This window comes from Gossypium hirsutum, chromosome D13 (genome assembly GCF_007990345.1).
Source record: "Gossypium hirsutum isolate 1008001.06 chromosome D13, Gossypium_hirsutum_v2.1, whole genome shotgun sequence".
NCBI lineage: Eukaryota > Viridiplantae > Streptophyta > Magnoliopsida > Malvales > Malvaceae > Gossypium > Gossypium hirsutum.
The window spans coordinates 52,584,441-52,656,529 of NC_053449.1; the positions used below are offsets into that span (position 1 = coordinate 52,584,441).

The 72,089-nt window shown below is 32.6% G+C and overlaps 4 protein-coding genes across 10 annotated transcripts in view; 3 read left to right on the top strand and 1 right to left on the bottom strand.

The window, feature by feature from the left end:
- Window positions 1-6,202: 6,202 nt before the first annotated feature.
- Window positions 6,203-8,390, bottom strand: LOC107920204 (transcription factor TCP4). The gene is given in 3 exon segments (XM_016849773.2): window positions 6,203-6,484; window positions 6,579-7,595; window positions 7,598-8,390. Coding segments are annotated over 2 exon segments (1,227 nt in total). The 5' UTR covers window positions 7,851-8,390; the 3' UTR covers window positions 6,203-6,484; window positions 6,579-6,621.
- Window positions 8,391-40,628: 32,238 nt separating this feature from the next.
- Window positions 40,629-43,633, top strand: LOC107918268 (uncharacterized). 2 transcript variants are annotated; one of them, XM_016847792.2, is made up of 5 exons: window positions 40,629-40,843; window positions 40,994-41,163; window positions 41,266-41,418; window positions 42,066-42,113; window positions 42,440-43,633. In XM_016847792.2, exons 2-5 carry the CDS (start codon window positions 41,044-41,046, stop codon window positions 43,058-43,060), a joined length of 942 nt encoding a protein of 313 aa, XP_016703281.1. In that variant the 5' UTR covers window positions 40,629-40,843; window positions 40,994-41,043; the 3' UTR covers window positions 43,061-43,633. The 2 variants fall into 2 exon arrangements, with proteins under 2 accessions (XP_016703281.1, XP_016703280.1); XM_016847791.2 differs by having other exon boundaries at window positions 40,631-40,843; window positions 41,027-41,163.
- A 479-nt stretch (window positions 43,634-44,112) lies between these two features.
- Window positions 44,113-48,442, top strand: LOC107918290 (axoneme-associated protein mst101(2)). 3 transcript variants are annotated; one of them, XM_041109107.1, is made up of 7 exons: window positions 44,113-44,333; window positions 45,237-45,664; window positions 45,756-45,808; window positions 46,105-46,142; window positions 47,035-47,452; window positions 47,657-47,931; window positions 48,025-48,442. In XM_041109107.1, the coding sequence occupies exons 1-6, from the start codon at window positions 44,317-44,319 to the stop codon at window positions 47,888-47,890; spliced, it is 1,188 nt and encodes a 395-aa protein (XP_040965041.1). In that variant the 5' UTR covers window positions 44,113-44,316; the 3' UTR covers window positions 47,891-47,931; window positions 48,025-48,442. The 3 variants fall into 3 exon arrangements, 2 of the variants coding, with proteins under 2 accessions (XP_040965041.1, XP_016703305.2); XR_001690014.2 differs by having other exon boundaries at window positions 44,121-44,333; window positions 47,657-47,947; XM_016847816.2 differs by having other exon boundaries at window positions 44,121-44,333; window positions 47,657-48,442.
- A 22,199-nt stretch (window positions 48,443-70,641) lies between these two features.
- The window catches only part of LOC107920662 (increased DNA methylation 1), an 11,197-nt gene continuing 9,749 nt past the window's right edge, over window positions 70,642-72,089 (top strand). For 2 of the 4 annotated variants that reach the window (XM_041109108.1, XM_041109109.1), the window contains exon 1: window positions 70,642-71,820. Coding sequence is in view for 1 of the 4 variants with exons in the window: in XM_016850472.2 (XP_016705961.1) it covers window positions 71,033-71,136 (104 nt within the window). In the remaining 3 variants the exon portion in view is untranslated. The remainder of the gene's footprint in view (window positions 71,821-72,089) is intronic. The other 2 variants (XM_016850473.2, XM_016850472.2) reach the window with 2 other exon arrangements.

The window sequence follows — 72,089 nt, forward strand, 5'->3', positions numbered from 1 at the left end:
CCACTGTGCCCCGTTGCATTATCTCTTGCAACTTTGCCCGAGCTTCTTCCTCGGCAAATTCTGGGTAAAACTGTCCCTTCAACTCGCATTGGAACTCTTGCCACGTCCAAATCTCACCTTGCCTTTTATCTGTGGTCCTACCTCGCCACCATAAAAGCGCAACGTCAGTAAGAAACATTGAAGTAGTGTTTACCTTAACCGCATCCTCCATAATGCCTTTGGCACGGAAGTAGTTTTCCATCCTCCACAAGAAATTGTCCACATCACATGCAGACCTTGTCCCCACAAACTCTTTCGGCTTTGGGACATCCTCATTACTGAGTGCTGCATTTGCCACTCCTTTCCCCACGGCTGCTTGACACAAGGCCAGCTCTCCCTCGAGCTCCTCTATTCTTGTGCTCAAAGCCCTCGTCGTGGCCATTGTTTCCTCCTTCAAAGCCATCATCATGGCCTCGAGAGCATCATTCCTTTCCGACAGCTTATCCCTGTGTGAATTAAACAACTCGTTTACCTTATCCATGGTGGAATCAAGAGACATCTTTACATAGTCTCTGGACTGCTCCTTCCAGTTTGCTATGCGATCCTCGACCCCATCGAGTGCCTCCTTTACATCCTCTATGGATCCCTCGAGTTTACCCACACGTTCCTCTACTGCCAATATTGTCTCCCTCAAAGACTTCCTCACCCACCTTTGTTCGAACTCTTCTCTCGACATCCCAACGGTGCCTTCGAACCAACTCGAATACTTGGCTCAAAACTTGGCTCGGATACCACTTGTCACGGGGCTAGACCTTTCGTCTCGCAAACCGTGCGGCCTTAGGCGATCCGTTTGCTCCAAACTCGCCCAAGTCAGCCTTTACGCCCAAAAATGAGGATTCCTTAGAACTCCTCCAAGGCACCAATTTGTATAGTGGAAGCGATTGTGCCAAAAGAAGCTACAAAAGAACAACAGAAAGAACGCTCCCAAAGTGTTTGAGTAAATGCTCTCAATTCTTATTCACAAAGAATAATGAAACAATTCAGGAGTGAGTACAAATGAGAGGGAGGCTCTCTATTTATAGTTGAGCTCTCCCAAAACCGACGGTCAAGATACAATTACATCGACGGATGAGATTTAACCATATCCCTTAATTTTAGGGATTTACAAGATAAGCCTTATCAAATCTAATCTAATCTTTACAAGATATGATTCCCTCTATCTTCTAAGATTAGTTACCATATTAGCCTAAGTTGCCATCTTTTCATTATCGGGCCAACCAGGCTTCAATCTGACAGGCTTGTCCAATATCTCTTTGAATCGGGCCAGTTCTTGTGGGCCAAATGATCCCCATCTGAGCAACAGACCTCCATTGGATGCATTTGGTGCGTTGGTCACGGGCTTTGAACTGCGGCCCGTGACACTAGCACATTGATATTCATAGTAGAAAAGGTTCACATCAAATTGTAGAGTTGGGATGTTAGACAACTTTTTTTAGCTGGCAGGGCAACCTTAACATAAGCGGTCATTTTATCAATTCCAAGTTATTTTATGTAATCGATGATGATTCCTAAAGAAATCTATGAGTAGGGCTGAGCAAAATTTAATCCAATTCCAAAAATTTTAAAAAAAAAATTTGAGTTAATCGAATCAAATTACTCGAATAACAAATTTCAGATTTTGAGTTCAAGTCGAGTTGAATTTTTATAATTTGAATAATTCGAATAACAAATTAGTATAAATACCATTTTGGTCCTTGTCAATTTTGAAAATGAACAAATTAGTCTCTCTTAACAAAAATTACAAAAAAAATCAAAGTAATTTTTAAAATTTGAAAATAATTTTTAAAAATTGTATTTTTAAAAAAATTATAAATTTTAAAAAAAATCTAAAAAATATATAAAAAATTAAAATTTTATAAAATAATAATTTTGAATTATAGATAAGTGATTAATGATTCAAGTTTATCATACTAACATGGAAATAGTTATATTGTATAATATTTTAATTTAACATTATTATTTTTTCTAATTTAACTCAAACAGTTTCACTCGATTCGATCGAATGCTCACCCCTAATTCGAATTATCCGAAAATCCAAATAAAAAAAGGCAAAATTACGTCGTTTTGATAAATGTTCACCTTTTCTAAAAAAGTTAAAACTATCAAGTTAAAAGGCAAAACTATGTTGTTTTGATAAATGTTTACCCATTAGTCTTACTTTCCTTCCCAAACCGCTCCACTCTCCTTTTTTCCTTTACTCAAAATTAATCTAAAAGCTTGTACTTCGTCTACTAGTAAAATAATCGGTCCATGTAAATGGAACATTGAGTATATATAATAAGATTTGCTAATTCGACTCGACTCAAATTTTTTTTTTACTCGATTAGAATCGATTTGAAAAAAAATTCAAATTGAGTTTGGTTGTTAAAATAGGATTTTTCAACTCGACTAACATGAAATTTTTTAACTCGATTTGACTCGATCAAATACTCACCCTTATCTGTGATGAGATCAAACACATGGTCAAATAGTTTATTTGGGGTTTCTTAGACAGAAGGAAGAAAATGTCTCTTGTTGGGTGGGAATTGATTTGTCAACCTCGTTCTTGTGGTGGTCTTAGGTTTAGGAAGTTATGGGATCAAAACACCTCTTTTTTGCTGAAACTTGAATAATGCCTTCTGGGTCCGTGTTCTTCGCTCAAAATATGGCATGAAAAAAAAATGCTGGAAAGTATTACGCGAGGAAGATGTTTCTTTCTTTCTAATGTCTAACCTCTACTCCGAGACAATTTAGCATGGTCAGTGGGGAATGTGAATAACACTCGATGTTGGGAGGACTCTTTGGTTCCGGGCATAGGACCTTTGATTAAGCAAATTTCTTCTCATGCTAATCTTAGCTTTGATTGTTTTCTTAGTGAAATGGTAATAGACGAAGGCATGTAGAATTTAAATCTTTTTTGTATTTGGCTATCAGAAGATGTGGTAAGGAGAATTGTAGGTATTCCCCCTCCCCATCCTACAGTGGGTCCGGATAGGATTACATGGACGCGTACTTCAACAAGGGTCTTTTTTGTTAAAAGTGTGTATTAGATGCTACAGAAGAGTTCTTGGTCCTCTAGAGATGCGGTTTGGAAACTTGCATAGAAATTTCAAGGTCCTCAAAGGGTTCGATTCTTCCTTTAGATTGCACTCAAGCAACACTTACATACTAATGTCGAATGGGTGAAACGAGGTATTAGACATGATAGCTCTTTTGTAGTTTGTGGTCATGCTTTAAAAGATATTCTACATGTGCTTAGAGATTGTTTAGCAGCCAAGGAAGTTTGGTTGTAAGTTATCCCAATAAACCATCACAATAGTTTTTATTCGAAAAATTTTCTCGACTGGCTAGTTTCAAATTTGCAAGATCAATCAATGAATCACTCAGGAGAGGTTAATTGGTCTTTTTTTTTTTGGCCTGTTTGCTTGGCACATTTGGAAGAACAAGAATTTATTCACCTTTCAAGGCATAGCTTGAAGCTCTTTTGAGATTGTTAAGCTCTCTTACAATTAAGCTAAACAATATTATGTTACTCAAAAAAACTGTTTGGTTAGCCAACACGAGCCTAGACAATTAATGATAGGTAATTGGGCTTTTTTAAATACTGATGGTGCAATCAAGATGGGTTCAAGAATTGCAGTCGTCGGAGGAGTGTTGCAGGATGGGAATGAGAATTGGATTCTTGGGTATAACCATTATTTGAGGGAGTGTTCAAATTTTTATGCTGAATTATGAGGTATTTTAGATGGACTGGTTCTTCTCCAAAGATAAAGGTATAATAGGGTGGTGATTCAATCTGATAGTTTGCAGGCTGTCACAGCTATCCAAGACAGTACATCGATGTTTTGAGTTCTGTGTTGCTTAGGCGAATCCAACAAATTCTGATGCATGGAGGATAATGTCTTTTTAGGCATGTTCCTAAGGAGAATGACAAAGCTGCTGATTGCCTAACCAAAATGACTTTTGATAAGGAGACAGGTGTGCAAGTGTTTGATATTCCACTTAGGGAAGCTCTAGCAACCTTAGATCATGATAAAACAAATGACATATTTGCCTTGTAATCCAACCGTTTTGTTTCTTGTCACAAAAAGAAAGAAAGAAAAACAATTTCAACTAACAAAGACAAGTGAGCAACACCAACATTGAATTTTATTTAATCTTCCATAATAATTATATTATTATTAAATGATGCTCTAACTCATTTTTCAATTAACCATTAATTAGCAAACAATTATTCATTGTTATATTGAATTATGCATTCATAGGTAAAACTCCAACTACACGCCAACAACAAAAGCCCTACAAATCCAACCACCTCCAATTTTATAAATGTCCCAAACTTTAACCATCTCCTTTGCAAATTTCTATATTATAGCATTTCCAGCTAAGCTGAAAATATACCTACATGTGGGGGACCATTTATAGGAAGGCAAGTACCAAAATTTTGATGCTATGTATCCTTATTATGTATTCCACTAATTGAGTTTCATATATTTAAATACGGTTGTAAATAAACACTAAGGGTCTGTTTGATTGCCAGTAAAATGTTTTCCGTAAAATGATTTCTGGAAAATATTTTATTTTTCTGTAAAATGATTTACTAGAAAATATTTTCTGCTGTTTGGCACATTTCCTGAAAATATTTTCCGGAAAAGTTGTTTTTACATATATTAATATATATTAATAAATTTTTATATTTTAAATTGTTTTTACATATATTGCAATGATTTATTTATAATAATACTCAATTATTAAGCTACAATATTAATCGTTATAAATTGAAAAAAACTAATATCAAATAAATTATTTGTAATTGTGTTAAAAAACAAGTATTGAATAATTAAAAAAAATACTGGAAAATCGATAAACAGAAGTAGTTTTCTACCGTAAATGAAGGAATGAATGAAGGAGGCGATAGAGAGGAGAGCACGGAAAATGTCTTACGGAAATTGAAAGGGTAAGACATTTTCCCTAAAATGTAACCCATTTTCCCTTGTTTTGGAGTTCATTTTCCAAATGGAAAATGTTTTCCGCCAATCAAACGCTGGAAAGTTGGAAATGATTTTCCGGAAAATCAATTCCGTCAATCAAACAGACCCTAAGAATAAATATTGACCAAACAGTAAAATAACGGTAAAAAGTATCATAGAGGCCCCTATACTAAAAGTAAGATTGCATTTTGTCTCTTCTACTCGAAAAATGGGCTAATTAGCCCCTGTGAATTAAATCAAAAAGCAAATCAGTCATTTCTATTAAAAATGTCATCCATTTATACTATTAAAAACTAACATGACAAACGGAATAACCAGACACACCATGTGTACCACGTGTTAATATACAATGATTAATTTGTTCATTTTTTAATACAATGAACAAAATGCAATCCAACTTCTAGTATACGGCCTCCAAAATACTTTTACCTAAAATATCAACCCGATACATCGCATTACGACCGCTATATAAAACCTAATAAAGATGGTATTCCAAGTATGGTCTTAGGTATCCTCTACAACTTGGGTCTCAATGCTAAGTTATGACATGATTTAAGACCAAACCCATCTCTCATATTAAAGCATGTAATAGGTGAAGTCTATACAAGTATGCGTCTAAATGTAAACAAGAGAAATTATTAACAGCTTAAACACGATTATGACACGGAAAAATAACAAGAACATAGCACGAATACACAGATTGTCATGTCTTATAAGCTAATACCATTCTATTTTAACAAATCTTACTGTTAACAGAAAATGACTTCTTCAACGCTCCCAAAACTCCATACAATGATAGAGATGTAAAAAGGATTAGTTATTCTTTCAATTCATTTTGCAAGTTTAAGGAAGTTGCCGCTGTGGCACAACACTCTGTTCATAACAAAGTAACAAAGCAACAAAACAAAATCACAAGCAAACTCTCTATCACTTTCATCCAAATCAGAAATAGACAAACAGAAGAAAAAGACTCCGATCGGATCAAAGGGATATAGGATCCAGGAAGGACTTTTTTTTCCCATATTAGTTCATCTGGTATTACCTTATTTCATTAAAATTAGCTAAAGAATGTGAGCTTTCTGCTAACTGAGTCTGTCCTAATTGAGGGGGAAAAAAATCAAATCCAAGTTTGAACTAACTTTTTTTTTAATCTTAACGGTAACTTTAGGGAACAGTAGCAATCAACATAAACATTGCAAACAAATGTCCAGTAACATAAAAAACACATGACAAGTTCTGCAAGAAGAGAAGCCATAGCTGAGTTTTAAGAGCTCAGTCAAAAAAATAGTCAAAGTACAACACAATGAACTGATAGAAACTAATGGAACCGGGGATTGAATAACCTGAAATCAACCCAGATTTCTTCTTCCCACGGCATAGGCCATTGATTTGAAGTGACCAAAATCTTCCCTCAAACTGGTGTTGAATCGAGCAGCATCTCCTCATTTACTTCACTGTCAACGATCAAACTGGTCCTATAAGAACACTTACTTAAATAAAACATGGCGAAATTTTGGACTGTTTACCAGAAACTGAATGGAACAAGGAAAGTAGTGGCAAAAGTTAGACCTGTTAGAGGGGAAAGACTTTGGCTTTTCTCCATTTTATTGGATCAATGGTGAGAGTCAGAGGAAGCAGAGGACAGCTTATTTGCGATGCTGTCTTGATCCTCTTGTGCGCCCTGGAACCGTGCTGGAACGCGAAATCCAGAGAATACACCTGATGTGGTGAATTCAATGCCAGATAAAGCAGGTTGGTGATGGATATTTTGTGGGATTTGATGATGATGATGATGGTATTCGTCGGTTGTTGGAATTGGCTGGTCTATCCAAGCACGAACCAAGGGCGTGTTACTGGACTGAAGGGGTCCCCTCTGAAAGAAAAACTGGCCGCTTTGGCCAAAAGCCGGTGATAGTGGCGGTGCTGATAGATTGCCAAAGAGAAATCCTCCCATTCCACCGCCACCGCCACTACCAGTATCAGCAGCAGCAGCACCATTATTCCAGGCAACCAATCTCTGAAGCCTTCCTACCTCAGCCGGATGGTGGTGGTGATTTTCCCATCCAGCTGAAGATCCATCAAAGCCAGCTAAAGGGCTGGTTCCTGCAGAGAATAAAACAGATTCAGTTTGATGTGCCTGAGCTGCAGCAGCTTGGTGATGGTGGTGGAGAAGAACCGGCTCCGGAAATGACTGAAGCGAAAGCCGCAGATCTTGACTGTGGCTGCTGGTTTTGGACAAAAAATCTGGTGGATAATTCTGAAACTGAATAGAAGAAGACGGTGCCTCACTGGAAGCTCCCAATGGAAAAGAAGACTTCATAGTATCTGCAATCTCATCAGAAACTAAAGAAGATGGAAGAAAACCCGAATTACTATTCGGGTTATCTCCCGTTCCTTGTTGCTGAAGAATTTGAACTTGGTTTCCCATTAATGTAGCCGTTCTTCTGGGCTTTTCATTGTCTACTGCTGTGATTATGTTTTGATCTTGTTGATTATTTTGTTTCGTGGTTGAAGTCGTTGTTTTCAAGGTTTGTGGGTTCCAAGGAGGTAGTTCAGCGAGCTCGTCAATGGCGGATTTGGCTTTTTGATAAGCCAATCCACAGCTTTGCTAGGACGGTCGTAACCAAGGCGGTCCTGAACGTCGTAGAACTGGATGGCGGTGTGAGCGGAGAGACGAACACGACGGTCTCGAGGACCTTTAGCGGTGCAAACTTTGCTGTGACGGTCTTTTCTTCCAATTGACCGAACAATGTGACCTCCTTGAACCTCAACGATCTCGCCTCCACTATGCTTTAACCCCAATCTTGACGATGTTGCAGCTTGGTGATTGCTTTCTCCCATTCTTCTTGCATGTTGGGTTAAGCTTGGATGTTTGTAGGTGCTGTTGAAGTAGTTGAGATTCAATTGGTTGAATTTAGAAATGAAAAATGAAGGTGAAGATGATTGGTTTGAGGATCCAGAAGGTTTTCGTATTGCAGCTTTAATGGCGGACACTGGTTATAGCCTCTGTACTCACTGTTCCTTGAAACCTGAAACTGTCGGCCCTGCCATTTCCATTATCACAAAGGACCCCTCCACCATAAGGCCCCTTCCACAGCTTCAAATCCCCACCCTAACCCATCATCTCTTTACTTTCTCCTTCCTTTCTCTCTCAATCTATCTAAAAGCTTTTCCCAATTGGGCCTCTTTCTCTTCTATTCCACCCAAATGGGTTTTCAAAACAGTAACCACCCACTTCACCAGGACTGGTAATAAATTATAGTTATGTACTAAATTTCGAATGTTAAGAACAAGTGGCTATTGGTTTAAGGGGTTGTCTTTGTCTGGGAAGCTTTTGCTTTGATATTTTAGATGAATGAATTGGATTGATAGATCCTTTATTTGCCACCATCACAACTATTTGACAGTGACCCTTTCACAGGCTTTTATTTGCATTGATTCATTTAAGAAACATCATCATCTTTCCCATCTCCCAAACATGGCCGGCATCTCATCTCTCAAGGGTTTCTGCCTTTTTTCGCATTTCATTTTCTATAATAATAAGACTTCATCCTATTACATTTGACCAATGATAAACTCTAGACAATGATTACATTGACCGCTAGTTTTTGGTTTTGCGGACAATTAACTGTTTCAATATGGATTATGTTGGAACTTTGGGGATTAAGATTATTATAATATATATATATACTCTCCTACTTATTAATTACTGTAATCTTTTGATAATCAAGAGATTTTACTATACTGATTTCTTGGAGTAATTAATATATTCAATTCTTCTCACTCTACACTTGTACCTGCAATTCTGTAGTGGCTATAGGAAGCCAAGATTAAATTAAACATTTCTTAATTACATTGTTTTTTTCTTTTATTACGAATGGACCGGTTAGATCGAAAACCAAATGATATATTGGTCTAAGTATAGAGGTTGAATTGCTTTTGATTGAACAACTCAAGCAGTTGAATCGACTTTTTTATTATAAATTTTGCAATAATTTTTAAAATTTTTATTTTTATAAAATTTTTAATAATTTATTTTATTGAAACTAGACCAATAATTGAACCAATTGAATCAAAAATAATTAATAATTCGAGCATCGATCCATTTTTAAAACCACGACTAACAGAATCAAGAGCTGAAGTCGGATATGAAGCTAAAGTGGAAGTTAAAAAGAAAGTTGAGCTAAAAGAAGTTAGAGCTAAAATAGATAGGACGACAAGTAATAGAAGTAAGCATTATTGAGTTGAGATTTTGCTATATGCTAAGATTAGAAGTTTCTATTAATAGGATAAGTGTAAATAATTGTATCGTGGATAATAGTTGAATCCTAATAGTGTCATCAGTAGATTTCATACATCAAATTATGTTTAAACAATTATCTTTATGAAAAGAGAATTTTTTTTTTCCTCTCTTATTCTATTTTATTTTTCTTCTACTTCGTGCTATTTCTTTTAGCCACCACTAATCTTTCTAGATTTGATATCAGAGTAGTTCTAAGATCTAATCAAAGAGTTGAGGATATCTAAGAATATAGTATTAATGATAGAGAGTACTAGATTGAACATACTGCAGGAACAAGTTCAAATGAAATCATCGAAGAAAGATGACATAGTGGTCCCAAATTGGTGGGAGGAGTAAAGAAAAAGCATTAATGCTAAATTTGTGCAATGATACATTAGTCAAATCCTTGAACTAAAGGCTTAAAAGCATGGTTTTTGAAACTTGAAACTGGACCGGGAATTGACTGGTATATCGTTCCAAAATAAGGAGGAGAATTAGTTGAGTTGTAAATCATGGATGAACCGTGAACCGATAAAAAACCAGTCAAACTAGTTTTTATAATTTTGGACCAAATAAAAAAAACTAGCCCAAATCCATTAAAATTACTAAAAACCCCAAGTACCCAATCCAACCCAAAGTAAGAAATGAATTAAAAATAAACTGAAGTTACAAAAATAACTGTAAAATGGCTTAGAAATGAAGGACATGGGTAAATCTGCTTACATTCTGGGAGTAAAGATTACTCGAGATCGTTCTCAAAGGTTAATAGGTATTTCTTAGGAGTTATATACTAAGAAAATCCTCGAACGATTTAGATTGTAAGATTACAAGCCAATTGACACTCTTGTTGCTAGAGGCGAAAGCCTAAGCAAAAGAATGTGTCCCAAAAAAGGTTCAAATGGAGAAAGTCCCTTACTCTAGTGTAGTAGGAAGCCTTATGTATGCAACAATGTGCACAAGGCTTGATATTTGTTATGCAGTTGGATTAGTAAGTAGATGTCAATCGAATTCAAGTCAACCCTATTGGAAGGTAGTGAAAGGATACATAGGTATCTGAAAGGCAATACAAAATATTTTTTATTCTATCAAGGATGTGACTTGAATTTGATCAAATATAAATACACTGATTTCGGAGGAGATTTAGATGAAAGAAAATTCACACCTAGATATGTTTTCTTATTAAAAAATGGTACAATCCCCTGAACTAATAAGAAATAGTGTCACATCCCAAAATTTGGCCTAATAGTTTTGGGTTAGTAGAATTGGGTTATTAAATTGAGGGTTTGAGTCAAATACTAAAAATTAGGGTCGTAAATAAATAATTAAAGTATTAAAGTAACATAATCGTGTTTTATTTTATTAACTAGCTTAAAATGAAATTTAATTTTGAGGTCTAATTTGGAAAATTGGATTTTAATTGAGTGAGGACCTAATTGGAAAAGGGAAGAAATAGGGAGTGACCAAAGAGGCAAATTGCCTAATTTTTTAAATTAGTCTGAGAATACCCACCGTCTTCCCCCTTTCCAAAAACCAAGACCTATTCAAACTTTCCCTAAATCTAAATCAAAGATTTTTCCTCACAATTAATTCATTCTTTCAGATTTATTAACCTCGGAAATAGCAGAATAACCCCCAATTTCAAAAGAAAATCACGTTTTCTTCCTCAATTTTGTCATTGTTCTTCTTGAGTTCTAATCCCGAATTAGAGTTGTAGGTCGTCGTTTCAACGAATTAAGGTAATGTTCTTACATTTTAGAATTAAATAAAGAGTGTTGTTAATTCAAATTCAATTTTAAACGATTGTATGAAAAGTTATTTAGATTTAATTTTTTAAAGCAAGCTTGGATTCAAAAATGTCAAATTTCAAAATCTTGAGTAAGCCTGTATTTTCAAAGTGATTTTTATTCATCCTAACCTAATTAGAAGGTATTTCACTTCAATTTGATAGTTCATAACTGAATTTTTAAGAATCAAACATTTTCCTCTTTTACATGTTCTTGAAAGCTTAAATTTTTCGAAAATTTTAGAACCACAGATTTAGGTGAAATTAATGGTTTAGATATAAAATTAAATTATATTTAGTATATTTGAAATCGAAATTGAGAATTAGAAATGAGGTTAGAATGTCAAAACTTCAATTGCGGTAAAACTAGTTAGTTTTCGGTAGTGAGAAAAGAGAGGCTTGAATTGTGTTTTCTTTTATATTTGGTTGTGTTCAAGGTTGTTTTTGATGAGTCTGGAATGTGTTTGTTATGTGTGTAAAATGCCAGATCAATCAGGAGCCTCTAAGAGCAAGTCTAAAGGCAAGGAAAGACTTGTTTAAGCTTTTGGCTAGTAAGCAAAAGCGTGATTGATGAGTGTTCAGAGTCACTGCTAGTATGTGCGATCCGTAGTGTTAATCGAGAGCTTAGAATTAGCCTAAACCCCTATCTTAAGTTCCGAGAGTAAGTATTTTCTATATTTTTTTGCCTTGATGTGAAATTATGCCTAATGTACAATGAGTTCTGATATGTGATGCTATTACAATAGGTAATATGTGAGAAAACTTGTATGTGACATGTGATTTGTGATAACTAATTTTAATGCATACATATGAGATTTGATATATGATAGCTCAATGAACATTATTGTGGCACCTAAAGTGCAATTAAATGTGAATCTAATAAGCATGTATTGTGTATGAGATTGTGATGCGAATTAATGAATATGAACAGAGGTTATGTGCATTAAAATAGTAATTAAATATGTGTAATTGTGAATTTTTTGGCCTTGAAACTATTGGATATAGTTGGCATGCCATAAGGTTGTGAGTACTCACCTTTGTGTTTTGCGATTTGGGCGTTGAGGCCTCGGGACAGGTTGGAGAGATAAGGGAATGTCGAGCAATGCTCCATTCATCGGGACATGATGGTGTGTAAGAGAGTGTTTAGCTTAATGCTACACTTTTGGGATATGTTAAACTCTTTAAATCAATGGTGTGATGGAGATCTGTTTATCCAATGTGTGGAGATAGAGTCCACTTTTTATGTTTTATAATTTCAAGCTTCCAAATTATCATTATTTGAATTATATATATAAGATATATGCTTTGTGTAAATGCATGTGAGAGTATATGCTAGACTTTTGAGATAATGAAGCATGATTATATTATTTTGTCAGGATGAATATTTGGTTGTGAATGTGCCTTAGTATGTTCTTGCTTAAACTTACATTGTTGTGTCTATTCTGCGCTAATTTCGAACATTCACTAAGCTTATTTAAGCTTACACACTCCACGTTAAAATCTTGCAGATAAGTAACTCTTTAAGTGTGAGCGGGGTGGCAAAGGAAGTGATCTAAGCAAGGCATAATTTATGAGTAGGTGGTTTTGTGATTCTTTTGAACATACTAAATAAAGATAATGTGGGTTATAGTTACAATTACCATCATCATCATCATCATTATTTTAGGATTAGACTTATGAACCGTTAATGTTGTTTTTGGACTTTAGGTGTGGACAATTTTGATGCTTGAGATTGATATTAGCAATGTATTCTATAGTTTGCTTGACGAATATGTGTTAATATGGCATGAAAAATGGTTAAAAGATGTTAGTAGGTTTGATTGAGTTAGTCACTACTTGTTTCATGAGCAGGAATGTTGTTTTAAGCATGAAGAACATTTTAACTCGTGAATTTTTAGCATTCTAGGTAAAAGTATCGATACTCGGGGACCAAAATATCGATACCATGAGAATGGAACATTTTTAAAAATCGACAGTAATCAAATTTGGTATTGATACTCGTGATAAAAATATTGATACATCTGCAAAGGTATTAATAAAATATTTTGAACCAAAAATTGTCAAAGAGATAAAATGGTATCAATTTTTACATTAGTACCGACACCTAACACATAAATATTGATACCTTCTTGTTTAGTATCGATACTCACATTGGATTTTGTAAAATTTTCAAAATGGTCCTTATTTCTTGAATAATTATAATTCTAATATTTATTTAAATGTTTAATTAATCATGATTTCATCTCTAAAGGTTGATAGCGATAGTCGTTGCTCTTATTTGTAATTGTGTATGCATGTGTATAAGTTTCGATAGTTGTTGTAGCATCCTATAACTCAAGTCTGACAATTGGACTGGGTGAGGAGTGTTACAAATAGAATTTTATTGCATTATCCACAATGGAAGTTGAATTTGTGGTAATTTCAACTACAATGCAAGAAGTGGTATGACTTAAATGATTATTGACTCATTTGGGATTTGGCAAAGATGCATCATGAGAGTTAGTGAATTATGATAGTCAAGCTATAATTGCATTCACTAAATATCCCAAAAACCATTCAAGAACTAAACACATAGATATGAAGTACAATTTTTATTAGACATAGTTTCACATAAAGAAGTCAACATACAATACATATTTATGAAAAAGATGGTTGTAGACGTATTTAAGAAACCAATCACTAGAGATTTATTTAATGAGCATGCTATGTAACAGCCTGTTTTCAGTGATGTCAAAAACAGTGGTTTCGGGACCATAATTCTGACGAGTGAATTATTATTTTATTATTTATTTAATGCATACAAGATTGTATTAAGGTCGTGTTAAAATTTGAGTTCTATTAGTTAAAGGGGTCCATTGGCTATGAAATATTAAACTAAAGGACTTGAATGGTAAACATACCATTTAAGGAGATAGTGGATGTGCATGGATAAGGTTTTATTGAAATTTTGATAGATTTTAAAGGTTAAAATGGTAATTGAATAATTACAACCTAAATCAAATAAAACAAAACTTGTTTCATCTTCTTCATCTCTCCCAGTGAAAATCACCATTAGAGAAGAATGTTAGGTTCGGCCAAGCTCTTTTTGGTGCATGTAAGTGTGCTCAAGCTTGTTTTTAATGATTTTTATTTTTGAGTTCGTTTTAGCTTAATCTAGCTAGCCCCGAGATTAATTTGCAAAAAGGTTGAAGGACTTTCCATGGTTGTTTTTGAATAGTTTTTGAAGTTATGTGATAGATTATTTATCTTGATTGTGAAATAAACAAGTTTTGTTAAGTGATTTTTGTTATATTTTCGAAATAGGGATTAAATTGTTAAATGCATAAATCCATGGGTTTTGTTGTGAATTGTTGATAAATATGAGTTGCTTTAAGGTACCTTGCAACATGGGTTAAGTTGGATTTAGGTTAAAATGGTTAGATTTTAAGTTATGAGTTTAAGGACTAAATTATGAAAAGTCAAAGTATTAGGGATAATTTCCTAACTACTAGCGAGCACATGGTCGTGTCATCTGTCCATGTGTCAGCCCATGTGATGAAAAATGCGTCTTTTGGTGCAAGTTACCAAAACCAATCTTTCAAATAAACCAAACATATACATCTATCAACTTTTGACTTGTCCAAAACATATCATATAACAATTCCTAATTAACTAACCAACTGCCTCATTGACACCATTTCACAACAAGGTTATATAAGCATTATCAACCATTCAAGTCAACTGATACAATTTCATACCATTTATATCACACTAATCCAACCCTTTTCACAATCACATATGCCCATTTGAAAACTTCAACCATTTGTGAACCCTGATACCATTTTGTACATTTTGAGCACTTTAATAAGTCATTTAAAAACCAACCACATTCATAGTTCAAACACATGAAAACTCCTAATTAAACACATATACATTTCAAGCCTTATATACATATTATACACACATTCAGAACAAGCATTATATATAAACCATTTCATCAACTTACAAAATAATACTTAACCATGTTAAAACCAATTTGCATGCCACAAAATCGAGCTTTAAACGATAGAAAGACTACTGAATCAATAATAGGATAGTGTGAGTTCCTCGACAATATGCTAGATACGTTCTGCAAGTTGGCGATCTACAAGAAAAGGGAAAAGAAACGGAATAAGCATTACAAATGCTTAGTAGGCTCATAGTTATTAAACCAAGTAACTTACCTTAGGTTATTGTAACACCTCTAACCGTATCCGACGCTAGAACAGGGTTACAGAGCATTATTGGACTTACAACTCAAACAATATATTTCATATTCAATTATCATTTAAATCAAAAACCACTTAAATTCATTGATATAGTCCCTATTATGAGCCCTCGAGGACCAAAATAGACCTTAAAAATGGTTTGGGACTAAACCGAGTACTCCAGGAATTTTAGAAAAAAACTTTGAAAACTTTTCAATATGCAGGGGACACACGCCCGTGTGGCCAGGCCGTATGGGCTTTTGAAATGGGGACACACCGGTACTTTTTCTCTTTTTAACACTAATATAATTGCGTTGATAGATCCAGGATCAACTCATTCTTATATTTGTATGGAACTAGTGTTTAGAAAGAGTTTACATGTTGAGTCTACAGAATTTGTAGTTAAAGTATCGAATCCATTGGGTAAGTCAATGTTGGTTGATAAAATTTGTAAGAAATGTCCATTGATGACTCGGGGATACTGTTTTCTGGCTGACTTGATGCTCCTATCATTTGACGAGTTTGATGTGATACTGGGCATGGATTGGTTGAATTTGCATGATACAGTTGTAAATTGCAGACGAAAGAGTATAGAATTGAAATGTCAGAATGGTGAAATTCTTCAGATTGAATCTAATGATTCGAGGGAATTACCGGTTGTGATATCTTCTATGCGAGCTGAGAAATGTGTAAAAAGGGGCTGTGATGCGTATTTAGCATATGTATTGGATACTAAAATGTCAGAATTGAATATTGAATCTGTACCGGTTGTCAGTGATTTTCTAGATGTATTTCCAGAAGAACTACCGGGTTTACCACCGATCAGAGAAGTTGAATTTGGCATCGAATTGCTACCAGGTACAACACCGATATCAATAGCTCCGTACAGAATGGCACTTACAGAATTGAAAGAGTTAAAAGAACAGTTACAAGAGTTAACAGACAGAGGATTTGCAAGACCGAGCTTCTCACCGTGGGGTGCTCCGGTGTTATTTGTTAAAAAGAAAGATGGATCAATGAGAATGTGTATTGATTACAGGCAACTGAATAAAGTAACGATAAAGAATAAGTATCCTTTACCGCGAATCGACGACTTATTTGATCAGTTGAAAGGGGCTGCTGTATTTTCAAAGATTGATTTGAGATCAGGCTACTATCAGTTGCGAGTTAAAGATTCAGATATACCGAAGACTGCCTTCAGAACACGATATGGTCACTATGAATTTTTAGTTATGCCTTTTGGTTTGACTAACGCTCCTGCGGTATTTATGGATTTAATGAATCGAATATTCAAACCGTATTTAGACAGATTTGTTGTTGTGTTCATTGACGACATTCTGATCTATTCTCGTGATGAGACGGAGCATACTGAACATTTGAGAATTGTGTTACAGACTTTGAAAGATAAGAAGTTATATGCTAAATTCAGCAAATGTGAATTTTGGCTTCGGGAAGTCAAATTTCTGGGTCATATTGTTTCAGCGGAAGGCATCAGAGTTGATCCAAGCAAAATATCCGCAATTATAGACTGGAAACCACCGAAAAATATATTTGAGATCAGAAGTTTCCTGGGATTAGCGGGATACTACCGGAGATTTGTAAAAGGATTCTTGATGATTGCAGTACCGTTAACTCGATTACTTCAAAAAGATGTAAAATTCGAGTGGACTGATAAGTGTCAACAGAGTTTTGAATAGTTGAAAGCACTGTTAACTGATGCCCCAGTTTTAGTTCAACCTGAATCGAGTAAAGAGTTTGTGATTTACAGTGATGCATCGTTAAACGGACTGGGTTGTGTATTGATGCAAGATGGAAAAGTTATAGCTTATGCTTCTTGACAATTAAAACCACACGATAAGAATTACCCGACACATGATCTTGAATTAGCTGCAATACTATTCGCATTAAAGATTTGGCGACACTACCTGTACGGTGAGAAATGTCGAATATTTATAGATCATAAAAGCCTGAAGTATTTGATGTCACAAAGAGATTTGAATCTGCGACAACGGAGGTGGCTCGAATTACTGAAAGATTACGAGTTTGTAATTGATTATCATCCGGGAAAAGCTAATGTTGTAGCTGACGCTTTGAGCCGTAAGTCTCTATTTGCTTTGTGAGTAATGAACACTCGGATGATGTTATGTGATGACGGAGCCATTCTAGCTGAATTAGAAGCTAGACCGATATTTCTACAACAAATCTGCGAGGCTCAAAAAAATGATAGAGAGTTACAAGCCAGACGAATCCAATGTGAGTCTAATTCTGATTCTGAATTTAGTATTGGAACTGATGATTGTTTAATGTTCCAGAATAGAATTTGCATACCTAAAGATACTGAATTAATTCAGAAAGTTTTGAGCGAAGCACATAGTAGTCGCTTTTCTGTTCATCCGGGTAGCACTAAAATGTATAATGACTTGAAACAATTGTACTGGTGGTTGGGAATGAAACGAGATATATCAGAGTTTGTATCGAAATGCTTGATCTGTCAACAAGTAAAAGCAGAACATCAAGTACCATCAGGTTTATTACAGCCGGTGATGATTCCAGAATGGAAATGGGACAGAGTTACTATGGATTTTGTATCGGCATTGCCTCTGACTCCGAAAAAGAAAGATGCAATCTGGGTTATCGTTGATCGATTAACAAAATCGGCTCATTTTATACCGGTATGTACAAATTACTCCCTGGATAGATTAGCTGAATTATACTTATCTGAGATTGTACGATTACACGGTGTACCGTTGTCTATTATCTCTGATAGAGATCCAAGATTCACATCGAGATTCTGGAAGAAATTACAAGAAGCTCTAGGAACAAAATTGAATTTCAGTACAGCCTTTCATCCTCAGACTGACGGTCGGTCCGAAAGAGTTATACAGATACTCGAGGATATGTTGCGTTGTTCCATACTTGAATTTGAAGGTAGCTGGGAAAAACACTTGCCTCTGATTGAATTTGCATATAACAATAGCTTCCAGACAAGTTTGAAAATGGCTCCGTATGAAGCTTTATATGGCCGTAAATGCCGAACACCATTATACTGGACAGAATTAAGTGAGAAAAAGATTCATGGGGTTGAATTGATTAGAGAAACTGAAGAAAAAGTGAAAGTGATTCGAGATAATTTAAAAGCAGCCTCAGATAGACAGAAATCATATGCGGATTTGAAACGTAAAGAAAAAGAGTTTCAGGTTGGAGATCGAGTATTCTTGAAAGTGTCACCGTGGAAGAAAATTTTTCGTTTTGGCCGTAAAGGAAAGTTAAGTCCGCGATTTATCAGGCCGTATGAAATTGTTGAAAGAATAAGACCTGTAGCATATCGACTATCATTACCGTCTGAACTTGAAAAGATACACAATGTTTTTCATGTTTCGATGTTACGTCGATACCGATCCGATCCCTCACATGTGATCTCTCCCGTTGATGTGGAAATACAGTCAGATTTATCGTATAACGAAGAACCGATCAGAATTCTGGCCCGAGATAATAAAGAATTAAGAAGTAAACGTATAGCACTTGTGAATGTTCTTTGGCATAAACACGGGATAAAGGAAGCTACGTGGGAACCCGAGGAAGCTATGCAAAAATAGTACCCTAATTTGTTTACCGGTAAGATTTTCGGGGACGAAAATCCCTAAATGAGGGAAGAGTTGTAATAACTCGTTTTTGAGTCTAATCAGAACAGTGGTTTCGGGACCACTTAACCGAGTAAAAATATTTATTATATTATGTTAATAAGTTTTACAGCATGATGGAATTATAGTATAAAAATTTCATTAAGAAATTTTACCGTTTAAATACTTTATTTGATAAAAAGGACTGAATCGCGTAAAATGTAAAAGTAGCATGCTATAAGTTAAGAGTATTTATTTGCTGATAAGTTGAATGAGAGGTCCTTATTATGTTATTGGACCAATGATAGTGGTGATGGTCATAAATGACCTTAAAATATGTGAATTATGCTTTTATTTCATTAAGGTTAATTTGGTAAAATGGTTATTAATAGTGTATTAAAGAAAAAAAAAACAAAACAGAAAGTAGAGTCATTTTCTTTCTACACAATTTTGAAGTTAGAAAGCCAAAGTTATGGCTTTTATTTGCGGCCAAGTTTAGATTCTCAATTAGGGTATGGTTTTTATTCCGTTTTTAATAATTTATACGTTTTTGAGATCGTTGCTTTGTATTCTAGCTAGCCCGTACCTCAATTTCTGAAAATTTTGATGATTTTGAAATATGCCATTGTTGAATACTAGTATATTTTGAAGTATTATGCTAGATTATTAATGGGTATTGAAATATATACAAGTTTTATAAAGTAAATTTTGACAAAATGAGCTTTAGGGATTTAATAAAAAATGAAAATATGGGTTGATTAGAAGATATATATTATTCGGCTAAGAATACGTATAAAGAAATCTCGTATATTTTGTGTATTTGTGAATTAGGAAGTAAAGTGTCAAAATGTGAAAATATGAAGGCTATTTTGTAAAAATGCCAAAATATATTTATATGTATTGAATTGATTGATTTGGTGAATAAATGAGTTAAATTTGAATTTATATAGATCAAGATAAACAAATACCGGAACTTGATCGAGGGAAACAAAAGTTAGACGGGTAGACGAAAGTATTCGAGCAAATACGAAGTAAGTTCGTGTAGCTAGAATTGAATTATTAAATATTTATAATTGTCCAAAAATGAATGTATGTAAGTTGAATGAATGATCCACTTGAATTTTAAATTACCGATATGCTATTATATTACTGTTTACATGAATGCAAATGAAATGCTACAAATACTATATACGTTATATAGATTTGGTATAATAATAGGCATTGAATATTAAATTTTGAGTATTTAAATGTATGTATTTAATTATATTAAATATATAAATACGCATATGAATTGAGAAATTGAGCTATTGATTTTTCATTTCTTAATTGATGAAATTGGATAACACTGAGCCCGTTTGAACTTTAGAAAATCGCCGGATATGAGTGACTTGTCACTAGGGTTACCGTTTGGTTGAGCTCCTGCATTTGTTGCGGACTTACCACAGCTTGTATGAGCTTACCGTTTCAGCTCTACGGAGCTTACCGTCTCAGCTCAATAGAGCTTACTGTTTATCAGCTCGGAATGAGCTTACCGATCATGGCTCGAAAGAGCAAAAATGACAATGAATTGACGAATTTCTGATAAATACACTTATAGTGTATCACCCGTGTATCCCTCGATGTTCTAATAGGTTCAACGGGCATAATTACTGTTACTGATCATATGAATAAGTTATATAATTATTTGTATGAATTACCATTGATATGTATAAGTTACTATTGATACGGAAAAATTTTTGTTATTACTGATGAATTACAGGTTACACGAATAGAATGGAATTGATATAAATGCTATATGATTTACATAAACTATTTGTTTTATGAATATATGAATTATATTGATGACATGATGTATTTAGCTATATGACTAACTCATGGATGGTGATGTGAATAGACTTTGTGGACAAATGAGTTGAATTTAATTGTTTTAAATGCTTAAATGTTAAATTGGCAAGTTTAATTCTATATTATACGGCTTACTAAGCTTAATGCTTACTTTATTTATTTTCTTATGTTCTATAGACTTCGGAAGCTAGCTCGATTTTGGACTAGGTCGGAGATTTGCTATCACACTATCCAAGCAATTTTCGGTACTTTTGGACCTTTTGTAATTAATGTAAATATGGCATGTATAGTTAATTTTTTTGTATGAATTTTGGGGTTTGATCAAGCTATGTGATATGGCTTGAGTTGGAAATGTTTAGTTTAGAATGGAAACATTATGTGTTATGTTCATTTTGGGTGCACTTTGATAAATGGTATTTTGGTATATATATATAAATGCCTTGGTTAAAATACTAGAATTGGGTTGTTTATATTTGAAATTTTGCAGGGGGTTTAATGTAAAAATAAGCCGAAATGCTGCCGAAATTTTTATAAAATAAAAATGAATGAATGAAATCAATTAGTAAAATTTATATGAATTATGATTTATTTTAATATGTTGGTTGTTTATTTTTAAATTATGTGTAAATTGTTTGATATGTCCGGTAATGCCTCGTAACCCTGTTCCGGCGACGGTTTGGGGTTAGGGGGTGTTACATTTTCCAAGTCACATGGCGCATCCAAATAAGTACCAACCTTGACACCATAGTGTGCATACAACCTTGGCATAAATAGGCATTTAAAACCAACCAATATCAAGTTTATAACATGTAATGTCCACACATACAACATGATATCCATAAGCACATTAATTGACCCCTTTAAAACATACCAAATATACTTCCAAAACATACCTAAATGGTCAACTCAGATATGAGACATTGTGCCTAAAACTTAACATGCTTATCACATCTCATTTTAAATCAATTGGTACCCAAAATACTAATTCACAAACAAGGCATTCACATAGCAAATATGCACCACATACCATAAGGTCATTCATACACATTTACATATCAAAATATATGTCCACCATACAAACCAAATCAAATGGTCAAAACACAATAAGACATTTAGGCCACATTAGCCAAAACGCCTATACATACCATTTAACCAAGGTATATAAAGTCCAAAGTACCAAAATAAGTGTTTGATCGTGTGATGCGATCCTTGACGACTTTCAACCTGAACGAGCTTCCGAGACACTATAAAACACGGAAAAATAAGCAGAGTAAGCAATTAAGCTTAGTAAGTTTGTAAAATATAGAATTAAACTTACCATATAACCACAAATTTAGGTAAGTAACTCAAATAAATTTGGCCAAAGCCTATCATATAATCATTCACCAAGTTAGCCATGTATACATATAAAAACTGAGAATCATGTATGAATTCCACAATTATAAAATTTCATGTATGTGTAACATTTATACCGTATACCCATATATCATATATATAAACCATCTCCATATAAATACCTGTAATAGTTCGTATCGAACTTATATAATCTTGTAATAACACTATGTCTGTAACACCCCTAACCCGTGTTCGTCACCGAATTAGGGTAACGAGACATTACCGGACATATCACAGTTCATACAGATATTCATTACATTTCAGAACTCAAAATTTTACCACATCAAATCTCGAAACTTAATCAAATATCAAATTTATAAAAATAATCATAATATTCAAAAAACATTACATAGTTAAAACATTATCCGGCATCTATCTAAACATATCATATAACGAACGTATACAAAATTACATTCCTTTAGTCGTATATTAAAATTTTTTTTTATAAATATATATAAACTCTTGCACATATACAAATTTAAACTTCAAACAAACCAAACTTTACTATTAAAAATTTTCATTTATTCATTTATACGGCCTTGGAAATATAAAACATAACCAAACATACTTTATTTACTATAATATCATACGCATATTTACTAATGTCTAAACCATAACTACATATAATTACCGAATCAATATTAACTTATTCCATTAATTAACCACATGGCATACTAGTCATATGTACACATATAATCATTTAAACAAGTATCATATCAATGACCAAATATATTTCTTTTTTTGACACATGTTCATGCACAAATAACCATATTGATTTGAACCATTTGAGCACAAATTATACTAAAAAAAATCACCAGATTCGCATTCTTTAAATCCATACACATAACCATTCACTAATTATATATTCGGTCATATAAGATAGTTTTAATATATAACATAAACTATATCACATACCTATTTATAAAAGTTTAATACTTTAGTCGAATATTCTTATACACATATTCCACATTTCTAAACCATTTCACCGATGAAAACATACCATTTCAATTTGACTCAAAGTAACCATATCAAATTGTGAAATTGTGAAATTCCTATAGCTTAGCCTAGTACACACATAACAAATAAAACAAATTCCAAAGTTACCAATCGTACCTATTTAACCAATTATTCAAGCATAACATATATGAATACTTTACTAATACAAACCTATTCAATATAACCTATACATATTCGGGCTTATAATCATCTAACCCATACACATTCGGACATATAATTAACTTCTAACATCTAAATACATAGCTCATTTTAAAAGACCTAACCAAGCTCACTTAAATACTAAATCCATACATACCACACTTTATATATATATATCAAAACATGTACCTCAATATTATCTAACATAACAACCATATATCGCATAATTAAGCCATGGTCAAATGATAAAACTAAACACATTAAACATTTAAACAAGAACTCATATAACCGAACCTAAGCAAAGTCATCAAGCCATTTTTGCATGGCTTTATATATATACATGCCCAAAAATCAAACATTTCAACTATACTATACATGCCTTATGCTCAAAATCAACTTAGTAAAATACTGAAAGAAACAATCGATAGTGTGATAGACTTTGTTGACGATCCCCGAACTCGTAACTTGACTCCAAAATCTATAAAATAGAGGTAAACCAGTACAAACACACACGTAAGCTATTTAATCTTAGTAATTCATAAGCAAAAACATATATATATTAACAAAGGCATATTAAAATTTTACTAATAAGGTCGAATACACATAATTTCCAATTCAAAGATATCATTTAGTACAAAAATCATACTTTAATCACACATACATATCATATGGCCGATTATAAACAATCATGTACACATATATATTTTCATTTTTAATATCACAATTACAACAATAGGTCGAATCACTTATATGTTCAACTATGCTAACACAAAGTCCATATTCACATAACTTTATAACATTTCAAGTAATCAACTTACCTTGTTTCCTGATAAACATTTAACTAGCACATACCTGAACCTGTAATTCGATTTCACATTCGGTCTTTACTTCACATTGCCCGTTGAACTGTTCGGAATTAATATGGATACGCGGATAGTCGGAAAGCTCATACAATGCCAACGTCCCAAACGTGGTCTTACATGTAATTACATATCGATGCCACTGTCCCAGACAGGGTCTTACACGTAAATCATAAATCGATGCCAACGTCCCAGACGTGGTCTTACACGATAACAAACAACAGAATCCTATGTCATGACATATGTATCCTATCTATTCCTAAGGTTCGTACGGGACTTTCAGATATCGTATCTCGATCGAATCGAACTCGAAAACATTGCTCCCAAGCATAAAGTCATTCGGCCAACACTTATATAATCAAGAATTCAATTCAACATATATATAACTCACATAAAATCAAAGTTAACAATATTTAAAATGCTTATAAACTTACCTCGGATGTCGACAGACGGAAATAAACGACTATTCGATTATTTTTGTTTTTTCCCAATCCAAATCCATTTTCTTTGGTTCTTGATCTAAACATATTCAAATTAAACTTATTTAAGCATAATTTTATTCAATTTAGTCTAAAAACGCATAAATGGGCAAATTACCATTTTGCCCTTGACATTGTACACTTTTTGCAATTTAGTCCCCATTGCATAAAACACAAAATATGCAAAATTTAACTACACTATAGCTTGGCCGAATCTTACCCATGTTCATCTAAGTCCACACATTTTATTTATTTCACATTTTAGTCCCTAAAAATATTATTTTTGCAATTTAGCCCTAATTACTCAATTTCATCAAAAATTCCAATGCAAAACATATTAATCTAAAACATATCTTTCATTATTCATCATCAAACATCACAAAACACAAATATTCATCAATGGAATAACTAAAAATATTCATCAAAATAAAAAATTCAAGCATGGGTCTTGTAGTACTCAAACCAACAATTACAAAAACGTAAAAATTATCAAAAACTGAAACAAAAACTAACCTTAATCAAGCTAGATAAGTGCCAAAACCCTAAATGCCATGGATGTTTTCTTTCTTTGCAACATTCGACCAACTAAAGATGATAATAGATTGTTTTATGTTTTGTTTTATTATAATATACATTATTTATTTATTTACTTATTTAACCTTTTATTTAATATACAAAACATATATATATTAAGGTTACATTAGTCCTTTGCCACCCACTAACTTATATAATGGCTTAATTGAATCATAAAACCTCCAAATTATAAAGACAACAATAATTAGCCACTTTCATATTTAACTATTAAATTTTCATTTCACGCGATTAAGCCTTTTTTCTCAAACTAAGCACACAAACAATAAAATTAATTTACAAAACTTTCACCCATTTTAATTCACAGATAATTAACACAGAAAATAACATTAAATTATTTTTAGACTCGGATTTGTGGTCCCGAAACCACTGTTCCGATTAGGGTCAAAAAATTAGGTTGTTACAACTCTCCCCCATTAGGGATTTTCGTCCCAAAAAATCTTACGGTGAATAGGTTCGGATAACGCTCTTTCATTGTATCCTCTGGTTCCCAAGTTGCTTCCTTAACTCCGTGCTTATGCCACAATACCTTAACTAAAGGAATTTTCTTATTTCGCAATTCTTTAATCTCGCGAGCCAGAATGTGAATCGGTTCTTCTTCATATGTCATATCAGATTTAATCTCAATCTCTGTCGGACTAATCATATGTGAGGGATTAGATCAGTATCTACGGAGTATCGAAACATGAAATACATTGTGAATCTTTTCTAGTTCAGGTGGCAACAACAGCCTATAAGCAACCGGCCCAATACGCTCTATAATCTCATACAGTCCAATAAATCTCGGACTCAATTTGCCTTTACGACTGAATCTAAATATTTTCTTCCACGGTGAGACTTTCAAAAAGACTTTATCTCTGATCTGAAACTTTATATCCTTTCTTTTCAAGTCTGCATATGATTTCTGACGATCCAATGTTGTTTTCAGACTATCGTGTATCACTTTCACTTTCTATTCAGTCTCTTTAATCAAATCGACCCCGTGTATCTTCTTTTCACTAAGCTCAGTCCAATACAATGGTGTACAACATTTACGACCGTACAAAGCCTCGTAAGGTGCCATTTTGATACTAGATTGAAAGCTATTATTATAAGCAAATTCAATCAAAGGTAAGTAGCGTTCCCACGTGCCTTCAAACTCAAGAATGCAACACCTCAACATATCCCGAAGTATTTGAATGATTCGCTCAAACTGACCATTTGTCTGGGGATGGAAAGTAGTGCTAAAAATGCAGTTTAGTACCCAGTGCATCTTGCAGTTTCTTCCAAAATCGCGATGTAAACCTCGGATCTCTATCTGAAACAATAGAAATCGGCACACCATACAACCTCACAATCTAAGAAACATATAATTCAGCCAGTTTATCAAGCGAAAAATCTGTACGAACGGGAATAAAGTGTGTCGATTTAGTCAATCTATCCACAATAACCCAGATTGCATCTTTCTTGCTCGGTGTCAATGGTAAACCAGATACAAAATCCATTGTAACTCTATCCCACTTCCACTCGGGTATCATAATCGGCTGAAGTAACCCAGAAGGTACCTGATGCTCGGCTTTCACTTGTTGACAGACTAAACATTTCGAAACAAAGTTAGAAATGTCTCGCTTCATACCAGGCCACCAGTAAAGCTGTTTCAGATCATTATACATTTTTGTACTACCCTGGTGAATAGATAACCGACTGCTATGAGCTTCGTTCAAAATCATCTGAATCAACTCTGAAATCCTCGGAACACATATTCGGTTTCTGAACCTCAAAAAATCATTGGTATCAACTCGAACTCTATTTCAACACTCGATTCACATTGAGCTCGCTTCGCTAACAAATCATTATCAACTTTCTAAGCATCACAAATTTGTTGAACAAATAACAGTCTTGCTTTTAATTCAGCTAGTATCGAACCATCAATAGACATAGTCATATGTGCATTCATTGCTCGCAAAGCAAACAATGATTTTCGACTTAAAGCATCAGCAACAACATTAGCCTTTCCCGAATGATAGTCAATTACAAGCTCGTAGTCTTTTAACAACTCTAACCATCGACGTTGTCTCAAATTCAGATCTTTCTGAGTCATCAAATATTTCAAGCTTTTATGATCAAAATAACATGACATCTCTCACCGAACAGGTAGTGGCGTAATATCTTCAATGCAAACACAATAGCTTCCAATTCCAGATCATGTGTTGGAATTGTAATCCGTTAATTCTTGTACATGTATGCTCATACGAGTGATAAACGGTAAGCTCCTGCGAGCTGAATATCGATAAGCGCATACGAGCTGAGTGTCGGTAAGCTCATAAGAGCTAGAATCGGTAACCCTAATGACATGTCATTAGTATCCTACAAATTTCTAATGTTCAAACGGGGCTCGGTATTTTTCGTATGTTGTCTGTTATATGCTCGATAATTATACATAATAATTAAACCATTCACATACATATATTTCGATTAAAGCATATAAATACGAAATCCAGATACATGAACTTACCTCAAACTCGTACGAAGAAATACAATTGTTTAGTCCACGACTTTCTCTTTTCCCCGATTTAATTCTGAATGTTGCTTTGCTTGATCTATATAATCAAATTTAACTCATTTAATTATTATTCTAATCAATTCAATCCAAATTTCATGTTATAAAAAAATTACCATTTTACCCCTAAACATTTGACTTCTCTACAATTTAGTCCTTAGGCTCATAAAAATGAATTCATGCAATTTCATTACACTCAAGCCTAGTAGAAATCTATATATGCATATGGCAGCCCATACATTTCACAATTTCACATATTTAACACACAATTTTCACCTTTCTTAAATTAATCCCTATTTGACAATTTCAACAAAACTCACTTAACAAAAGCTGTTTATTTAACAACAAAGATTCATATTCTTCCATTAAAATTTTAAAAACAACCAAAATGCTCTCATGGAAAAACCCTATAATTTCAATCATATTGCAAATTAGTCCTTTATTTAGCTAGATTAAGCTACAATGAACTTGAAAACATAAAAATCAATAAAAACGGAACAAAATTGCACTTACATGCAAAGGATAGACTAGCCAAAATTTTCAAGCTCTCAAATGGTGTTTTTTTCCTCTCAAATTTGGTTAGGAAGATGAAGAAAGATGAAACTTTTTCTTTTGTTTTATTTAATTTCTCACTTATTTACCTAATTACCTATTCACCCTTACCTAACTTTAAAAATTACACAATTACCAAGCCATGCTCATCCACTAACATCATTTAATGGTTTAATTACCATATAAGGATCTCCACTTTAAATTTTTATAGCTATTTGACACCTTTAGCTAATAGAACACAACTTTTGCACTTTATGCAATTTAGTCCTTTTTCACAAATTGAGCATACAAAAGGTAAAATTTCTTAACAAAATTTTTATACCATAATTCTATCATGCTGTAGTTCACAAAATAAAATTAAAATAAATTTTTCTACTTCGGATTTGTGGTCCCGAAACCACTATTTGGATTTCATTGAAAATAGGCCGTTACAGTTATAATTAAACATTACATGTTACTTAGCTTGGTAAAGTTTGTCTATCATAGCAAATCAAATATAAAAAAGGTGAGTTAACATTTAACTTCATCATAGAACATTTCAATATGAAATAAACCAAATCACCTAAAAGCACATTTCAAATACCATTCTTAAAACTAATTCAACATTTAACCATATGAACATTATTCTCATAATATCATATCATTCCATATATTTATCAATTATACATCCAATTTTAATTTAATGTCAATTACTATTTCATTTCCTTATTCAAATTCCGAATTGAATTCAATGATTCATCACATTTCTATATCGACCCTCTAGGCTCATATAATCGGTTCGTATGATTTTTCACATGCCATCGATATTCGTTAATCGCAATATGTATACAAATCATCAAATTATAATATCAACCCAATTCAAATATCATTTATTGAATTTTCATTTTGTACCCCTATTAATCTAACTCAGACTCGAACGGATGCAATGATCCAACCAATCACACTAATTTGGCAACCAGTGCCTCATCGAATAATGCCGAAGTAAATAGTTTGTGCTTAGAGCTCACCAATGTGTTTGGCACCCAGTGCCTCATCGACACGTAATCAAAGTAACCCTAAACTCTTCCTATCCTATGACATGTCAACCATATCCGACTGTACCCAAACAAATAATAATGTAGCAATTTACTCAATTTCATTTATAAGCCAATTTCTCAATTCAATGTTGTCATTTCATCAACCACTTATCAATTTGTAAGCATAACATTATAATTCATCTTATCATAAAGCCAATTTTGTAATTACAACAATATACAATATTTCCAAATCTATTCAATTTAGTCATCTATCTCGAAGATCAAACATAATCATATCAATTTGATTCAATTCAACTAATCAATCTCATATTTCAATTCATTATATTCAATTTATCAGTCAAGTTGTCAATTCTTTATGATTTAATCCATATATTACATTTTTGTACCAAATCGTAAACAATCAAAAATTCAATTAAACACATTTACAATTATAATTTTAAATACATAAAAATTTAACACAAACATGCTGTATGAACTCACCTAGTCAAAATAGCAAGTGATCAATTCTCTAAGGACTAATCAACAAATTTGTCTTTTTCTCTGATTAATTCTGATTCGGTCCAATTCCCCATCTATACAATTATTTAATTCAATTTATCAATTTCAACCCTTTTATTTCATCCAATTATAAACATATATCAGCTCAATTTCATTTTTTGGATGTTCCTAAAGTTTTGCATTTTATTCAATTTAGTCCCTAAAATCAAAACTATCATAATTTTCACATTTAAGCCTTGTTTTTCATTAAGCTTTCAATTCCATACTTTTACTGCCCTCTAAATTCAATAATTATAGAAATTTCATGTTAATTTCAAAATATTTTCATTTTAGTCCTTAAACTCAAAACTAACAAATTTTACTTTACAAATTAGTCCTATTACATTCCTAAGCTTCAAATCCTACCATTAAACATCAAAATCTAAAAAACCATCAATGGTAACATTTTAAAGCTTTAACAATTTTACAATTTAATACTTGAGCTAACTATATTAAACTACAACGATCTTAAAAACATAAAAAATACAAAAGTCGAACTTGAATACATACCAATTTGAAGGACTAAAAGTTGATACACATGAAACCTTATTTTTCCCCCTTTTAGCTACGGGTGGGGAAGAAGAAAAGATTAACAATAGCTATTTTTTTCTTTTATTTTAACATATATACATACTTTAATACTTGATTAATCTTAATTTATTTAATTAACTAAAATTAAATCACTTTAATCATAATTAACATGTTTTGTGGATGCTAGTTTTCATCCATCACCGGTTGTCAAAAAGGGAGGGTCTAATTACTCATCTAGTCCTTCGGCTAATTAAAAATTTATAGTGATTTGATTTTTACAACTTTTGCGATTTAATTCTTATATCTTAACTAGTCACTAATTTGACAAAATTATCTATCCAACATTCAATTCACCAATACAATAAATTCATAAATATTTAATAAAAATATTTACGGACTCGGTTTAAGAAAATGAGGTCTCAATACCTCATCTTTCAATACCAATGACTTTAATGTCAATACACTTGTACCTTGAAATAACTATCCAATTAACAAATTCATCAGACCAATATTCAAAATAATATTATAATTAACTCGTAAATATTAATTAATAATATTTATAGACTCGATCATCAAGAACGGAGTTTTGAAACTATCATCTCCAACAACACTGAAAAACAAATTGTTACAGGATCATTAAAATATTAATCTATAAATACATAAGGAAGTACGTAAAACTACTTTATTTTAACATCGTGTAAGTGGATCCCTCCCCTAAATTAAATTATACAATTTTATTTATTTATTAAATTTATAGTAATGAATTTTAAATTGCCTCATGAGTTAATATACTAACTAATAATTTTAAATTTATTAGTTAAAAATGAAAAATATACACAAAGTTGACTTGCCTTAACATTAAAAATGGTTCAATATTTTAGCTATCAATTCTTAATTTTATTGTTATTATTGTGAAAAAGAACGGTGAATTCAAGTGCACTTTATTATTATTATTTTCTTTGTATCCTTCCAAAACACCAACCTTTCTCGGATAACTCACAACTCCCGAAGATCATTAAACTAAATTGATTTGTGTTTTACATTAACTATAGTGTAAAAATGTATACTCTTTTTAGTTATGAATTAGTTTTGTGGATGGAAAAAGTAAAAATATATTTTTTAATATTTTAAATTAGAAGATAAATACATTTTAATATGTTTGAATTCATGTATTCTTATACTAATAATAATATCTATATTAACTGAGTTAAGGCTTAATCATTAAGAGATATATATATATATATATATATATATATGAGATAGTGTAGCTTTTTTGTGGTAGGAAATAATAAAGACCTCTTCTTCCTTAAAATTTATTTTATTTTTCCCATTTTCTATGAAAGTGGCAATGAGGTCATGGCTTAGCAAAACCCTTCAATTGCTTTCAATCCTTTTAGACTTCCGTAAACAGTGGAAATTATGAGGGAATATTGTGTTTCTCACTCCAATTAATGCATGTCCATGTCACTCACCATACATATCTATCTTTAAGGACGGAGTTAAAAAAATTTTTGAGGGAAGTTAAAATAGAATTGTATATTTTTATGATAATAAAAATAAAGTTTCATCATTTTAAATTTTAATAGTTTATATATTTATAATTTTTAAAGAATTAAATTATTTTTTTTCTCATTCTTGAGGGTTAAAGTATAATTTTACCATTTACTAATTTAAATTTTTTAAAATAATAAAAGGACTAAAGGTGAAATTTTTTATTTTAGGTGGACTGAGGGCCTTGCCAGCCCCATTAGCTCTGCCCCTGTCTATCTTCTTCATATTCAGACAAAGTATTGTTTCAAATATGTAAAAATTAAAATTTTAGAGTTTATTTAGATATAAATTCAAAATTAAGTATTGTTTAGATACAAATTACTATAAAACTCATCATGCTTCAAGAAATAAAATTGAAGTTTTAAACCTCATATTTATAGATTAATGTAAGATAATTCTTAAATGAATGAATGTAGAGTTAAACTTAAATGAAATACAACATGAAAATAATATACACTCTTTGATGTTTAAAGCTTATATAAATTCATAACGCTTTAAACACATAAAAAATACCATAGACACAGCAAAAACATATATTTTTTCTTTATTACAACAAATTACAATATGACATTAATACACAAATTATCTTCCAAACTATGAAAAAACACAGAAAATATTATGTATATTTTACTATCAAAATTTACAGAAAACGAATTATTAATATCTAAAATATATATATTTATAAAATTTTGACTCCAAAAAAGTAATATAAACATAAACATAGAACAAAAATTTAATGAATAAATTAATATTGCAAATCCCACATAAAACAATTTATTAACTTGTATTAATATAAATGTATAATACACATAAAACCCATTCGTTAAATGTATAATATTTAAATATTTAAATAATTTAAGAACAAATTCTTGACCACTACACTAATAACAATTCTTAAATAAATATTTAACATAAAATGTTTTCTCTCACCAAATTTATGTATCTATACTATTATTTAAGTCCATAACTGAGTTAGTATCAAGAGTCAACCAGGCACCTCGGTTACCCTCAGCTAGGGTAATTACAAAAATATTCTTTTGTATTTAAAATAAGTTATTTTATTGGTGGGTACTTTAGTATTTTTATTTTTAAAGAATGACATATGAAAGGATTTGAATTTTGCATCAATTGCATACTTTATTACTTTCGCCAGTTACATATTTATTCTAAAATTTATAATTGAAATTACAAAAATGGTCATCTGTATTCAAAACAGATTATATTAGTCAAGGGTACTTTAGTTTTTTATTTTAAAAATAAATATAATACGCTAATTACATTAATAAAACTTTTAATTTACCACTTTAATTTTATTATGCACATTGTATTGTATTAATAAAACCCTGACTAGGTTGGTGTCACGATTCAATTGGACACATATTATTTATTGTAAGTATGGATAAATCATATGAGATGGTAAATCAGAAGTTTACTAGTCCAAATATACTAATTAGTTGGCATGACCAGTTAGCCCATCTCGATCAATAATGATGCGATAAGATAAAAAATTATGTAAATATTTATTAAAGAACTTGAAGATTCTTCACTTATCAAGTGGATTATCTCGATATCAAAAGTAGAAATTAAATCTCTTGCAATTCTGAAAGAATTATGCGCCAATTTATCCAACAAGTGGATATTTTGATATAATTGTGGTGGGTACATCTACAAGTTAATCACATTAGAGTTATCAACCAACAACCTGCAATTTGCTCAATTACTTGATTTATTTAAGAACAATACTTTCAAATTATGCAATCGAGACAATTCTTGCTAATGTTGATGAATTTATTTCTCAAGTTTTCAATAATTATTGTATATTAGATTGTTAGAATGAGTAAGTATCACAAAACCTAATGTTTATGCGTATAAATAGTTTAACATAATTAATGATTCAATGCCTTAGTTAGTAGTTAAAGCATATATTTTGAGAACAAAACTTTTTGTATATATATAAGGATATGATATTTTATATGAATCAGCACTTGTAGGCATAATGCCAATAAGTTTTGATAAATGCTCCCTATTACAATTAGCTTTTGGTCAAGAGTCAAATACAACCCATTTAAAAATTTTTAAATGTGCGATATATGTTTAACTTGCTCCACCACAATACACAAAATGGGTATTCAAAGAAAGTTGAGAATATACATTAGTTATGAGTCTCCTTGTATTATTAAATGTGTTGAATAAATTGGAGATTCAATTATAACATTATTCGTGATTATTATTTGATTTGATACTTTTTCCAACATTAGGGGAGAGAAATAATAGTTGGATAAAATAAATTACTTGGAATGAATTATCATTATACAGATCTTCTTAAAAAGTAATTTGAACTAGAAGTTCAAGAAGATAATTCACTTTATTATAGCTTAACTATTAGATGCATTTAATAGTTTGATGAACCAAATGTTATATACTAGCTAATGTTTTGATTTGAATTGAAGTCCCAGTAGGACAACTTGTTAAACTAATTAAAGGTAATGCATGCCTAAAGCATGGTAGTTCGATTGGTACCAAAGTTGAAAATTCTTGTAAAAGAAAAGAATAAATCTATATGGTCATATAGTGGAGATGGGTGCTCCAAAAGAGACCTAAGACATAATTAATTATTAAAACTCTTAAAATACCTAAAAATGGAAACAATGAAAATAAAGAGATCTCAATAAGTTATGTCAACACAAGAAAATATGAAACCTTGAAATAGAAAAGTTGTCGACAACGATATTTTATGCAATAATATTTTTAAGACAATAAAAGAAAATGAGGATCTTGAAAAAATCTATTGAGAAATATAGATATGGAAAAACTTGGCCAAAATGGAAAGACGCAATTCAAGTAGAATTAAATTCGTGAAATTTTGGACTACTAGTCGAAACATCTAAAGGTATAAATGTAACAACCATTTCTCTGTGGTGTCGGAACAGTGGTTTTGGGGTCACAAATCTGATGTGTGGGTTAAATATTTGATTTAATGATTTATGTTAAATGGAAGAACAATTAGGTTTAAGTGGTAAACCTTAAAGTCAAGTGGTTTTAGAAAATAAGGTATTGAGACCTCGTCTCTATAAACCGATCTGTAAATATTTTATTAAATATTTATGGAGTGTTATTAAGGTTTTATTTAAGTTTCGTTAAGACATTTTGAGGTTTAAATGGTTAATTAAGTAAAAAGGACTAAATTGTAAAAAGTGTAAAAGTTAAGTTCTATTAGTTAAAAGGGTTAAATGACTATAGAAATGAAAGTAAATGGACTTGAATGGTAAATAAACCATTTAAGGAATTAGTGGACAAATATGGACATGAATTTGAAGTTTTGTTTAATTATTAACTAAGGTTAAAATAATAATTTGATAAATTAAATTAAATTAAATTAAATTAAGACTACAATTGTATCATCTTCCCCAATTATTTCTCCACCAAAATTGAAGAGGAAAAAGACACCATTTTTGTGCTTTGAAGGTTCATTTAAGCATAATTCATGCATGTTGGTATTTTGAGGTTAGTTTTTAGTGATTTTTATATTTTTGTGATTGTTTTAGCTTAATCTAGCTAGCCCGGGGGTCAATTTGCAAAAATGTCAAAGGTTGACGGACTTTCCATGAATGTTTTTGAGTAGGTGTTGATGTTGGTTGATAGATTATGAGTTCTTGATGAAAAATGAATATGTTTTGTTAAATGATTTTTAATGAAATTTGGAATTAGGATTAAATAGTTAAAGATGCAAAACTATGGGTTTCATTATGAAATTAAGGTAAATATGAGTTGTTCCAAGGTCCCTTGTGATTGTGGTTAAGTTGGATTTAAGTTAAAATGGTTAAATTGCAAGATATGGACTTAAGGACTAAATTGTGAAAATTAAAATGATAGAGGCAAATTGGTAATTTTGAAAAAATGAAATATGGATTAAATTGAATTCTAGAAGTCTTTAATTGATTGAAATTATCCATTTTGATCAAGAAAAACCACGTTCGGACTTAGATCGAGGAAAAGTTAAAGCTTTAGATTAGTTCAACTATTTTAATACGCCCTAACTATCGAGGTAAGTTTGTATGAACAATTATTGTGTATATGTTAATTAAGTTGATTGTTATTATGTTATTTATATTGCAAATGGATCGATATATGAACATACCAATGCTATGATGAATCGATGGATATCGAGTCCCGGTTGAACCTTAGGAATTCTTAGGATACGAATGACATGTCATTAGAGATTTCATGTTTCAGGTGCTAGTCTTGAATGTCCTACCAATAGCTGAGGTCCTGCATTTGTTGCAGATACTCCACAACTCGTGTGAGCAGCATCGTGTAGCTTACATTCCGACCCACAACTCGTGTGAGCAATGATGTAAATAAAAGGTTACAATTATATGTAAAGACACACTACGTGTGAGCTTTCTCGAGTACCCGATGTAATTCTAGATGGTTTAACAGGCCAAAAAAGAGAACAAAATGGTAAGTATGAAATTGTAATGAATCATGACATTATGGTAGCATTGATGATGCAAAATGGTATGTTTATATACGGTAAACCACATATTTTATGGATGAACTCATTTATATCATGGATAAGTGCTCTAACTTGTGAATTGATGATGTTGTTTAGGCTTATGCTAAGCATTTGAAATGGAATAGTAAGTAAATGAAATGGTTCATAATCTTATGAAAATGTTGATGGTTATGTGATGTTGATGAACTTACTAATTCGTGAGTTTGATGGTGTTCCAATAGGCTTATACTAAGCTTATGACTTGATTTTGGTTTATACTTATTCTATGAATGATATTATAAAAAAAATGGTAAGTTATGTTTAAGGCTTATACGAGCTTACTAAGCACTCGTTGCTTATGTGGTTTTCTTTCTATTATTTTATAAATTATCGAAAGCTCGATTCAGTTGGAAGCTCGTTGGAGACTTATCACACTATCCAACAATCAATTCGGTAGATTTTGAGCATTTTGGTCAAGGTTAATAATGACATGTATAAGGTGTTTGTAATGGTATTATGGTGTTTGTGTTAATAAAGTTATGGCACGTATAATCTTTGGAAAGCTATGTTGGTTTAGTACATTTTGATGCTTTACCAAGTTATGTTGTTTGGTTGCTTTAAAGTGTTTATTTATAAAGTTTCTTGGCATATTGGTGATGGTTTGAAAATGGGTACTTGTGACATGTTTTAGTTCATATTTGAACTAGGCTATTATGGAAGGAAATGACAGTATTAACATGTATGGGTGATGGACTTGTAATGCTTGTTAAGTTAAGTCCCTTTGATCACTTTTAGGTAATTGTTATGCATGGCCTTTTGGCATTTTGATGTTGGCTTGGAAAGGGTCATTTATAATGTGTTTTAGGCACATAGTGGAATTAGGTCTTTATGCATGGAATGAAGCAATGTTAACATGTTTTGGTAAATGGTGTTTAGATGTATTTGCGGTGCCTTTGAATGGCATATGAGTTAGGTGATTTAATATGCTTGAAATGGTATGTTTATGCAAATTTTGAATGGTGTTTGAACCCTTGATTGTGTGCTTAAGTGGTTTGACAAGTTATGCATGAAATGGAATTGAAATGACTTGATTTCAGGTTAATTTTGGGTTCACACGGTCTGAGACATGAGCGTGTGACTCAGCCGTGTGAGGCACACGGCCTGGCGACACAACCGTGTGTCATCTGAGAGTTCCTTAGTAAGCAAGTCAGTGAGTTACACGGTTTAACACACGGCTTGGCACACGGCCGTGTGACCCTGCTTAGAGAGTTACACGAGTGAGGACACGGGCTGGGACAACGCCGTGTGACCCCTATTTTCTAAAACTTACAACTTTGTCAAAAAACTTCTGTTTTGTTTCAAATTAGTCTCGAATTGTTTCTAAGCTATTTTTAGGGCATCGAAGGCTAGATTTAGGGATAAAATGCATGTGTATGAATGTTTTATGTTATGATTAATTTATTAAATGATTTAAAGTCTAAATGTTTTCGATTATATGGTAATGCTCCTTAACCCTAATCCAGCAACGGAGACGGGTTAGGGATGTTTCAATAAAGCCAGTGGGGTACAAATTGAGTAGTTTTGCAAAAACAAAATAAGAAAAATTAAGTTTTTCACTAAATCTTGGCATTGGTAAGATATTCTTTATGGGGGATACAATAATCTTTAGTATGACAATTTACGAAAGATTTGACGCACACCTAATCATTGTTGTTATAGATTTTTACATGAATCACTATATAGTGGAAGTTTATATTAAAATCTTTGGAGGATTTAGAATGTTAGAAGCATAAAGAAATTGTTCAATATATTTGTATAAATATTTATTGAATTGATTGAACATATGTATTTTTATAAAAGGATCATGATCAAAGTTTATTGTAATTATTATTGAAGCTACTAAGAGATGAGTGATAAGGATGAAGAAGAAGATTTTTATAATTGCAAATCTTCATCAAGTAAATGAACTTTCAAAAAGGCCCAGAGTTCGGCTATCACATTGGTTGCATGTCCTATAAAACCATCTCAACCAACAACTCCTTCCCATTAGAATAACGAATTGAAGCAGGAGCCCCAGCAGCTCTAGCATTTCCAACCATTCATGCACGGAGAATCACATTTGGATGAAGGAAATAATAAGTAATATAATACCATGTATTTCTCAGATGATCTTCCGAAATTTGTGATATTTTTAATCCATTCTCAGTGACTTCAATCAATCTTCGTTAGAGGAAAACGGTCTCAAATTTTAATCCATTCTCGATATTAACCAATTTTCATTAGAGGAAAACCAAAAAGAATGATAAATACTAATGAATAAATATATTTGTTTTTTCTTTAAAGAAAACATCTATTTGGTTATATATATATTGTGATTTCAACTAGATCTGATCATGGGCTATACCGATGTAAAATTTTAGGTCCAAATAATAAGAGTTATAAAATATTCTAATAATAACAACAAAATAGTAGCAATATAACAACAAAATGACAATGAAACAATAGCAAAACAGTTGATTCGAGCCGAGCTTGGACCAAAAAATCCTATATAAGGCCCAATCCGTTTAAAAAGCGGTCTTTATTTTTTGTTTAAACCCATTTTTTGAATCTATATTTTTTTTAAATTCTCTTACTTTTCGAATGGGCCTTCAAACCTGAGTGAGTAACCCGGGCCCATGTAAGTTCTAATTTCAACTATAGTTATTATTATAAATGAATTTTCTTTACTATTATTTTTAGTTGTGAAAACTTAACAATGATATATTATATCATATTTTAACGATTACATTATTTTAATGTTTAATTAATTATTTATTAATTGAAAAAAAATTAAGAGTTTGTATATTATTATTGTTCTTTTTCATAGTTATTACTAAAAATTCTATCACATGTGGAAATTATGTATTTAAAACATATATGCTAGTTTGAAAATAACTATAATTTGAAACTAATTAATAATAACACATGAAATATATATGATATAAAATAAAAAATAAATTAAATTGTTAGAAAAATGAAATTTAAATATATAAATATATCATATTAATAATGCTAAATGCACTACAATTGTTTATCATAGTTGTGACACCAAGTCGATCAACATCATTATCAATACATACAATTGATGAAGGTAATAAATAGGTGTTAAGCCATAAATTTTTTCTAGACGAGTTGAGATGAGGTTGTATATTTTTATGAGAGTTAAAATGTAATTTTACAATTTTAATAACTTATATCTTTATATTTTTTAAATAATTAAATCAAAATTTTATCATTTTGGAGGGATTAAAATTTGATTTTACTTTTTATTAAATTAAAATCTTGTAAATTTAAAGGGCTAAAGTGTAATTTAATTTTATAGGACTGGGCTTGCCAGCCTCTTGGCGTTGCCCCTAGTAATAAAGTATGTACAGAACAATTAAAATGTAAACATTATATTAAGATAAAGCTTTGGTTTAGTGGTAAAATTAATATTTTATTGAGTTAAATAACTTCGGTTTAAACTCACTTCATGTAAGTTTTTGGAAAGATTTTCATAGTTTTACTAATCGAGTTGGTGCTCAATTCATTTGTGATATCGATTTAATCAAGAATTTATTGACCTTTTTAAAAAAAATTAAAAAAATAAAAATACTTTCAAATGATATATTTTGTTTTAATTAAAAATGAAATTTGTCATGTTTTTCTATTTGAGTTGATAATTTATTCAGTCTTAAGAACAAGTTAAGGATATATAATAATATAAATCTTAAATTTATATATAAGTTTTGATTTAATATACAATAATATACATAAATTTTAATTTGATATTATAATGTATAAATATAAAATAATGTTATATTAATAATTGTGTTCATAATTTATAAGAATTTGATCAAATAAAAATTGTCTATATAAAATTATATAAAATTAAAATTAATTTTACATTAAATAATAATTTATGTATAATTTTAAATTAATTCCGTGGGGGAAGGACTTTCCACATAAGAGAGTACGACGACCGACCAACGCACTAACAGACAAGAAAGAGGGTCTAAAACGTTCGATTACTGAGGCTAATCGTGCGATTGAACTACAGTAATGGCCACTACACAGAACTTGAACAAAAAGCAACCACTTTTTCTTTTGTTTTTCTCATCATCATCGATTAATCTAACGGTTTCAATAACTTTTGGGGTTTAATCGAATGGTTCAAGTTCAAACATAAAAAATGTTTCTTTTTTCAAACCTCGACTATTTTGTCATTGAAAATCCTTTAGATTCCTTTGGATGACTTTGTATGCAAGTTGCTGCAGAAAAAAAGAGTAGAGTGTAGAGGAAACTGCTACGCAGCTTGACTTCGGGATTGTGAACCAGGTGAAGCATTCGATTTTACTTGAATCAGATTCTTTTCTTCCTTTATTTATTTTTTATGTTTGTTCTCTCTAAAGATTTTCTGGGCTTATTTTCTCTATTTTTTATCTCATTTTTGTCAACTTGTTAAAAAATCTAAATCCGGGTCTTCAGTATTTTGATCTGCAAAGCAATTGGAACTTTCAGGTAAGTGATCCTTAGTCATGCATTCCCGGGTTTCAAATCATGAGGCTTCAAACAAACAAATAGGTTGTAAAGGGGAGTTACGGAAAATTAAAAAGAAAAAGAACAAGAGTGAAGCTAGAGATCAGCAATTAAAGAAGGTAAAGAAATCTGTTTTGATGATTAGGTTTTTCTCTATCTGTTTTAATTATTTTTAAGCTTTTTGTTGTGCAAAATAATAGTAAAGAACAAATGTTTTGCAGAAAGAATTTGAGAGTTTCACAGTAGAGAATGGTAAATTGGAGGAACTCATCGAATATTTAATTGCTGGTTACCGGCAAGTTCCTGCAACTGATCTTCAGAAACAAGAAATTTCTGTTGATCTATCATATTCTCATCCAAATTTTGATGTCAAGGTAAATTTATCTTAGCTTTATGAGTTGGAAGTTATCATTGTTGCTTTGTATATGGCTATGTCATCTGGATTTGAAATTGAGTGTCGGATATGTGTACATGCTACTACAAAAATGCTCACATTTTAAAATTTTTTGCATATATTTCATATCTAAATATATAAATGTCCAAATGAAAATTTTGATTTAATTATACACATAAAATTACCAATTGAGTCTTAATTCGATTAACATAGTCATTGTTGCCAATACAAGAAAATGTGGGTTTGAGTGTGTTGAAGCGCATTATCCCCCTATTTATATACTTCTAGCAATTTCATATTGACTAACTATATATTTTTGTGTATGCAATAAGTAAATGTAAAAATTGAAATCAGGGAGTTGATATTTGATAACTTTCTCCGAAGCTTTAATCAGAATATGATTAGATGGAGAGTTGAAGGAGAGAAAGTGAAATAAAAAGTACAGAGACTGATGGCAAAAATTGCCCAGCATACATATGAATTTGAGACAATATGTGATAAATTTGAAACTTCCTATTTTATTTTCAAAGGGTCAAAGGGATTAAAATTAAGTAATGCATGTATAAGAATATATATGATTATAGTGGTAAAAATAGGATACTAGAAAGAAGCCGTTCTATTTTGCAGGATGAAGAACAAGGGATGAACTCTGAAGTTCAAGGAAATGTTGAAGAGGTATGGAAATTGCTTCTAAGCTTTGAGAAATCTGGAAAAATTATCATTTCCTTTGAAAGCATCTTTTTTATATGCATAAAATTTTACTCTAAATAATCTTGGAGTTCGTATTGTACATTAATAATATAGATTTTTTAATTTCATGAGCAATGTTAAGAATATATTACATATCCCACTTTCTTAATGAATGTTTTAATATACTCTAACCCTCACTTACCACCATTCTACCAACTCTACTTGAAAAATCTAAATATTTTGACAGTGTATCAGATAATTTTCGATAATCTCTCTGCTTGTGAGATAATATCCCGACTCTTTCTTTCCAGCTGGATGGTATAGAACTTGATGACTTACGGGATGATCTGGTTCCTAAAAAAGTGACAAATCCAGAGAATTCTCTGATTATCGAACCAAACTCCATTGCCGAATTTCTTCTGAAAATTGATGAAGATGTCGCAAGCAATGTGGATTTCTCAGACTACATGATTTGCTTCAATGGGGAGCAAAAAACAATTGGAAGATACAGTTTTCCAATATCTTTGGTCCCTACTGTGGAAAGAATCATGAAGGCTTATGGTGATGTCTCGGCTTCGAGTCTAATGAGCACGAATATTACTGGGAAAATTTATCTGCTTTTCTGTGCAACAATAAAAGAGATGGAAGATCTTGAGCTCCATCAAGTGACCCAGACAAAGATGCTGAAATGGAGGGATGCTATTAAGGATGCTCTCCGCGTCAACTTCAAGGTGGAGTTTGCAATGTCCCATCTGAAGAAAGTTGCTCGAGCTTACTTTGGTGGCATTGGAGAGCAATTGTTGCTGAGCATCAACGAGAAGTTGAATTCCTTGTATAAGGAACGTGCTAAGGCATTGGAGGGTTTCAAGGATTTTCTGGCAAATGCAAAGGACTTTGATGGCCAATCTGTGAGCACTGGTTTATTCCCTTGACTTGTGCTGCACTTCTAGCTATTTTAGGTGTATTGGATCGTTAACTTTTGGCTGCCTTTTTTTTTTTCCTTTTTAATGATTTGTGTGATTAATGGACGGGATTATACACGTGAGAGGTTAAAGGCTCTCATCTGGGAGTCCAATTGGAGGCATCTAATTGCATCAAGAATGTCGTTTTATGCCTAATCCATTCATAAAACGACATTCTTGATGCAATTAGATGCCTCCAATTGGACTCCCAGATGCGAGCCTTTAACCTCTCACGTGTATAAAACGACATTCTTGATTCGGTTTGGTGCCTCTAGTTATGTGAGTCTCAAATGGAGCCAAACTAAAACCTATTTTTGAACCCTAACTTAAAAAACTAAAGTTTTTTAGGTTAAGGGATCAAGAATACGTTTTGTACCGCAGATGAAGTACTCTTGTATTGTATGTTTGGTATTTGCTATATAAACAAAGGCTGTGATATGTAATAATAATATGGTTTTGGAGTTTGCAAAATGTAAGCATTTTGCCCCAATGTAATTAGTAATGGATCCAAGATGTTAATGCATGCTAACTTTCCTTGGAAAACCAATAAATTTTCTGGTCATTATTTTCCATGAAACTTTCTTTTTTGCCAAACAGGAATGAAACTGGATATATATGTATATATATCATTTTCTCTAAAGTTGTAATTTGTTTCCAATAGAAAAGATAGGAGTGGAAGAACAAATAGTTCGATCAAATACTGAGAAGCCCCCATCTATGTTTTAGGTTTCTCCTACAATACTAAAGCTTTTCCACTGGACGATGAGACATGTTTTCATCTTTCCTCCATTATTTTTCAATAATCTATTATTATATTTTATGTGTAAAATATAATATAATTTACGAACCTATGTGTAAACCATGCACGAATTCTCATCGAATTTAATTATAGATAAAAGGTGAAAATATGTTAATGCAAATAATAACTTTTCTTTCTGCTGAATTATTTAAAATATGAATATTTTAAAAATTAATTAATTGGGTGCAATAAATTTAAAAATATATAACTGTTGAATTATTTTGGTATGGTTAAAATCTAAGATGATGATAAAACGACTCGAGAAAAGCAATCCATAACGTCTGGTTATTATTCATCTGCATTTTCGTCCCTTCCAAACTCTACACTGAAGTCTGAAAGAACATTCTTTATTAAAATCCAAAACCCATTTCATAAAATCCGATAACATTGCTCACCATCTTGATTCTGACAAGTTGATCCATCTGAGATGTCATTTTTTCACTTGTAAGTTCCTTTCTCTGTTTACAACAGTTTTAACTTTTCTATAGAAACGAATGAAACTGTATTACATTTCCTGTTGTTTTTAGGCATAATGTAACATTTGAAAAAGGCTTCTCTTTGCAATTCTGGGTTAATTTTTAATTTGGGTTTCGAATGCTATATTGTTGTATTTTTTTTTTGAGTAGCAGTATCCAAATTTGCTCGTCTTATAAGTACCTTTGTCTAACTGGAAATAATTTTTTATAATTCTAATAGCTGAAATTAAACAGTGAAATTATATCTTGAATTGAAAACAAAAGTGAAAATTTCTTACTGTCTTGCATTGGATAGACTAAAACTCTGAATTCTGGTAGTCCTGTTTGCTAAATTCTGCATATCATGATGAATTCCATGAACCTGGTAAATCTCCTACAGTGGTTACAGAGGATAGTTTTTTGACCGACATTCGAAATGTTTTGTTTATTTTAGTTTGATGGTCTGGTCACATTGCCATTTATGGCATTGGCCTGGTAGGAGCATTGTGGTTTTCTCTGTATTGAAATGCGCTAATCATTTTGGCCACTGGACCACTTTGCATTTCCCATGTATTCTTCTTGTTTCATACTGCAGTCATGGAAAAAACTTGTTTGAATGCTTAATTAGGTTGTCAAGTACTTGTTTGAAGGAGAAAACTACATGATTGACATTCTTTGATTGTTGTGAAGTTCTATTATCTTAGAAAAGCTGCGATTGTTCTGCTTGTCTAGTCTATAAAGCATTAATCTTTGTTATGCAAGCATACTCTCATTAACTTATGTTCTTAGGTTATTTACATTTGAAGGAATGTTTTTATATCCTCAAAAACTTGTTTCAGCATCCTGATTGTTCCAAAGTATAACCATATTTGTTTGAGTTTTGACCTATCAGGAGATTGTCTGCTCGACATCCACATTCAAGCAATGTTCCAGACACCCTTTTGTGGCCTATTTCCTCTGTGGTGGATTATATGCATCGCCAACCAAACGTGTTGCTCTCAAATTACCATCAATTTTTTGTGAAGAAAGTATTTTCCTCTTATTCCTGTAGATGTTCATTGAGCCTTCAGCCTGTTAGAGCTTTGCAAAGTTCCATGGGTGCAGAGGAAGGATTCATGTTTTGCAACAGTTGTTGGTCAGATGATAGTATAAAATCAAAACAGATGCAAAACTTGAGTGAGGAGGCTCATGTATATGATTGTTATAGCTCTCAGGAATTTTCCAATGATGAAGACTACAAGGAAGAGCAAAGGAGGAGGAAGATAGGACTGGCAAATAAAGGGAGGGTTCCATGGAACAAAGGCCGGAAGCATAGTGCTGGTAACCTTATTTCTAAAATTTAAATTAATTAATTTGGTTTCAATCTTTATGTGCTTAGTAAATTCGTAGATTTTAATGTTGTATCATGCAGAGACACGTTTACGAATCAAACAAAGAACAATAGAAGCCTTGAATGATCCCAAGGTGAAGTCATATAAGACTGAAGCAGTTTTGGGATATTTTTATTTTTCACATGGATATTATTGAAATAGGGGTAAGCACCCATGATATGTTGAAAAAAAAAAAAGAGTTGTTCTCACTACATCAGCATTCAGCATTATCATTTGCTATATATAGGCATCAAATTCAGTGCAGTTCTAGCAGTAATCATTATTAATAGAGACTAGTTTTTCAACAGGAAGAGAAAATAGGATATATTCTTGTTATTGTTATTGCTGTTATTAATTAAATTGAAAATTTGTCCATCCCTTCATTTCCAGGTTAGGAAGAAGATGGCTGAACATCCCCGCACTCATAGGTAACTTTGTTTTGACAAAACTTAACAAAAATGTCTGCAATGGATTGTATCGTTAAACATCAAACATGGAAATGGTTTCATGCTGTAAGAGATGTATTCAAAAACCCTTAGACCCAAAACTCTAAGCAATAGGTTGAGACCAAAGTAATGTTATGTTGCTATAATTCCCACTGCATACATGCAGGCGAGCTAGATACTCAATGTGTTAAAATTAAAATGGGGCGAGCACTAAGCCTTATATGTGTTAAGATCATCTTATAATATAATAATTGTGCCAAGATACGAGCTTTGGATCATTGTGTCAAGCAGGTACTAGTACCCTGATAGCCAACCATAGCTGGCTATATTATGGGCATGCAGGACCTAGCAGAAAATTCGAAGTTAACTATCAGACTAAAAGGCTGAATGGATTAAAGATTTTCCTGTCAACTCAAGATGGTATTGTCACAGGCTGACATTATGGATGTACATTTATTACAGTCGTATCAGATTCAACTATATATGACTTTCTTTTAGGTGGTCTCTAGTTTTTGATGAATAGCTGTTGCAGTTTGCATTACTTATTAGTGCCATTCAAGGGTAATGCGGTTTCTATCTCAACATAAATGAATAAGTCATGTAATTGATGTGTATGTTTGCGTTATCAACATGGGAAGTTGACATGTAAGTGACAAGATCTGAAAAAAAAAATGTTTTTAGTCACCCTTGGCTGCAGATGCATCCTTTGTTTATTTTTATATTAATTTTCTTAGCCGCTTTCTCGTATTAAGCATCTTGGAATGAGATTTTCATACTTTTAGCATGAATTTGTATGCCATTGAAACAATGTTAATGATTACAATAAATCTCACTTCTAAAGATCATGAAATTGAGGATATTACAACTCCTGCAGTGAGGAAAGCAAGGCAAGAATTGGGTCTTCAGTGAAGCGTGCTTGGGGAAAGCGTTTGAAATGGAAACGGTTAGGGGAGAGATTCTTTCTATCATGGATGAAAAGTATAGCTGAAGCTTCTAGGAAAGGAGGAAGTGACCAAGTGGAGCTAGAATGGGATAGCTATGACAAGATAAAACAAGAAATAGTTCTTGAACAGCTACAGTGGGCTGCAGAGAAGGCCAAGGGAAAAGAGATAGCCAAGGTAAGAGCGGAAAAAGCAAGAGCAGAAAGGATAGCAAGGATTGTTCAAAAGAGAAAAGAGCAGGAAGAGAAAGAGAAAGCAAGAGAACTGAAGAGAAGGATGAAAGAAAAAGCAAGGCAAGATGAGAGTGTGGCAGACTCCCAAGGAATGAAACTCAAGCAGAGATTACAAATGGTAAGAAACCTCAGAAAGATTGCCAGAGAATGCATAAAATTGCCTGCATATGTGCTATGTTCTCATGGTTGTCATTCTATTGAATTAGAGACAATTAGCTTTCGAAGGGCTTGTGTTGATAGAACTAGTATTAGTATGTAATGAGTCACCTATTTCCATGGTTCCTTAACTTATTTTATCTATCATAATAACTTCTATCCTTAGATCCGCAAAAAGAAATCCATAAGCAGTCAAGTCAGTATTAAAGGAGACACATCGCATATCCCAGCTCTGGAGAAATTGAATATAGAGCTTATAAAGAAACAAAAAATGCAGAGTGAAGTTTCACTTGCAGAGCAGATCAAAGCAGCCAAAAGCAGAAGAGCAGAACCAATTTCTGCAAAAATTCTGGCAGTCTCATCGTCCTTTGTTTCATATAATGCAAGACTAAAAGAGTAAGCTCCAAAGATGTTTGTTCCTGTAAACAAAATCAAAGCATGGTATGTCAGGCAGAAGGTGATTTTCCCTTTACTAGCTTGAATTACTCCTTTCACTGATAAGTTTAATCAATGGTTTCATTATCACATTTGCAGAGGAAGTGACTCTCATCCATGAAGAAAATTTTGATCAAAGTGATCATTGACTTGCTTTGTTCCTGCTCTTGCTTTCATATTTTACCAGTTATGTTCGGTCTTTTACTTTTCTGCTCTCCTCACAAGGTAGCCTAGTGGATGCCTTTGCACTTGGAGCTTTTGCCTCTCATCCGATTACCATATTCAGATTCAAACCGGAGAAATCCCTGATGTCTTTTTTTTTTTGAGATATAGAGTTTTGTGTTGCTTCCGCATGATAGTATGAAACTAGTACGTATATCTAAACTCACAGTAAATCCTGTTAGGTATTCTTCAATACGGTTCTACTCTTTTGTGATGTCATTACACAGTAGTTTACAAACACATTCCATTGATTTGTATCATTTTAGTTATCAAATGGTATGTTACGATTTCTGAATTTTTTCCCAAGTTTTACACAGTTATCATATCTACAAATATTGAAGAAATCTGAAAAAAATACTGGGATTCAAGGAATATTTCCAAACATCAAATTGTAAGATGCATGCCCTCATCTCGGTGCAAACAAGTCATTGCAAACTTGGCAAGGTGATAGAAGATTTTGAATGCTCCGTCTCAAGCCAATTTCACATTTCCACGGTCAAAGCTGAAGATGAGATCTCCATAAAAGAAAACGGGATGTTTTCAATTTCCTAAACCCTATAGCTTTTTTTTTACATCAAACTAAGGTTCCATACTAAGTCCATAGGCATCAAATTTCAACAGAGCCTCAATACAAGCTGGGGTTCCCTACAAATACACAAAAGATCCCTACTATGAAAGGTGTTAGAATTTTCCTGTTGAAAGCTGCTCCATAAACGAGCTAATTTGTTCGCACACTGGTTCCCCTCTCTCTATATGTGCTTGAGTGCAATCGAGACAAATTTAGACATTAGTGACTTGCAATCATTAACAAGTGTAGATAAAACAAGATTATTAGCCTCAACATTAGTAATGAACTTAACAACAATAACAACATTACTTTCAACTTCAATACACTCAATATTAAGCTGCAAAGCTAAAGTTAACCTGTCTCTAATCGCCTACAATTCAGCCTCTATACTAGTAGCAACAAGAACTTGTTCGAAAAAATCGCTGACCTATTCACCTTTCTCGTTTCTAATAATGGTACCAGCCCTTACCTTACCTAGGTTACCTATGGAAGAACAATCGGTATTAAGTTTGAAAACACCTGGAGCAAGGGGCATCCAAGAGACATGGAGAGTGTGTGGGAGTGGCTGGCATTTAAGTCTGCCAACAATGGCAAGGTGTACCCACCCGCCTTATTGATAACCTTATTCTCTAGACACTGTTGACTATGCTTTGATTTGAAGATGATAGCATTGCGTAAAAGCCAAATTTCCCAAAGAAAAAAAAAAGCAAAAAATAATATACATAGGTATCTAGTGATTTTTGTGTTAATCTTTTTGCTTCCACACTAACCTTCAACCACTCATTCCATGTGAGACTGATTTGGGAGTTATCAAGACCTTTAGTATTCAATACCGTCCGATACTTTGTGCTCATAGCATAGTGCCAAAACAAACTTTCCACTACTTCTGAGTGAGTCTTGCACAAAGGACTAAGGTCCTCAACCTGCATTCCCCTTTTACTAAGAAAATTTGAAGTTAGGAGAATCACGTGATTACATTCCCAGAGGAAAAAAATGATTTTCGGAGGAATTTTAGTCTTCGATAACCACTGACAATCACCGAACTTTAGGGTAAAATTAGCCTTGGTTTGTTGCATAATGTAGTGACACGTAGTATCGATGTTAAAGTGGCCATCGTTAGAAACCCTCAACAAAAGAAAGTGGGAGGCTAACCAAATTATCCATGATATCCTTTGGGAGAGAGAAAGAAAAAAGAGTGATTTGGTTGTCCTCCAAACCTCTACAAACCTCTTTAAATGTCATGTTATCTTCTTCAACGATTAAAGAACCCTAGATTAACTTACGAAAAGGTCCCTCCCCAAGCCAATTGTCCCGTCAAAATTTAGTATTCTCGTAGTTACGAATCACCATTTCATCCCTTGTTGGAGCATTGGCCCTATTTTCACAATGGCTGCTCAGGTGATGGAAGAGCCCTTACTAGATTTCAAACATTCTCTTCCACTGATGTATTTCTCATGCAACACTTGAGCCTAAGGTTTTGTTTTTCCCATCAAGAGACGCCAACCCAATTTCATGATATATGCTTGATTTTTAATTTGAGTTGGCCATTTACCAAGTCCCCCTTCTTTATTAGGCATTGCTACTTGACCCTAATTGAGAAAATGGATTAGTTGATTTGACCTGAGTCATCCTAAAGGAAGTTGTGACTGATTTTATCAAGATCATTGCAAATGCTAATCGGGAGGAAATGATATTGCATATAATAGTTCAGAATGATAGCCAAAGTTGAGGGAATGAGAGTAAGTCTACCCACATGGGATAGGCAATTACTTTTCCACGCGCCAAGTTTCTTACTCACATTTTCAATGGTGAAGTTATAGTCATTTTGACGCATCCTGCCATGGTGAATGGGAAAGCCCAAATATTTTCCTAATGAGGTGGTACCTTGGAATTTAAGAGTTCCTAACACTATACCTTTTGTTGTTGGACAGTATTATTAAAGAATAGGATCTTTAATATCTCGAAGCTCACTTTTTGATTTGATTGCACGGAAAAGGAATCCAACACATCTGTAATGGCTTCCACAATCCTGTTATTTGTCTTAGCAAATAAAATAACGTTGTCAGCAAAAAATAGATGGGATAGTATGAGACCTCTCTTAGATGAGTTTACGTCTTTCCAATGGTGATTCTCCACAACGATATTGATTTGGAGGTTTAGATATTCCATGCAGAGAATAAATATATAAGGCAAGAGAGGATTGCTTTGGCGGATACCCCTGGATGACCTAAAGGTCTCAAGTCTACCCCCATTTCTTGGAAAATGATCACATTGTCAGTAGTTTATACCCTTTAATGAAACTACCCTGGATTAGAGATGCTCATGGGCTGGGCTGGGCCGGGCCCATAAAAAATTTTAGCCCGGGTCCTAGGCCTAGCCCCGGCCCGGCCCGAAATATGGGCCTAAAATTTTGCCCAGGCCCAGCTCGAGAAAAAAATCATAAGCCCTGGGCCCGGCCCGACCCGGCCTATTTTTTTAATAAATACCAAAAATTTATTTTAAAAATTAAAAAAAAGTATTTTAAAAATATTTCAAAAATATTTTAAAATTAAAAAAATTTAAAAATAAATATATTTATTATATCGGGCCAGGCCCGGGCCAAAAAAGTGGTGCTTGAGGCTCGGCCCGTTTTCTAAACGGGCTTCGTTTTTTTACCCAAGCCCATATTTCGGGCCTATATTTTTACCCAAACCCTCCTATATTTCGGGCGGGCCGTCGGGCCCGGCCCATGAGCACCTCTACCCTGGATAGGGGGGATCAATTTATTAAAATGTGGTGCAAGTCTGAGTACCAAAAGTCTAGTGAAAATTTTGTAAATATTATTACACATTGAGACACCATCGTAGGGTTATTTATTTTAAGGATAAAGGTGATAAGGTTTTCATTAACCTCTGCAATGAATTTTCAGGAATCAAAGACCTCATTCACTATATCACACACTTTGTCTTTAATCATCTCCCAAAACTTTTGGTAGAACGGAGGGTGCATGCTATCAGTATTAGGGCTTTATAGGGATTACATGAAAACATCGCTTGGTAATTTCATCCACTGTCACATCCCTATCCAAGACTAGATAGTTTGCCTCACTTAAAGTAACCCAACGAAACAGTGTAGGGTCATTTAGGTAAGGGGAGTACATCCTATCCGTTGTGTAGAGCTTAAGAAAGTAGGGTTGGAAAATTTTACAAACCTTTCCCCCATTCGACTCCTACGCTCTTTCACTATTATTAATCCCATCAATCCTGTTGAAGCTACGACGCTTGATGGTAGTAAGATGAAAAAATCTAACGTTTCTTTCATCATCAATTAACCAATTAACCTTAGATTTCATAGCCCACAAGTCCTCTTCATATTTAGGGATCAATTGATACTCTTCAGTAAGAGAGGCTTTGAGTTTAAGGAGGAAATCATTTGGATCATGCTCTAAGGCTTTCTCAATACCACTAATCCAAGCAAGAAGTTTATGGTTTTTTTATAATAATAAAATCCCAAAAGAGATACGATTTCAAGAAGTAAGTTTAGTGGCTAGGACCTTTAGTGTATTAGGGAGATTAAGGTTACTTGAATGACAAACTTGAACAAGAATTGGTTAAACTTTGGGTCATCAAGCCACATTTTTTGGAAACGAAATGGCTTATTCTAATTGCGAAAAGGCTTGTCACAAAATTTAACCAATACCAGTTTATGGTCTGGCTTGGTCATGTGAAGATGGGTAACAATGGCATCCTTGAATACAAGCACTAGTTATAATTAGTAAAAACCATGTCAATTCACTCCTGAATTAGTTGACTTGCCAATCTTAAGTTAGACCAAGTGAATCTTGGGCCTCTAAATCCAAGATCCATAGTTTCGTAGCAGTTTAAAACCTCATAAAAAATTCTCTCATTCTACTAGGTGACTGCTCGTCCTGGCATACGTGCACACTACAACAATCAATAATTTTGCAGTATTTGCAAGTGTGATAGGTCAGTTTTAATATTTGTAATGTCAATGGAACACTAGAGTATTCCAAGGATCGAACCCAAATGAGTAAGCAATTTAATGATTCCTACTCGACAAGCATGCAATGAATGAGTCTAGCTAGCTAAATGTAACACCCTTAACCCGTCTCTATCGCCAGATTAGGGTTACGGAGCATTACAGTACAGTCAGAAACCATTTTTTGTCATAACATTTAATAAATAAGTCTCAATCAGAATTATATCAAACATATGCATTTGATCCCTAAATCGAGCCTTTGAGGCCCTAAAAAATAGCTTAGAAACAATTTAAGACTAATTTGGAACAAAACAGAAGTTTTAAGAAAAATGTGCAAAAATGTGAAAATAAGGGTCACACGACCGTGTCCCAGCCCGTGTCTTCTCCCGTGTAACTCATTGAGTAGGGTCATATGGTCGTGTAACTCACTGATTTGAAACACTAAGAAATTTCAAATGACACACGACCATGTCACCAGGTTGTGTGTGTCACACGGCCGTGTGACAACCCGTGTCCCAGGCTGTGTGATCCATAATTTGACCCTAAATTCATGCCATTTCAAGGCCAAATTACACCTAGTCATCCATACCATTTGAACATACATTCAAGGGATTTAAAACATCATTCACACACACCTAACATACCATTACAAACATCCCAAATCATCTAACCAATATGCCGTTCACAGGCATCACAATTATACCAAAACATCAATAACCAAATCAAGTCAATATAACCATATCTTAAGCACAAAACCTAGTTCATTTATCTATCAAAAGACATATCAAATGACCATTTACATGCCATCAAAAACATACCAAAAGGGTCTTATATACAAGCACTTAAAAGTGACTAAAATGACACAACTTGGTAAGGCATTAAAGTTCATCAAACCAAACATAACTTCAAAAGCATAAACATGCCAAAACATCAATTACACATTCAAGAAATATCATTACAAAGATCCTATACATGCCATTATTGGCCTTGGCCAAATATACTAGAAAACTACCCAAATGACTGCTGGATAGTATGATAGGTCTCTAACAAGCTTCAAACCGATCGCGCTTCTGATAAACTATAAAACAAAACAAAGTAACTACGTAAGTAACGAGTGCTTAGTAAGCTCGTATAAAATTAAACAAAACTTACCATTTCATTAACACAATTTATAGAAATAACATAATGTCATTACCAAGACCATAAGCTTAGTAAAAGCCTATACAAACATCATCAATCCACAAGTTAGTAAGCTTATTCATGATAAATATGAACTCAACCATAACATAAGTAGATTTCCATATGCACATCATATATTACAATTGCCTTTTCATAGATTGTGAATCAATATCACATTGTATACTTACCATGCCATTCCTTTTCTTGCCTGTTGAACCATTTAGAATTGCATCAGATACTCGAGAATACTAACACACATAATGTGCCTTTACACATAACCGTAACATTTCCTTTTCAATAATGCTCACACAAGCTGTGGGTCAGAATGTAAGCTACATGATACTGCTCACACGAGCTGTGGAGAATTCGCAGCAAATGCAGGACCTCAGCCATCAATAGGACTTCAAGCCCTGCACCCAAAACAAGAAATCCCTAATGACATGTCATTCGTATCCTAAGAATTCTTAAGGTTCAAACGGGACTCGTCATCCGATAATTATTCATATATCGATACATATACGATTTCAAATCCGTTTATTAAAACAACATATCAATTAATCAATTTAGCTAACATAAATACAATCATAATTCATACGAAGTTACCTCGATAACTTTGATCATAGATGTAGAATCGAACACTAATTCGAAGCTTTAGCATTTCTTCGATTTAAGTCTAATTGTGGTTTATCTTAATCTAAATAAATAATTTCATTCAATTAAGTACTTCTAATATTCAATTTAATCAATAATTCATATTTATGTAAAATTACAAATTACCCTTAACATTTTAACTTTTCACAATTTAGTCCTTAAGCTCATAATTTGAAATTTAACCATTTTAACCTAAATCTATATTAATCAAAGTTACAAGGAACCTTGAAACAACCCATAATTAACAAAAATTCAAAATAAAATCCATGGATTTACACTTTCAATAATTTAATCCCTAAATACAATTTTGTCAAAAATTACTAAACAAAACATGTTTATTTTACAACCAAGATTAATAATCTATCAAATAACTTCAAAACACATTCAAAAGCATCAATGACAAGTCCCTTAACCTTTAACAGTTTTAAAAATTAACCTCCAGACTAGCTAGATTAAGCTAATATAATCACAAAAACATAAAAATCATTAAAAACATGCACAAATTACATACCATGCATATGAAATAAGCCTTAGCCAAATTCTCCTCCTCCTTTAATGGCTATTTAGGTTTTGAAACAAAGATGGAGAAGATGTCATCTTTCTTTTATCTTTTATTTACTTAGCTTTCATTTTATTTGCCAAATTACTATTTTAACCTTAATGATTCATTTAAACTATCATATTAACTTTCCATAAACATCTACTAACTTTAAATATGGTATATTTACCATATAAGTCCATTAGCTTTCCTTTCCGTAGTTATTTAGCCTTATTAAAATTTCTTAACGAAACTTTAATATGACCTTAATATAATTTCATAGTCATTAAATAAATATTAAAATAATAATTTACTTGTCGAAATTGTGGTCCCAAAACCACTATTTTTGACACCACCGAAAACGAGTTTTTATAACTCTCCCTCCTAAAGGAATTTTCGTCCCCGAAAATCTTACCAGAAAATAAGTTCGAGTATTGCACTTTCATAGCTTCTTCCGGTTCCCAGGTAGCTTCCTCGATTCCATGATGTTGCCAAAGAACATTAACTAAAGCTATACGTTTATTCCTTAACTCTTTAACTTCCCGAGCTAAAATTCTGATCGGTTCTCCAATGTATGACATATCTGGCTGAATTTCAACGTCAACAGGTGAAATCATGTGTAAAGAGTCTGATCAATACTTCTGTAACATTGATACATGAAACACATCATGTATTTTCTCTAACTCGGACGGTAAAGCCAAACGACAAGCCATTGGCTCAATCCTCTCGACGATCTCATACGGCCCGATAAATCATGGACTAAGCTTTCCATTTCGGCTAAAATGAAGGGCTTTTCTCCAAGGCGATACTTTTAAAAACATTCTGTCGCCGACTTGAACTTCAATATCTTTTTTTTTTCAAATCTGCATAAGATTTTTTACAATCAAAAGCAGCTTTCAAACTATCACATATTACTTTGACCTTTTCTTCGGTTTCTCAAATCAAATCAACAATGAATGGCTTTTTCTCATTCAACTCAGTTCAATATAATGGAGTTCTACATTTTCGACCATACAAAGCTTCATACGACGCCATTTTAGTACTTGCATGATAACTATTATTGTATGCAAATTCAACCAACGAAAGAAATTTCTCCCAGCTACCCTCAAACTCTAAATTTGATTGGTATTGAAGTTGGACAATGACTACCCCTACAGTCAATTTTTGTCTCTTCATGATAGTAGTATTGTGATACCCATACAGTGGTATCGCGATACCCACAACAATATTAAATTAGAGGGTTATTAGGAGGTTGGGAATCGCGATACCCAAAGCTAGTATTGCAATATCACTATAGATGGCTTCAATTCTTCTCGTTTCAACACTGTCAAGGGTATCACAACTTTCATACTTTGATATCATGATACCCCCTGCTAAGTGATGTTTTCATTCACGTCTAGGCCATTGTTGACTCCTTACAACACTCAATCAAATGTTAGGGCCTCTATGGCATATTTGGCCATTTCATGTCTCAAAAAAGGCACAAAACGCACTATTTCACTTATTAAAGCAAAGAATGAAAAGTAAGTAAAAACACGACAAAAACATATAAATTGCTTGGAAACAAGCTCTTTAAGTGTACTAGGGAGCTTAACTTGACATATGAAATTACGGCAGATTAGTAGGAAAGGCCGACCTCCCCTCTTTTTTATTCACATTAGAAAGGAATTTATTGAAGTCACCCATCATAAGCCACAAGAGATTATAGCTTTGAGCAATAATATTAAGATTATTCCAAATTAGTTTATGGAACTTAAAATAATTACTAACATAAATTGATGAAAGTAACCACGAGAAATGAGAGTCACGTACCTTGACAAGAGCATGAATCTCTTGTTTCGTGTCAGTCAACTTGATAATAGAGATAATATTTGAGTTCTAGAGCATCCACAATCTTCCACTGTAACTTATGGTATTAGTATCCAACCAACAGTTGAATGGAAGTTGAGAGATAATTCTAGGAACATCAATGCCTTTCGTTTTTATTTCAAAGATAAGCATGATTGGAGGGTGGTGAACCGCAAGAAAATCTTTAACAGTGTTTGTAAAGCCTACACTTCGAACACTTTTACAGTTCCATGTGATCATTAACATTTGATTTTGAATTTGTAGAGGTAGATGTGTCATGAGAGCTCAGTTCCTTATTAGTAGTGGAGTTCGAGTTAGGCATAACTCAATTTTATGAAGTACAGAGTTCATCTCATTAATCACCAATGTAGTTGCTTTCAAGTTGATTTGGTGTAATCACGGAATCAGAATTAGCTTTTGAATCAATAAATGAATACTTGATAGATGGATTTCCAAAGGGTATTCCCAAAATTTGACTGTTGGAATATTGATAAGCCATTTAAGGTATTCCTCTGAGTTCTAAACGATCTTACTTTGGGTCAAGTATCTGATCGAGATGAACTTTGGATATATTGGAATAGGCATTGAAAATATCTACATCGATGGGGAAAACCAACTAGCTACATGATATATGTTTGACCATTGGGTTAAACTCACGGCTTCTTAGTGAGATAGATTTACTTGGTTTCTTCTTGGAAACCCCGACCTTGTTCCTTCTTTCCTTTCCCAGATCAGAACCCTACGCAGTAAGTGAGTCGGTAAGGATTCTTGGTCTCAAAGGAAATAATTTTGTCTATTAAGTGATAACCCTCGTTTGGTTGGTCTCATTCTCAATAAGCTTGACCCTCTTCTTATTTGGCTCCTACATCAAATTTGTCCATCGTTTATCATTCTTTGAAGAATCATAGTAAGACAATGAGGAAGACTTAGAGATATACTCTTTGGATTTGTTATTACCTGATGAGATATGATTCAAAACACCAATGTTTTTACTATAAGAGCATTGTCCAACATGATCTCCAGAATCTGACATTTGATTGTTCATGATTTTTCATATTTTGCTTCAAACAAAGAATTGATTTCTAATTATCTTTTCCTTCAGAGGCTAAACCCCTAATTTTAAATTTAGCTGATTTTCATAATTTTGTAATATTTAGAATAGCCCCTATAATTGGGGCCTGATTTTCCTTCATTCTACCTGATATTATTAGTGAATTGTTCTTTCTTTTCCTTAGTTTTGGAACCTACCCTTTAGAAACAAAAGTTGCCTCTCTTGTAAACAGAACTTTGGTTTTTTCTGACATTTGAATTTTTTTTCTAAGTGATAATTTGGATTTTTCTAATAGGAGAGCTAGGGGGCCTTATCCGACGCTTTGCCCTCTAGGTCTTCTCTTTTTATTTTGTTTTTGGCTCTTCCTTCTCCATATTTATTGAGCCCTACTAGTAGCCCAGATTTCCTTATTTACCTAGGTTTTCTTGGTTAAACTATCATCTAAGGACCTTACCACCTCCGGACGTACCAACTTCCAAAGTAGAAATCCTGCACAAAAGATATGAAAAGGCGGTATCCGTAAATATATGGGTCAGGTTGTAATATAGTTACAACAGAGTAGATGAGTACTCCAAAGATCGTACCCAATTGAGGCAAGCATCAAATTAATCCTAATCTAAGCATAAATAGATCTAATTAGTACTTTAGATAAATTATATTATAATGAAATAAACAGAAAGTTTCTTATGATTTTTAATAATAACAATAAAATAAAAGAAATAAATAAATAAATCACGAGAAATCAAATAATAGAATGTATCAAATCTGAATATGGGTGATTAGCTTGCTTCAGTAATCATAATCAATTGTTGCTTCGGGTTTTTTGTTCAATCAACTAGTTAATATCCCAGTAGGATATTTTGACCTTCCACTAAAATAACGAGTCGGCAAGAACTACTTATCTCTTGACCTCACAGTCCAAATCGATTCAGGGTTAAGGTGTTCACAGATAGACTATACTAAATTTGGGTTAATTCCCACCTTAATGACTTCTTAGGTTGTCAGGCCTATGATTTAGGTTTTTCTTTTCCTGAACAGCTAATCCGCTAAGAGAATCCCTACAAAATAGTTAATTAATCATACCTCCACTCGCTAATCCCTCACAGGAGGATTAGTTCCTCATGGATCTCATAAACAATATAAACTTAATAGAAAGAGTCGGCATGAATAATAATTCAAGAGTATAAAGTTTAGAAGAAGCTTGATTTGTATTAAAATTGAGTGCATAATCCTCACAGAGTTTGATTATGTTTCACAAATCTGATTTCTTCCACAGAAGTAAATAACAAAAATTGAAATAAACCTAAAGCCTAAGAAAAGAGAAAAACTAAAGACTAAATCGAAAAATAAAATTATACAATATCAAAGTTATCCATAACATATGTTAATGAGCCTATTTATAGATTTTAGAGTGGCCATCGTCCTTAACCATAGGTCAGCTGCCGTCCTCGTGCTTAATGTTTGATTGTGCAGACCAAAATACACCTGGCTTGTAATTATTTCCCGTACAGAGGTGATGTCGCAACACACCTGGTCCTGTCTCGTGACATCGAGGGCAGTAAGCTACATCTTCAAGGTGTCTTCAGGGGTGTGTCGCGACATCCTTAGGCTGTGTCACGACATTGAAGGCAGTTTTGAAATTCTTCTATTCTACTCCCTATGTTGTGACATCCAATGCTCTATGTTGCAACACAACAACTAGTATTGAGTTAGCACACATTTTAATGGTTTCATGTATGCTCAAAAAGTATATTATCTCACCCTTAGGCCCCATTTGGCCCCTAAGGTCAATAAAAGACTCAAATTACACACTTTGTTGACTCATTTGTACCCATGATCTTTATTTGTGTCATCTTTACTTAGGGTACATCTGCCGCCATCTTTTTCCAATTTAGTAACTTCGCCTGCAGTTGCTCTACGGTGTGTCAACTTGTTTTTCATCTGAAATCGTCAAAAGACATTTACTTGTTTTATGCCTGATAATTCCACACTAAAAACAAAGAATATAAACACATTCATTCTCTATATCTTGTCGTCTACCATCCATGACCACCAATTGTGCTAGCAGCTTGTCCAGGTCGACTTGGATACAAAGTATTACAAATTTTTCTCTCTCACCCCTCATGGTGAGGTTATCAATTTTTAGAATACGCCTAACCCCTTACCTATTTTTAAGAGAATATTGGGGTCATAGTACTCAATCAGCAGCTCCAATAACTTTATCCAGACTGCTCCGTCTTCAATGAAGCCTCCGGTGCTCGAAAAATTGGGACCCATTTTCTAAATGTAAAAACCTGCCCCCATTAAACTGTGGTCTTCCATTTATCACAAATTCATGGTCTTTTCTGTTTCCCAACTTCACTAAGAAATAATCCTGACACAAGTCTATAGTTATCATCACATATTTAGGATGTCATAATTGTTCTAGTTTGTAGGAAAGGTATTTAAACCCAATCATCTTCAAAAATTGTTATGATTTTGATAGGGAGATGTTGACTATATTATCATCATGGTCGCTCTCATTGGGCTCATCCTCACTTTCAGAATCCATATCCATCACTTTAGTACCCCTTTCGGTGAGCCTTTCCATTGTATCCCAAGCAAATTGGTCTCTCTCTCAACAAAAATTACAAAAAAAATCAAAATAATTTTTAAAAATTTAAAATAATTTTTAAAATTCAAAATATTTATAAAAATTTCAAAATTTAAAATTTTTAAAAATTCTAAAAAATATATAAAAAGTTTAAATTTTAAATTTTTTTCTAAAATAATAATTTTGGGGGACCTAATTAATGATTCAAAATTATCATACTCAAGTATCTTTTTTTTTCTTTGAAATTTTTTTTAAATATATATGGTCTCAAATTTATGTGATCTAACGTGGAATTAGTTATACTATAATAATATTTTTATTTGACATGTTCAATTTTTTTTTAATTTAACTCAAACAATTTCACTAGATTTAACTCAACTCGAATTTCATCTTACTCGATCGATTCGGAAAAAAAATTCCAAATTGAGTTAGGATGATAAAATAGGACTCATGAAATCAATTAACTCGATATTTTCCACTCGATTTGATCGAACGCTTACCCTTACATCGTTAGTTAGGGTCTCCTCTCTATCATTCGTGTTCATCTTTCTGTTTGATTTTTCCAGCTCCTCCTTTTCTTCAGTAGAGAGAATTTTCTCCATAGTCAATTAAATTTATTTTCAAAGTATATCATGTGGAACATCTTTTATACCTTAAACCCTGTAGCTTATTATAAGCACTAGTAGGTTTAAAGAAAAACACCATCCAAACTAGAGATATTAAACATTAAAAAAAGTTTAACCCACAAATTGGTACTTAAATCATACTCTTTGTAACAACTCATTTTTAGTGGTGTTAGAAACAATGATTTTGGAACCTAATTTCTGATGATTGGGCCCATAAATATTATTATTAAATTTTAATATTTAATATTTATGAAATTAATATAAAATTTAATTAAATTTTGGTCCTTTAATTTTGTCAATTGGCTAGTTAATTAAGGTACAATGACTAAATTGTAAAAGTGGTAAAATTGTAATCAATATTGTTGACACCATTTTTTGATAAAACGGGGTCGACTTATATTTTGAAAAAGAAAACGAAAACGGGAGTCGCCACCAATCTTTTTTGAGGAGGTGTGATCGGATCACCTTGAAAATTGTTTGTTTTTAATAAACGATTTTATTTTATTAAAACAACGATTTTGGTCCACGAAATTCAGAAAAACAGGTTCGGGAGTCGGTTACGTACGAGGAAGGATTAGCACCCTCGTAACGCCCAAAATTGGTACCTAGTTGATTAATTAATGTCTTAGAATCAAAGATTGAAAACTGTGAAGAGTTTTAAAATACGATCCTTTGTTAAAAAAACTTGTATAAATCAAATTACACGTTAAGACCCTCTTATTTTAGAGGGAGAAAATGTCACACCCAATGAGTTAGGGCATGATATTTCCCCTCCCCAAAGATGAGCTTGTCTAAAAAACTCTTGCAATAAAATTCAAAAGGATATTCAATTGTTTAAGTCAGATGAAGAAATCGCAACCCAACACGTTAGGACACAATTTCTCAAAATTCTAAACATTGAATATTACTTTTATTATTTTTTAGAAAAAATTCTCATCTCGAGAAAACAACGTGTCATATCCAATGCGTTAGGACACAACGTATTGAATTTCCGATAATGAGCTTTTTATTTATGTTTTTAATTAAAGAGCATTCTCGATTATTTAGATTCAACGAAAAAAATTGGAACCCAATGCGTTAGGGCTCAATCCTTTCGAAGATCCCAAATACTGGGGATTGCTTTTATTTTTTAAATTTTCTTTTTACGAATCTGGATAAAAATTGATGTAATGGAATAACAATTATGATAATGTAAATGAAAATAATATGGCCAAAAACAAAAAGATAAATAAATAAGAATACAAATATATATATATAAAATCAATCATGTATACACAATAACAAGTAATAAACAAATAAAAACTAAAGCATTAAAAAAATAATGATAATAATAATGGATATGTAAATAAATAAATAAATTTCGAGTAAAACAATAATAGCAATAATGAAAATAAATAAAATTATAAAAATATAAAAATATATGTGTATAAATACAACAAAGTTTAAAATATATATAAACTAGTAAATAATGATAATGTATATATATGTTTAAAAATATATTAAAAATATGTGTGTATATATGTATATATAAATTATAAAGTATATAAAAAAATAAGTACGTACATATATAAAAATTAAAATATGTAAGTATGTATATATATATAACAAAATCTAAAAATGGTACAAATGGGTAAATAATAATAATGATAAGGTAAGTAATAATAATAATAATAATAATAATACAACTATTTAGTTTAATAATAAAAATAACAATAACGGGACTAAATTGAAAATAAAACAAAATCCCAGGTGAGAAATCAAAAATAAAATAAGGCAAAGGATTACTTTGTGATGCGCGTGAAAAGAGGGGACCAAAAAGAAAATATCCCGCCCTTTAAAACGCATCACTTTACGCGGGACTAAAATGAAACAAAAATAAAATTATGCGGCTAAATTGAAATAAAAGAAAAGAAAGAAAAAGGGGGCAAATTGCAACGCGTTGCAAAAGTGGAGGGACTGCGCGCGAAATATCTCTTTTTAAAAAAACATGCGGATTCTCCCCCCAGGGTTGGGTCACCGTGCGGGTCAGGGCCAAAACGGCATCGTTTTGGCACCTGACCCTTAATAGCAAAACGGCGTCGTTTGATAGTATTATAAAAGCCAATTTTTTTAAAAAAAAACCCATTTCAGCTATTTGCTTTAAAATTTTTTTCAAAACTCTCATTTTCTCTCAAAAAGAAAAAGAAAAAACCCCTCTCCGATCATGGCGCCGGTCATCGGCCGTCGGGTGCCGTTGTTCACGGTGGCTGAAGAGGGGAGAAACTTCAGATCTGGTCCTTTCAACCCTTCTAAGCCCGAATCCGTGTTCAAAATTCCCAAAATGTTAACAAAAATGCCCCAAAGTTCAAGAAACCTTTCGGTTTTCGGTCACTGATCATCGGGGGTGACTCCCTCGGCGTTTAAAACGGGTACATGTTTGTCCTTTCTTCTTTCTTTTTCGTTTCTACTTTCATATGTAAATAATAAACGCGAAAAAAAGAAAAAAAGAATATTAAAGATGGAGTATAAAAGGGTAAATGTAAACCTTTCGGATTTTGATTTCTGCTTTCTTGTTCTAAAAAATGTTCAAAAAAAAATTCCCCTTGAATTACATTTGATTCGGCCTTTATAGCCGATTATGTTGCTCTTTTTTTTTTCTAATGTATTCTACTGTTCCTTTGCCTCTGTTCTCTTCTATCGTTTTGTCTTTGTTTACAGGTTTTGGGGCAAGGTCAACGGGTGTTGGAGGGATAACCCGGGCCATTTTGGTGCAAAGCCGATGGTGTCTGTCATGCTTCGGGCATCGAGTGCGCTGCAAAGGCACGAGGGGACGTACGGCGCACTGGGGCTGTTTGGTTGTGGGCTGAATTGGGCTAGGGTTTTGCCATCTCAGGCCGTACTAGGCCTAGCATGTAATTGGGCTTGTTATGGGTGTTTCGGGCCAAGTTATTTGGACTCTATTTATTTGTTTTGGGCTTTTAGACCCAGGTCAAAATTGACCTTTTACAAATATAGATTTTTAATTGGCCAAAGGTTTAAAGGATTTATTTAGTAATTAAACCAAGGTTTTAATTTACAAATTGACCATTTTAAATTATGGTGGACGGTTGGATGATATTTTTTGAGAAAATAATATTAAAATGTTATAATTATAAAACCTAAAATAAAGAAAATAAAGTGAAAAAAAGAGGCATACGTTTCTTCTTCTCCATTCACCAATTCTCTATAGCTAAGAAACCAAAGGGCTCACTCAAGCTTGAGTCCCTCAATTGGTGAGTTCAATTTAGTCATTTTCTTATAATTTTTATGTTTTTGAGGCCCCAAGAGTTTGATTTAGCTAGCCTATGTATCAATTTGTAAAACTGTTAAAGTTTTCAAAAGTTTCAATTGTTGAATACTTAATGAAATTGGTATTCTTTTGTTATATTCTAAGTTAAGAGATGAAAAAAGGACTAGTTTGTAAAGTTCAATTGCTAGTTTTTTAACATAGTGACTAAAGTGTATAAATTTTGAAATTTATGTTAAATTTATACAATTATAGATAATAGAGGGATGTAGAAGGATAAAATTGAGATTGGTTTTAGGGACTAAATTAAATCAAATAAAAAACTTTAGGGAGCATTCGGAAAGTGAAATTGAATTATCATATGCATTTTATGGGAAAATATAAGGTAATTGATAAATTGAAATTAATTATCATATAGATCGGGATTTGAATCAATCGGAGGATAATCGAGAAAAAGGTAAAATTGTGAATTAGTCCTCGACGTCTTGCTTGTTGTTTTTCCAGGTAAGTTCATATGGAACTTATTATGTTGATTTTTGTTATGTTTGTATTGTATTGTTTTGCTTGTTAATTGAATTAATGTGAAACTAATACCTTTTGACATCGAATGGACTAAATCGTAAAGTATGAGATATAGAACAATTACAAATAGATACGAGAATACCAAATAGATATGAAATGTTTATGTGATTGGGTTAAATATTTTATAAAATGATGGTACAAATATTGAAATGATACAAATACAATAATAATGCCCATGTGAACTTAGTAAATGATTCGGACATAAATGGTATGCCATTAGGGTCCAAAAAGGAATCATGTGTTTGATCAGGGATTTAATGATCTATGGCTTGAGACCCAATACATGTTGTTGATTATTTGAAGCTTGTGTGAACAACATCGAATCATTCTTTATCGATGGCTTGAGATCCAACACGTGTTTTGGATTCTCTAAAGCTTGTGTGAGTAACATTGAATCATTCTTTACCAATATATAGCTTGAGATCCAGCACGTGTTACGGATTCTCTAAAGCTTGTGTGAGCATCTTCGAATAAAACTTGTATAGTAACCCTGATTTGAAGCTTGTGTGAGTAGCCCAAATACGTTAGTTTATGTGAGCAAACTAGTTTCATGTATCAAATTCAATTTACTAAGGTTCTTCAGGTGAAAACCATAATTAAATGGAAATGTAATGGATAGAAAGATTAATTATGATTTTGATTTTCATGTTTGCAAAATGAGTATGGATTAAAATGAAAAATGGTATAAATTGGTTTAAATGTTTATGTAAATGGGTTAAAAAGTATGATCTTATTATGTTAAGTTATTAATTCATTTGCTATGTTGATAGATCGAGTATGAATACATACAAATACCATGGATTATCATGTTTGTGCCAATGTGTTTCTATTATTTAACTTTTTGTAATGTTAAGGTAAGATAAGTACTTTTATTATGAACTTACTAAGCATTTAATATGCTTACAATTTTTTTCTCTTCTCATGTAGTTGTCGGTTTGTGAAACGTGTTGGTTGGATCATTGCAAAGCTCACACTATCAACTTGCCACTCGGTATTCTTTTAATCTTTTTGGGTCCAATTATGTGGCATGTACATAGGTGTTATCATATGTGTGTTACTTTGGATGATAGTTTAATTTGAACCTTGGTTAATGTTTGATTCTAGATTGTTAATGGTTATATATGTAAGTGTGTGTATGATGGTAACATGCTAAGTTACATATGTCTCTTAAAAATGTCAATTTGTAAGTTAAATAGCATGGTTAAAATGATGGATTTGAATGGTTGTACAAATGTGAATGGTTTGAGAATTTTCAAGTTAGAAATTGTGTGGTTAGATGCTTATTTGATGTGATAATGTTTTTGTTGATTGATAATTTGTTGAATTGAAGTGTTAGGTAAGCTTTGAATTGGTTTTATGTAGGCTTTAAGTGTTTTTATAAGCACCATTTGTGTATGGTTTGGTTTGGGCATGAAATAGGTACTAAAATGTAAGATTTTGAGATGTTTGTGACCGTCTCTAAACGTGTTATCGTTTAGGGTATAAATAGCACACAAAAAACATATAAAATCAAATTGGTAGTATCCGCAGATATACGAGTCAAATTATAATATAGTATTTGTGTTACAACGGAATACAGTGAAGTATTCCGAGGATCGTACCTAAGGGAGGATGAACTAAATCTATTGAAAATCTCTTTACAATAATAAGTCTAAATAATAATAATAATTAAATCTTATATTATGATAGATCATAAAAAGAGATGAATGTAAGGAATTAAATAACTAAAATAAATAAACAATAAAATAGGCAAACAACTAAACCTATAAAACCAATCAGGAAAATTAACTCGTTTTAGGGGTTGTAATTAACTTCAGATTAAGGTTTTAGGATAGATTAGCTATTAACTAATCAATTATTACCTCTTGGCCTTTAATTGATTAATTAATTGGTTGAGACTTTTTTATCTCTCGGCCTCACTTTCTCAACTAGGATAAATTATGATTTACTCAACAAACTTATCTCTCGATCTCGTTTAACCTATGGTTACTTCCTAGGGTTGTCAAGCCTAGGGTTTAAGAACGTGTAATTTAAACCAACTAATCCTATTGGGAAACCTGTAATCCTCTGTTAACCACATCCCCATCCACTTGTTAATTTCCCTAAGGGATTTAGCCATTCATGGTATTCATAATCTCAATCTCAATCTCAATTAAAATAAACATGTAAATAAACACGATTAAATCTAAAAAGAAAAAAGATGTAGAAATAAGCTTGTGGATGTCGATTGAAGCACGGAGTAGTAAATCTATTGATTGGGATAATGAGAATTGTCACTTGTAAAGGTAAATAAACTGAAATACTTTGATTAAACAAAAGAACTCTTGGATCTAAATCGATTCTAAGAGAGAAGAACAAAGAGTTTATGAAAAACAAATGAAAACTTAATATAAATCCTACTCCAAACTACAAGAGTTTTTGGATGCGTCTAAAATGACTTAGTTACATCAAACACCTAAGGTTTTATTTATAGAAGTGTTGGCAGCCTGAATTAAGTCTTCGACATGTCTTAGGTCTTCATATAAAGTTGATTGTGCCGACGAAAATAACCCCGGAATGCTTGGGCACGACGTTGGCCCTATGTTGTACCATGCAAGGCCTATGGCGCAACACGACAAGTGATTTGTGCCTTTTTTGGTTTGTGTCTTGCTTACATGGCTCGGGAAGCTTGTGCATTACTCACCCTTGATCCTATGTCCATTGGGCCTTAAATTAAGCATCCTACACACTCAATTACTCAAATTTGAACTACCTAGGGCTTGTGTCGGCTTAATAGGTCACAAACACTCACAAAATGTGTAAAAACTCTTATTTTATTAACTTTTACTACTACACTTCTAAATACCAAAAATTTAATAATTAATAAAAAAAGTGCTAGAAAATAAGCTCATTAAGTGCGAAAATAGATCGAAATAACTACTACATTTGACAGCAGGTCAAATACCGCCACACTTAAGTCTTTGTTTGTCCTCAAGCAAACTAAGCAAAAACAAAATAAAAAACTAAAAACAAACTAAACTGAAAATAAGAAAATAAACATGTAAGAAAAGAAAATTTACTTGAGCTAGCTTGACATAGGAAATTAGACAGAAATATATTAACAAGATAATGTAAATAAACATATAATTCTAGAACGATATACAATTAACTCACAATTCAGTTCATTAAATTACAAAGCAAATAAATAAAAAGAATGTTAAGTATAAGTTTCCATCAAAACAAATATATAAATATACAATTATGTTCAAATGAATATAAGTGCTACAAATATCAATCATTGGCACAATTTTATCCATATAAAGCCTTACCTAGGTCACATAGGACTTTTCGGCTTGGAATGTTCTACGGCTTAGGTTGGTTCGGATTTCAAGAATAGGCTCGACAAAATAGCTAAGCACGAAAGTAATTTGGCACATTATATTGTCCCCAATACTCCCCAAGTATACAAATAGCTCACCACTTTATATCCATTTCTCTCACCTTTCTTATTTCTTCATCACTAAAGTCTCGTACAGTATTCATGAGTACAATTCGAGCTTGATTTTTTTTTCTAACAAATGTGAGCGTACTTTTTTCCAACTTACTTTAATTTTATATTTTTCTTCTTCTTCGAGATTTCTCGGTTTACATTTTGCCTTATTTTTCTACAAGCTTAAAAATCTTGTACTCACTATATCGTACAATTCCTTAGTTCACTCTTTTTTTTTTCTTTTCGAAACCACCGTAATGTATCTATCTAATCCCTCTATATCAATGGTTAGACGTTTAAATCCGTGCAGGGACCAAGGAATTAAAGGATCAAATAAATTATATAATAGATTCAATGTTTCATTTTTGGTTCATCAAGAAGATGGATTCAGGCTCAAAATATGTACTAGGGAAAGTATTTACGAGATAACTTTTTGGCTCAAAAAATTGTCTACCAAACAATACCTTAGGTCATCCCTAGGTAATTACATACATGAATTAAATCAACGAAGTCTATCAATTTCTATAACCTATAATACAATTAAACATGCATGTTATTTATATATCTATTTATCATGTGGTATACTTAACATCTTCAATATATTCACAATGTAATAAATTGAAAAAATTAGTATAAAATTAGATAATTTAGAATAAATTATTATTAGATTAAATGTATGGGGCCCATAAATACAATTGTACCATTGCCACACACTTTCCAATATTATAAGTTTTATATTGTTATTTTTTAATAAAAAATCATTTAAACTTTTCTTTTTCATATTTCGTTTCTTGAGTTCTTCAAAATTTTTCATATTTAGTTTCTATTTGTGTTTAGATTTCTTTTCCCGAGTTTTTCAATCTAGTAATAGTGGCACTAGCAAGTTAAGAAGACAAGAACAACCTATGAAGTAAGCATCGGTCATGAGCTCCTTTTTTTTTTTCATTTTTTTTCTATTTCAACTGTTTCTTTTCAAATTTTTTTCTATTTCACCTATATTTTTTAAAATTCCCATCGGTGCCACTTGACACACCTGCAATACTCATTAAAAAATAATTTTTTCTTTTTTTTTCTACCATGAATATCCGTATTTTTTACGGGTATTTCGAAAATTACATACGAGTGTCACTTTACACAGTCGCGACACCATTTTTTTTAAATCTGATGATTAGGTGATGATTAAGGGGAAAAGGGGTGGTGTCATTGGTGTGTTAGGCGACACCGGCGGGTACTGTTGAAAACTGCTCATTTTCGTAATTAATTAATTAAATTTTATATTATTTCTATATAAAAAAAGCTATTCTTTTGCCTTCTCCTTTAAAACACCTTCAACTTCATGTCGTTTTCCACCAACCTTCAATCTCGTGTATTGTCGCCCTGGCTCCTAAACCAACCACCATTTTAGCATCCCCTTTCTTCCAGCAACCATCAACAATTGTTTCTAATGTTGGTAAAGAGGATTAAATAGGAAAAAAATCCTCACCGGAGGTATTTTTCTTAACTGAATCTTAAAGCTCAATGGAAAGCCACACTTGCAGGGCATAAGAAATGCCTCGACTGAATCAAAACATTGTTATCCAAACAGACAATTGTGGTGCGTTTGCACGAAAGTTAAGAGAATCTCAACTCATCAGAGCTAAACGAGCATCCAAAAAAGCCTAATTTAAGGAAAAGAGTATTGTTTAGATATTAATTATTGGGTTAAGCCTTTTTTTTTTAAATAGACTTAATGGTTTAACTAATAATTTGATCAATGAAGGTACCAACTTGGAAAAGAAATAGTTTAGTACCACTTGTGACAAATAAAAATTAGGTATTAAGATGAAAAAAAGAGCACAATTTAAGTACTAATTTGTGGGTTAAGCAAACCATAGTCCTTATTCTTTGCATTCTAGACCTCTTCCAACACGAGCTCCAAACTCAAGAAATTATTATATGTCGTGAAAAATATTATATGGGTTATACCCCATAGCTCTTTATTACAAGAAACATGAGAAATTATTGTATGTCATAAAAAGATTATTTGTGTTATAGCTATTCGCTAAGTAGTTCTAAGCTCTCACACCCTAAGATAGGGCCCTTATTCTAATAAAAACACCAACTTTCTAAACTATCAAGTCACATTGGACTCGGGCTCAGACTCGGACAAAGCCTTTTTCAATACCACACAATCTAAAATTAATTGCTAAAACTCTATTCTAATACCAACTCCACATTCTCGGACCACTAAACCTAGCAGCTCTGGTGTGCCTGTTCCTAGGTAACTTCAATGTTATAACAATATGAAAACCTGGTTTTCCCCTCTGAACCATCCACCAACCTGGTTTTTGGATCCTCGACCCAGCTGTTTCATCGCGGTGTTCTGCTTTCAAATGTCTTAGCTAAAACTACCATCATCTTTTTCCTTTTTTCTTTGATGCTCGGTGCCCGCCTTCACTTCGCCTCACCAGTACTTACTACTTACTGCCTACTTGGCTTTACCAGGCCTGGGGATTCCATTAATTGATGGGTTTCTTTAGTTCTCCTTGGTGGTTTGTATGGCTCTTTTTATGCCCAATAGTTCTTTTGTGGCATGTTTCACAGCTCTTGTCTCCAACCTCAAAATGGGGAACTCAGCCATTGCAGGGTCTATCTTCTCAGGGTATTTTATAGCTCAACATAAGATGCCAAGTTACTGTATTTTCATACGTTATACTGGTTTGTTTGTTCAAGTTATTGAAATAATTTGAAGGAAAAAAATGCAATATTATAATGTAAATATAAACTGTATTTTGTTCGTTCAAAGGGAATAGATTTCGTTATTGTTTTTATCGAAATGTATCACTGCAAATATTATTGGTATAATATAATATAAATCTTATTTAGTAAATTTGAAAGGATTATTTATGTATACAAGCCTTATTTTAGTTAATTGGAACAGTTTTTTATTTGTACATTTAAAATGGTAAGTAAAAATACAATAATAATAAGGCAATTACAAAAGCGAAGTGGAAAGAGAGAAGAAGTACAAATGACATGACATATAAACTTACATGGAAGAATTTTCTTATTTTTATTTTTATTTTTTTCCGCCATTGCCATCTGTTACATTATGGAGCACTATTCGGGTTTTCCAAAGCCTCTTCAGTTTTAAAACTGGGGGCTTCCTTTATATTTTAAACTGATGAAGCCAAATGCAAAAAGGAAGCCTATATATTAAGATTCTCTCTCTCTCTCTTTTTTCTTTTTGTTTTTTGAGATGAATATATTTCAGTTTTTCAGCTCTTCAACCCTAAATTGAAGTTTGTTCTTCTTTTGCATGTTGATCAGGACATGCATTATAAAGGTGAGCTCTATTTTTTTTGTTTTGCTTTTTGGATAAAATTTTGAAATTTTGGGCGTTTGGCATTGGATTTCTGGGTTTTGATCTGAATCTTGTTTGCTTTTCTGGGTCCTGGAAGGATTTTCATTTCAGTTTGCATTTCTGGTGGTGTTTTTTAATTAGTTCAGGTTATATATGTTTGATATGCATAATAAATTGGGATGAAAAATGAACAATTTAAGCTAAAACGTAAAAGAAATTCAAGTTTAATTGCAACTATAGTTTTTTAATTT

Excerpts from the sequence above, each read along its gene's own strand:
- LOC107918268 (XM_016847792.2), top strand. The coding sequence starts at position 41,044 with ATGCATTCCCGGGTTTCAAATCATGAGGCTTCAAACAAACAAATAGGT. Across the intron at positions 41,164-41,265 it reads GAGATCAGCAATTAAAGAAG|AAAGAATTTGAGAGTTTCAC; the intron begins GTAAAGAAATCT and ends AATGTTTTGCAG. Across the intron at positions 42,114-42,439 it reads TTCAAGGAAATGTTGAAGAG|CTGGATGGTATAGAACTTGA; the intron begins GTATGGAAATTG and ends CTTTCTTTCCAG.
- LOC107918290 (XM_041109107.1), top strand. Across the intron at positions 45,665-45,755 it reads AGGCCGGAAGCATAGTGCTG|AGACACGTTTACGAATCAAA; the intron begins GTAACCTTATTT and ends TGTATCATGCAG. Across the intron at positions 45,809-46,104 it reads AAGCCTTGAATGATCCCAAG|GTTAGGAAGAAGATGGCTGA; the intron begins GTGAAGTCATAT and ends CTTCATTTCCAG.